The sequence below is a fragment of the Juglans regia genome, chromosome 12, assembly GCF_001411555.2.
Source record: "Juglans regia cultivar Chandler chromosome 12, Walnut 2.0, whole genome shotgun sequence".
Taxonomy (NCBI): Eukaryota; Viridiplantae; Streptophyta; class Magnoliopsida; order Fagales; family Juglandaceae; genus Juglans; species Juglans regia.
Window position 1 is genome coordinate 41,572 of NC_049912.1, and position 72,089 is coordinate 113,660.

Genomic DNA, 72,089 nt, shown 5'->3' on the forward strand with positions numbered 1-72,089 from the left:
CAGTAGACACAACAAAACTAAGGAAAGTTATAGAAGTAGTGAAAAAAGAACACTTCTTCTAATTGATGAACATACGCTCTTTTCACAACATATAAAGCACAGCTCAGAGGTGATCAAAGTGTGACTCTCATGTCGGACTATAAATCAGGATATCATCAAAGTTAAATAATGAATTTTCCCATAAAGGGTCGTAAAACCTGATGCATAAACCTCATGAATGTACTGGGCGCATTGGACAACCCAAAAGGCATGACCATCCATTCATACAACCCATGCTCTGTCTTAAACGCTGTCTTCCACTCATCTCCAAGCCTTATCCTGACCTAATGGTATCCACTTTTAAGGTTAATTTTTTAGAAGACCTTAGAATCAGATAGTTGATCCAACATATCATCTAGGCGTGGAATGGGAAACTTGTACTTCACTATGATTCTGTTGATTGCTCTGCTGTCAACACACATATGCCAGGAACCATCTTTCTTCGGTACCAACAGGGTAGGGACTACACATGGGCTCATACTCTCACGGATGTAGCCCCTCTCTAATAACTCCACCTGATGCTACAACTCTTCAAATTCCTTAGGACTACAGTGATACGCAGGTCGACTTGGAAACTTGACCCCTGAACAAGGTCGATTTGATGCTGAATATCCATTATAGGCGACAGCCCAGGAGGAAGGTCTTCTGGCATCAAGTTAGAAAACTCTACTAGCAGCTGTTGCACCTCTGCTAGTAAATTTGGGCTCACGTCTTCTGCACTATTTCCACAAGACAGGAAGGCGTAAATCACATATTCACACTTAATCTCCTTTAGAAACCTGGACATGGAAAGAAGGTAGTACTAATGCCTACCGAGGTAGGAGTGGCTCCTTCCTGCCGAGGTGCCAACACAATCTTCTTCCCTTTGATGATAAGGGAATATGTATTCTTGCGCCCTTCGTGAATAACACTACAATCATACTACCAAGGTCTGCCTAACAATACATGACAAGCATCCATAGATACGACATCACACCACGCATTATCAAAATATTTTCTAACGATAAAAAAAGACACTAGGCATCACCTATCTACTGTTACCTCACGACCTTTATTCAGCTACAACAATTTATACGACTTGGGGTGACGATCTATCTTCAACTGTAATTTTTGGATAGCCTCTTCAGACACCATGTTATCACAATTGCCACTGTCAATGATCATCTTGCAGACTTTATCGGCAACTATGCAGGTCGTGTGTAAAATATTGGTTCTCAACCAATCGTTCCCTAAATCACCCTAGGGGGTCAGTAGACTATTGTGAACGACCAGGGTTTCATGGCCATCACCATACAACGTGCCTTCATCCTCATCATCATCGTACACAAGCTCTCCAATCTCCCCAGTTTCTGCTACTGCATATTCCTCAATTAGGAGATTTTTTCCTTTTTGATTAGCAAGCATCCTACACTCGATCACTTTATGCCTCTGTTCACCACATCTGAAGAATCTAATATTAAAGTTAGAACTTTGACCCTATGGTTGTTGCTGGGTGGGATAAGGTTCTTAAGGGCAAACTGCTCGACTGCTTTGATCTTCTCCAAATCAATGATCTTGGCCTTGCCCAACCTGTCTCGTGATTGCCTCAACTGCTCCCATCACGCAGATGCTCTGTCCTTGAGTTTGATGGCAACTAGTTTCACTTTGGCACGATCTAGAAATTCCTTATAATAAAAAATCCACTCCACTTCATTCAACCAATCAATGAACCCTTCAACCTGTAACGTACTAGAAAACTTAGGCAGCTCCACTCTAAAACTGAGGTGCCCATGACGCTCATCTCGACCACGGTCCTCCCAAAATAGAACACAGTTGTGATACGAATTTTCAAAATTGGATTCAAACTCTTGATCATCAAGTCTGACCCTCTAGGTTTTATGCCTCTAGACCCTGGGATAATTCTGCTATTTTCCTCTACGAATTTACAATGATTGCGTCCTGTACTTTTCAATCGCAGGGAGGGAGTTTCTCATTTAGAACCTATCCACGTCGACCATGACCTCTACCACCAAACATGCAAACTGATGATAAGTCACCTTAGGAAAATGCTACAGCTCTGATTCCAACTGACGCTGGATTAGAATAGAAGACTAATCTGATAGCTAGCTAAACAACAAAAGCTAGAGATTGAGATTGAGAAAACTCAAAAATAGAGAGAAGCTCTAAGATAAAATCTGAGATTAAGGTTTAAATAACATAAATCAATCATCCCTTCTATAGCCCACAAGTCGGGCTTAAATAGCTACCAAAAAATGGAAAATCTGTAGTTAAGGCTAAACAATAGAATATGGAATAAGATAATTATAACTAAGATCTAGCTTAAGAATCCGGAATAAAATCGTTACTAAAGATAAACATTACCATAAAAGAGAATTAACCAAAAAAATAAAGGGTTGACTAAAATTGACACTTTGGAGGTAAAAAGGCTGATTTTTGGGTCGATAAGGGGTCCACAAGGCCAAGCATGGTGACCACGATGTGTGCGCCAAAGAGAGCTTTCTGGATTGGGGTCATATGCACGATTCTGACACTTGTAGCCAAAGTTATAGTTAAAATACGGATGTCGTCACTTTTCCTCATCCAACCAAGGGATAAGTCTCATCGCCCAACCAAGAGATAAATCTCCTAGCCTATCTGAGGGATAAGTCTCCACGAACATCTGAGACATAATTCTCCTCGCCCAAATGTTGTGTACCCTTCAGCGCACACCCCTCCATGGAGTCCTATAAATACCTCATTTCACCCCTTACTTCTTCACACAACTTTCTCTAGCCTTCCTCTAGTGGTCTTGAGAGAAAAACATTGAAAGTGTGAGAAAAGTTTGAAACTGAGTAGCTTGAGTGAGGTTCTTGAAGTGAGTTGATTTTTTAGAGCTCAAGGGTCACGATTTTTGTAAGTAGTCTTGCCTTATCTCTTGTTTGGTGTTAGATTTTGAATTATGGCATGAGAATTAGGGGTGGCAATATGTGACACGACCCGTTAACCCAACACGAACACGACACGATAAAAGCGGGTTAGGGTTTAGCCTTAACGGGTTCGGGTCAAAACGGGTTGACCCGTTATGACACGATTGCTTAACGGGTCACTAACGGGTCAACCCGTTATGACCCGTTAAGAAAATTAAATTTACCTTTATACCCTTAGACCTAAAGGGCAAGGAGGATGCTCTACTTTCTTCTTCAAATTCTAAATTTGTTTAGATCTGTATTTTAAATTTTTTATTATATTTGGGATTGTAATATTAATATATTAATATTATATGTTTTGTTTATTATATTTGATAATGAATATTATTATAAATTGTGTAGATCATATTTGTTTGGATTGTAATTTTAGACTTGTAGTTAGTTTTTTATTTTTTATAGATATTATTTATATTTAAATATTTATATAAAATCAATTAAGTCAAACGGGTCGTGTCGTGTCGTATCGTATCTATTCAACCCATTAACGTAAGCGGGTTGAAACGGAACGGGTCGTGTCGTGTCATATCGTGTCAATTTATTTATTATTCATTAACGGGTCATAACGGGTCGTGTCGTGTCAACCCGTTATCTTACCGTGTCGTGTTCGGGTTTGGAATTTTAACACGAAATCCTTAACGGGTCGTGTTCGTGTTGACCCGTTAAGTGTAATGTACATGCCTTGACACGACACGAACACGACCCGTTAACACGATTTGACACCCCTAATGAGAATGAGGATTGGATTGAGTTATAAAAAGGTTTTACTCAAGTAATGCATTTTGTCCAGATTTAAAGTTTGGCATATATATATATTATTTTGGTATGAAATTTTAGTCATGACATGTTTTGATATGTTACCTTAAGTATAGTTAGCATCTTGAATATTTGATTGAAGGTTTAGATTTGAGGAAAACAATATGTCATGATAGGTTTATAAGCCAATATCTTGTGTTGATCATCTAAACATTCGATTTCCACTTGTATAAGAGTAATCTTGGCATATCATGACTTATTTTCCTAAAGATGGCGTTATGAACCTTTTGAAACCAGTTATCACCATGTTAGGCATTGAAATGCATGATTCATTTAGGCTTTAACACTTGCATTGACAAAGAGAAACTAGAAATATCATGTATACACACGGTTTAAAGGTTTTTGGATGATGTGGTGTTATTCAATGCCTAAGTGTTGGGATGAACTAGTGTGACATTAATCAAAGTTGCAAACATGTTTCAAGATTAGATTTATGGATTTATATTTGATGGAATTTGATCACACATGCATGCATAGAAGCTATAGTTTTGAAATAAAAAAAAATAGTCACCAAATTGTATGCCACGGGTTGGATTGTTTTGACATGGTAGTTGTTTGATTCTTGCAATTCTAATGTAATATATGGATTTAGAACATAGAAAATATGAGGTTGGAGAATTTTGGGGCCAAATTTCAAATAGTGAAAGTTTAGGACCTTAGTGGCAATTTTGGGAAATGGTAGGGGCAATTTTGTACATATTTTTTGAACCTTTTTTTATTGTGATAATCTTACTTAGATATGTAATTCCTAACTTAGAATAACTCTTACTATAGCCGCCCCAATTTCCTAAGCACCAGAAAGTTTGTCAGTTAGTTTTTAACTTACTCCTAGATAATTTATTTAAGATTCTTGTATAAGCACCACATTCATATTACAAAAGTCATTTTGAGCATGAAACGTTATATGATACATCATTAAGCATTTGATCACTTACATGACATATGAAATTCTCACCATTTTAGCATATTGCATCTATAAATGTCATTTTTCATTAAGCTTACTATATACACACATGTCATGAAATACATTTTTCAAGCATTACATGAAAATAAATTTTGTCATGACCCCAAATGTTAAGATGATGAATTATCTTAGTGTAACTCCTCTGCCCACTCTGTAGTGAATAAAAATGGAGTGGTAACCCCTGAGTTGACAAAGAACTGTCAACCGATTTCAAATGGATTCTTTTTAAAGAATGAGAAAACAAAGTCATTTATGGCACCTAATGTTGGTGAGTGCATATGTTATGATAATGATATGTTATGATACCAATGCATTGGGTAACGAGTCTACAGACAATGTAATTTTAACATGAGTTGTACTATGGTCACCGGCAGGTACTCCCAGTGCATATAGGTGAGCTGTGATGATACCATACATTATGTTATTGTTAATTATGGTTTTAATAACGATGTTTTTGAAAAGATGTTCTCTGGAAAAAAATGAACATAAAGATTTTTCTGAAAAATGTTCAAAAATCTGGATGGAAGACAAATATGAATTTTTCTGACATGCATCTCTTGTTTTTCATTAATCATGCATAATTTATCTCTGTGCAAATTGGTTATTTAATTACTGAGATTTCAAGTAAATCTCACCCTTATGGATCCACTATTATTCTCCCGAATTGGTAGAAGTTGTGTCAGGTCCAGCATATGACTAGTAGGATGAACCGCTGGCTTTAGATGTTTGAGGATGAGCCCAGTCTAGAGAAGAGGCTAGACTTTCTTTTCTTTCTTTTTTTTTTCTTTTTTTTTTCCATAGAGATGGTAGCCACTCATCTCGTGGCCGCGTCCCAAGTTTATTGATATGCCCTCACTTATGGCGGAAGAATACCGTAGTTACAAACTAAACATTTGGGAGATAACAAATAAGGAAAATAAAACCCTTCCAGATACAAAACCATCAAAAAACAAAACCATAAAATAAAGAAAAGAGAAATCTAAAAAAGCCTATTAATAAGAGTAGTCTAAACATGCCTAGATAAGAATAACATAAAAACAAACCTAAATAACCAGGAAACAAGCCTAGAAAAAACATAATAACCACTAAGCCTGTAAGACCAAGAAAAAAACAAGCTAAACAAGCCTATAAAGAGAGCTTAAAGGTCGATCTATTGTTGAAAGGAGGGGAGATCCAACCTATTAATACGAAGGATACCTTTTAGAAAACGTGGTTAAAGATGCTGATCTTCGTAAATCACATTATTTCCCAATTCTCCTTCTCTAGCAAGAAAATCAGCTGCACTATTGCCTATTGAGCGGATGAGAGAGTTGATCTGACTATGTAGTTTTCTGTATTACGAAGATTCTATCTCCCACTTTACGTTGAACTTATGTGGACCTCTTAAGTGAGTAAGTACCTATTTATGGTTTATTAATCATTGGGATGTTTAGTTCATTCTAACATTAAATATTTTTGTCACCCTTATTTTCGCTGTGATTATTGCATACTGCTAGTTGCATACTAGGATGCATTGCATATTAACTGTCATAAACGGGAGTATGTAACCATTTATTGAATGTGCCGACGCTCCAAGCCTTCGTTCCACCCTAAGCGGAGGTTGGGGGCGTCATCCAGTTCCCTCACATAGTGTTCTACACGTTTAAGGGGTGGGACAGGTCTGGTTGATCCTCGTCCTGGAGAGAAAGTCCCGAGCTACGAAGTGATCCTCGAGGATGAGGGGTAGAGGCAGACATGGACAGGGGTGAGAAGCCACTTGCGAGGGTGTCTACCCTTTCCCTGACGGGGAGCTAGCAAGAACTAACAGGAGTGGGGTTAACTGGTGAAGGCTACCCCTCGCCTTCCTCCTTGATGCGGGTGACAACAAGTTATTTACCTGCCTCTTAGACAGGAAGTGAAGAGACTCTCCCCTTGGCGGCAGTAGGAGAAGACAACTCCTCCTTGCCTCCCAAAGAGGCACTGAATAGCAAGGAAGGAATCGAGACCTAGCCCTTGCTCAAGTCTAAGTCGTTAGGGAGCTTAGAAGTCTCGCCGCCCAAAACGATATAGGGAATGGAGCCTGGGATAGGCTCCCTTTCATCTGCCTCTTCTTGAGAGGCAATCTCGGCCCATAGTTCACTAGCCTGGTTTAGAGTTTCAGCTCCCCTCGTCAAGTCCACATCTCAAGGAGCACTTGAAGAAGAATCTAGTAGGCCACGTGTAAAAGCCATATCAATGTCCTCATTCTCTTCCTCGTCGACCAATCCCTGATCAACTGGCGTGATCGATGAGAGAATGAACTTCGGAGACCAGGCGGAATCAAGTTTCCGGGAAGGAAACTCGAAGTCAAAGGTCATGGCCAAATCCATTAGGGCTTGTCCCATTAGATCGTCGAGACCATCCAATTCAAATGAGGCTTCTCGGGCTAGGGAATGCCTATTTGATGGAACCTGAGTTGATTCAGAACAATTTTTTGATGGGCGAGGAGGTTCCAGGTCTGCTCGATAATGAACTTGGGCCACACGGGGCTCGGTGTGTTTCTCGACCTCCTCGCTAGGTCACTTCCCCTCCTTCTCTAACGGGGTGATGGCGGGCATTTTCTTGCTATGTGGAATGACTGGTTCCTTAAAAAAATGATGATCGGTCACATGGGATCGGTTGGGTTCACCAAAAACCTATCAATGTTTGCCCTCGTCAAAAGGGCTTCTATCCAAGCTTCCTCCTAGTGTTGCTCAACCTAGGAGTAAACCATTTCAATACGAACTTGCACTCGACCTATGGAAATCGCCCTATCGTCGGGGACTATTCCCTATATAGTGTGGACTGGTAACTCGGTGCCATCAACCTCGTTACGAGGCAACTCCCATCCCTAGCCAAAAACAAAAAAGAATTTCTTCTGCCACTACTTGGCATTGGAATGCTGACCTTCAAACCGTGCGATTCAACACATAAAGCGAGAATGAAAGCTAGATATGTTAACTTTTAAAGCCCTAACTGCATGGGTGGCAATAAACTTCCGAGCATGGCGGGATCCAAAACCATCCTCCACCCAACGTAGCAACACATCAGAATCCTTTAGGCTTTACAGTGTAGCTGAGCAGATGCTAACTTGAAGAAGTCTAGGATGTCGCGGACTAGCCGGCAAAAAGGGAGCCTCAACCTGTAGGCAAGGGCCACCTTATCCACAAAGCCCTCGAAATCGACAGCCCCATGGTGAGGAACCTCAAGGACCACCGAGTCAAGAATTCTATACGAATCTATCAATTTTCTAAGGTCAGACGTAGTAAGAATGGAAGACCAATCGAAACCTTCATAATAAGGCACGTCGCACTGAGAAGAGGATTCTGGTGCCTGTGAGGACCCCAACGAACGAGGAGAGTGAGAATTGCGAGAAGGAAATTGAGAAGCATTCTTGGGGGCCATTGGTACAAACACGTGATGTGGAGGATGAAGGCTAGGGTTTTGACAAAGAATACTGGCTAGGGGGAAGGTGAGAAAACAAAGGAAGTGAGGGAGGCTATGGGAAGAGAGAGAACATTACTTATATAGGAGAATGAGTGACGATTGAATACTCCAGGAAGAATCCGAGTGCAGTGACAGTAGAATTTTCATGGGCAGATCCCATGATCTGGTGATGTGACCAACTACAGACACAGAGCCGTTATGTTTTCTCCAAGGTATTGGAGCACGAACCGCCAATTAGAATTGATGATATGGCAAGCAAAAACGTTCAAAGTTATTAAATTCCTGCCATGCTAGTAAGCTAAAATTTGAGGGGTAATTGGAGAGGCTTTTCTATCCCTACTAGATGAGCCTAATTGTATCAATTAAGGCATGTACAAGAAGCCCAATAACTTGGAAGACAAAGGGCACGTTGTGCACCTGCTGCCAAGGAATTACACCTCTCAGTAGCATTAATATAGTAACCATCACGAGTAGCTGGAGACTTCTCCAGCTAAGGAAAAGAGCAAGATATTTGTCCAAGTATTGTAACTCTTCCCTTCTGGATTCAAATCCTGGGACCTGATAATCAAAGCCCCAAGATCAAGGGAGAAGATCAAGTTGCTAGCTGATCTATATCATTTAAAATCCTCACCAATATAAAGCAATGTTTTGAATATCATTTCGGTCGAGGCATTGGAACGACATATTTCGGTATTGGTACCGTTTTGGAATAGTCTATATATGAATAAATTATATATAAATTATAAATAGTCCGGTCTGAATTAGGGTCCAAAAATGAGGAAAAAATGGAAAGAAAAAGAAGTAAAGGCTGAAATCTGAAATATCAGCCGAAATCTGAAATATCGGCTGGTATAGGCTAGTACCGGTCAATACAGGCTGATACGGCCGAAATTTTGACCAGTACGAAACTATATCCTTCTCTGTACCGACTACCCTGGCCGGTACGACATATTTTGGCCGTATCGGCCGGTACGAAACAAAATTCAAAATCTTGATATAACACGTTTGTGCTAGTGATTCAAGGTAACATTTTTCTAGATTTCTTATTATAGTACAATATGCTCATACTTCTGACTTAGGCATTGGAGGTGTATTAGGCATATCGAGCCACCACCTTTCTTATCACAGCTTGATTACGTCTACCAAAATGGTATGAAACACGTCTTCAACATGCCTTTTCTCTCTCTCAACATTTTCGCTCCAGCCACCAAATCCCTCAACTATTACCATTTAAGATCAATATTTTATTATCAAAACTGCTACAGGCAATCGAGGGGGAAACCGTGGGGAAATCGGCTGGCCATGTCAACTAATATATTAAAATAAAAAAAAAAAGTGAAAACATAATCCAGGCGAAAACGGAAAGAGGGAAAATTCAGATTTCAGAAGAAAGAAGAGATTGCGTCTGGGTTTGAAAGAAAAAATCTGCAATTTTTGGGTCTGGAAGAAAGAAGAGATCTCTGTCAACATCGTCTTCGGGTCTAGAATTCAACAAACAAACAGACAAGGCAATCACTAAGATTCCAAAAAAAAAAAAAAAATGCTTACTACCTCAGAGTCCCATAAGTGAACATTTATGTAACAAAGTTGATGTTCCTATTTGCAGTATCAACCCAAGAAGTGTAAAATTTCATAATGTTCAGGTGCTCTAGTGTCTTAAGGAGATGAATCTCACAATAGAGTTTTTCAAGATCTTCAGAGCTTTGCAGGAAATCATAAAGCTTAACCTAGTTCCAAGCAACTTCAATGCCTTTATACTCATCAAATGCCCTGTAACTGCAATGATGAAACTCCAAAAATTGACAAATATATCAAATGCTCATTCACAACAACAATTAGAAAGTATCAAAAGAGCTCAAATTTTGAAGAAACCTGAGATGGGTATGCAACAAGTCAGGTGAAGGATCAAAAAAGGTTCAATTCGAAGGAAAATCTGGAATTGGTGTTCATGAAACTTAAACGTAAATAAGGATTTAAAATTCATACACTATCTTTAAAGATCTTTTGCCAAGGATTTCATTGTACTGCAACAAACGAAGGAGCCAAAAAATATTAGACTCAAAGTGAGGGGAGAGAGAGAGAGAGGTGCACTCTGCCATATATGCTAGTTGAAACAACTTCAACAAACTCAGAGTACGCCGATTCAAGATGGGTAGGATCATTCATCCTCTACTTTTTTTCCACAGAAATCTTGACTCACTTTTTTTCATTCATCTAACTAGCTTTCCCTTTGTGACTCTGCTTCTACAACCATTCTGACATGCACATAGAATTTATCATAAATAAAATAAAATTATTTATGAGAGAGAGAGAGAGAGAGAGAAAGAGAGGCTTCTAAAGTCCTCCGTCTTCAGTTGCGTGTGGGGAAGGTGGAAGACGAAGTGGAAAGATGGAAGGGAGCTCTGGAAATGAGGGAAAGAGGGATTTCGAGTGGGAATGTGCAAGGGAATTCTGAAACACAGGGAAATGTGAAAAAAAAAGAGAGAGAGAGAGAGAAAACGGTGTCGTTTACGTTTTGCCACATGGGACACGGTTTCTCCGCGGTTCCCATGGCCGGTAGTATATAGAGTTTTTCTTAATTTATTATCAACTTACATTTTATACTAACTACTTAATTTTGATAGTTAGTATAATATAAATTATACTAACTATTTAATTTTGATAATATAAATTATTAATATCATATCTTATAATTGTTTTTATAAATATTGTTAAACAACTTTTTTTTTATATATATTTTTATATAGTTTATATATGCATATATTCATAGGAGTCTAAAAAATATGCATAATTTCTTTTCATATTATATTAGAAACATATTTTCATTTTTTTAATCTAGATAAAAGTTTCATTAATCAAACAACATTATCAGCAATTACAAAATTTGGTACATTTTTTGTAAATATTTTTATATAACTATATATTCATATATCAATAACTATATTTTAGGGATTCAAACAATATACATAATTTCTTTTTATATTAGAAACATGTTATTCTCTCTTTTTTTTTAACTAAATTAAAAATTCATTAATCAAACAACAGTATCAGGAATTACAAAAAATGTATAAAATCTGGTACATCTTCAAAAAACAACCTCATCCCTTAGCTGTAATGCCCCCTTAACCAAGTCATGAGCTGCCTAATCTGCATTTCTTTTATGTTAGAAAATTTTTCAAAAATGCATTGATCCAAGTAATGTAATACCCCGATCCAAAATTTTGAGGAATTGGCTATGGATAATCTTATAGTGCCTAAATTAGGTTTATTGAGCCATATTGGATAAGCCCATGAGTTAATAGTTTTAGGTTTACTAGTATATTTTAATTAGGTCCATAGACCCAAAAGTAAGGTCGTTAATGTTTAGTGGATATTTTAGTGTGGTATTAATGGAACAATATTTTTTTAGAACCCATTTCAGACCGATTGGATAATTTTGAGTCAAGGGCTCAATAATTAGATTTAAAGCCCTTTTAATATTTACGGCGCAAGCCGGCTCATATTTATTGAGTAATAGTTCAATAATTTATTTGAATGCTGAAAAATATATATCGAATGAGTTGGGCTCATTTTAGAATTAAATATCGGTGTTAAGTGACTAAACCCACGAAATAAGACCCTAAGATCCATGGGTCAAGCCCATAAAATGGACCCAAACCCATGAGACCCAAGGCACATTTTGTTTTTAAACTCAAATCCCATGCACTTCTTCATTTTCGTGCTCCCCCTCCACCATTTTAGCCTAGGGTTGTTGTCGTCAGCCACTACCCAAGCCCTGTAATTTTAAGGAGTGTGATCACCAAACAGTGTACCATTTAAAATGGCACCTTCTGGGTGATCGTTGAGGAAGTGTCAAGAGACACAACCTTTTAATTTAGTTAGAAGGTTGTGTCACTTGTTAATGGTTGTGTCCTTTATCAACCATTGTATTATCAATAGTTGTGCCACTTGCCAACCAGTGTCTCATGGCCTATAAATAGGGGTCATTGGTGCACAATGAAAACATTCAATTCCCTCTGTCCAGTACCAACTTGTGAGACAAATACCGTCACGGGAGTGTCACCATATTATCAAATTTACATTCGATTTTCGTCCTTTTATTTGTTCACGGGAGGTATTAATTTTGCGCATTGAGAAGATGATCAAAAGGCAAGTGTTTGATTTGGCAACTACACATGTATATTACAATTATATTCGGAGACTTTCAAATCCAAGAGAAAAACTATTCCAAATTACAGTGGGAGGCCTAGTGTATACTAGGAATCTTCAAAATCTTGTAAGTTGTTATTATTTTGAAGAGAATTATTGGTACAATTTTACACAGAAAAAGTGCACAATGAGATTTTTCTACACCCACTCTTATTGTTCCGGCAGGTCGTCGTAGCCCATAATCACTACCGGAGTTCGTGGACCTCGAGAGCATATCGGAATCTTCAACGCCAACCACCATCTCGCTAGATGGAAGTGTAGATAAAACATTTACAATGACTAGTTCCAGTCTGCACGAGGAAGAAGAAAACTCTTCCTTTGGTCGAAATGATGCAATGGTAAAGAATTTTCAAATCGATCTTGGATGAATGACATTGTCGTTTAGCCAAGTGAGGAGGTAAACAACATTATCGTTTTGGACACTGATGATAAACCAGTTCCCAAATTGAACAACGCCGTTTTGAGCAAGGAGCGAAACGATGCCATTCCAAGAACTTTGGAAGCCACTAGAAACGACGTTGTTTCATCACAAGCCGACCCATCACTGCAAGCTGCATGCCAAGCCGAAGATAGAGCCGCCCACCAAGCCATCGACCAAGCCGCTGACTGAGCCATTGATCGAGCCACTGACAACAGATTTTCTTCTCCTGGACCCAGTTTGAACAAGTTGAATTGGTTGATTCAGTTTTCTGGACCGATTTGGGTCATATTAGGTATTTCTGGTCATTTGAGGATTTCAAGCCCGATTTGATCCTATCAAAAGCCATTGTGCTTCAAATTTCGTGCAAAATAAATACAAAGCACATGTTGGTCTAGATTGTCGCCAGAAATTCATTGAGAATGGAGAAACATCCAGGAAAGTTCGTGGGAATACTTGATCTGAGCGTCACTTCCATTATTCTTCTTATTTAAAATATAATAGGAGAGTTTCAAGGCTGCTACCTTGGATTAAATCCAAGGATTATTATTACTATTGAATTTGTAATAACTTTAATTTTTTCAAAGTTGAACTATTGTATTTAATTTATTTACAATAGAATACATTTATTATTTCTACATTATTTTTGTTATTAATAATTTAAGGTTTAGTATTTATGGCACCAAAGAAAAGTATTGATCCATTGGGGATTGAAAAACTGAATGGAAGAAATTGTCGAACCTGAAAAAGGCATATAACTTTTCTTCTAACCCATAAAAAGACCTTATATACATTAACAAAACCAAAACCATCATAAAGTATAGAAAATGGGCAAAATATAAGTGGGAGCAGTGAATCAAGTGAAAATAAATGGGAAGAACACGATGCATGGGCAAAAGTTTTAATTTTACGTTGTATGAATGATCATATCATTCATCTCTTTGAAAACTATGAAACTGCTAAAGAAAATATGGATGCAGTTAAGCCAAAGTATGATTTAAGGTCGAATATCTATATACAGTTATTATTGGATAAGTATAACCGAACTTGTATGAAAGAGAATGATGGCATTGGCGATCATGTACTTCAAATGGAGTTGATTTCAAAAGAATTATATGATGTTGTTCATCCTCTCACTGATAAAATGCAAGTTACGACCATACTAAATAGTCTTCCTTCATCTTGGGATCACATTGTTACTTATCTAACATATAGTGGAAATGAAATAACAATGACATCGCTTCCAATACTTTTAGTACTTAAATGAGAAAGGATGAAGATGAGGAGTAGAGATAGTGAATCATCCAATTTATTGATGGCTCATGATAATCGTTCCACACAAGATGAAGTCAAAACAGTTAAAGAAAAAGAAATGATTGAAAAAGAAACAAAATAAACTATTTACTAGAAATTGTTTTACGTGTGGGAAGAATGGGCATTACAGATCACAATGTCCTAATAAGGAAAAAGCACAAGAAAGCAAAGAAATTGTGATGACAGTCTCAAAAATAATGTTTGTGGAACCAGCATTAGATTCATGGTGGGTTGAGTCTGCAACAACAAGACATATATGTAAGAACAAAGATTTGTTTGTCAAACTTGAAAATAAACAAACAGGAGAGCATAGAGTGTATAGCGATGTCTTAGAGAAATGTACATGTAAATTTAAAGTGAATGGTTTCATTATTTTACTTAGTGATATATTATATGTACCTAGTATTTATAAGAATTTAGTATCAATGCCTATATTAGATCAGAAATGCTACATAGTTGAGTTTAAGTCTAGAACCCTTATAATAAGTAAGGGTAATGTATCATTGAAAGGCATAAAAGATCATGATATGTATGTACTAAATGTTTGTATTAATAAAGTATATATTTCTGATTATTTGAATGTGTCTATTGATTGTGCATATTTATGTCATTTAAGATTAGGCCATATAAATAAAAATAAGATTATCAGAATGTGTAAAAGTGAATTAATACCACAAACAAACTCAGATAATTTTGATATATGTGAACCATGTATTAAAAGAAAAATGAGTAGTAAATCTTTTACAAAACATTAGAAATTCACAGATTTACTTGAAATTATACACTCTGATGTTTGTGGACATTTTAAAACTAAAACTCATAGAGGAGTGAAGTACTTTATTACTTTTACTGATTACTATTCAAGATATGAGCATATCTACTTAAACATGAATTTGAGGTAACTGAGAAATTCAAAGAATATAAAGTAGAAGTAGAAAAAAAGTTGGGTAGACCCATTAAAGGTTTGTATAGTGATAGAGGAGATGAATTTGAAGTTTTGGATATTTTTGCAAATTGAACAGTATAAAACACATTTATATTATGACATATAAGTCTCAACAAAATGGCATTGCAGAAAGAAAGCATATAACTTTATTGGATATGACGAGATCGATGAGGGCATATGCTGATTTGCCAACATATTTTTGGGGTGAAACATTATCAATTGCGGCATATATATTAAATCGAGTTGAAACCAAAGCAAAACCTCTTACAATTTACGAGATATAGACTAAACCAAACTTATGTAAACTATAACTGTGGGGTTGTAAGGCACAAGTACTTGTCCTAATGTCACTAAGGGATAAATTGAAAAGTAAAACTTGGGAATGCAAGTTTATTGGGTATGTAGAAAATGGAAGTAGTTATAGATTTTATCATTCTTATAAAAGATTGATAGAAAGTAAAGATGTCTTTTTCTTGGAAAATACAAACCTTATTACTCTTGTTGATCAAATAAATTTATTAAATGATTTAGAGAATCAACAAATCTCCACAGAGTCTAACAATGAAAATTCTAATATTATTCATATATAGAATAATAAAAATGAAAGAAAGTGAGATGAAAATCAAACTTCATGTATTGATGTTGGAAACAGTGGGAGTAAAAGAACCAGACGACCATCGATATTCTTTCAAGATCATTATGCACTAAATACCAGTTTGGAAAATTTAGAAAATGATCCTGAAAATTTTTTTGAGGCAATCAATAGTATCGATTCAGATAATGGCTTGAGGCCATGAAAGATGAAATAAAATCAATAAACAAAAAAAAATATTTAGGAGTTAACAGATCTTCCAAAAGATAGAAAAGTTATTGTTTGTACATGGGTTCTCAGAAAAAAATTTAAAGTTGATGGTAGTTTGAAAATATGAAGTAAGGTTAGTGGCCAAGGGATATACCCAACAAACAGGAATAGACTTTGTAGACACATATTCACCTGTGGCGAAGTTCACATCCGCAAGGATTATCATGTCTACTATTGCCATATTGAATTTGGAATTACATCAATTAGATGTAAATTTGTGAATTAAATGAGGATATCTTTATGATTCAACTAGAAAGATTCCAAATTAAAGGATATGAAGAAAAAGTCTACAAGTTGAAGAAGTCACTGTATGAACTTAATCAATCTTCAAGATAGTGGTACTTGAAGTTTCACTAAGCAATTTTGGAAATGAGATATGAAATGAGGTAACTAGATCACTATGTATACATATGGAAAAATGATAATAAATTAATATTATTATCATTATATGTTGATGATATATTACTGGCAAATAATTATCATTATATTATCATATTATCATTATATGTTGATGAATGAAATAAAAGAATTCTTGAAATCTAAATTTAAAATTAAATATATGGGAGAAGTCACATATGTTCTTGGTATAAGAATTTCTAGAGATTGAAATTCAAGGATATTGTATTTAGATCAAGAAAAATATATAAAAAAAGTACTTGAAAGATTTTATATAGAAAACCGTAAATTCTTAAGTACACATATTTGCAATGGTCATGCTTTAAACAAAAGCATAGTAAGCCTAGGTATGTGCCCAAAAGATGTGGAGGAAATAAGTGAAATGTTTAAAGTTTCTTATGCTTAAGGTATAGGAAGCCTCATGTATGCAATGACACGTACAAGACCAGATATTTGTTATGCAGTAGGATTGGTAAGCATATATCAATCCAATCCAAGTAAGGAACATTGGCAAGCAGTGAAACGTATATTAAGGTATTTACTAGGTACCAAATTTGAAATTGTGCTTTGGGATTAGTGATCTAGAATTAATTGGCTATAATGATGCTGATTTTGAAAGTGATGTAGATGATAGAAAATCTACAACTAAATATATATTTATATTTGGTAGAACAACAGTTTCTTGGTTGAGTACGAAACATGGCTGTATTGCTAAGTCTACTATGGAAGCATAATATTTTGCTTGTAATACTGTAGTGAGTAATGCGGTGTGGATGAAACTCTTTATTGAAAGCTTAAATTTGGATACATTCACAGAACCAATCAATGTGTTTTGTGATAATCACTCTGTCTTCTCATTGATAAAAAGTGAAACACAAAATTTCAAGGGAAAATGCATTGATGTACATTATCACTATATTTTATATATAGTAGAAAGAGGTGAGGTCAATGTTAATTTTATTTCTTCGATCGAGATGATAGCAAATTTAATGACCAAAGGATTATCTCAAGAGAAATTCAGAGAACATGTGATTGAAATGGGGTTGAGAGAAACCTAGGTGAAGCAACCTTATGGTCGACATGCATAACTTAGAAACTTCTGGGGACGCCTAGAAAATTGGAGTTATGGTGATACCCAAATGAAAATTTTAGTCATTTGTAAAGTCACGGATAAAATTTTAGGAAAATCTCAGGAATGGCCTTAGGGTAAGTACTTAATAAAATTTTAGTGCAGGTTGATTAACAAAATAATTGGTTGATTATTTGTAAAGTTGCTGATAAGGTGATTAGGAAAATCCTCAGGAATAGCCTCTAAAGGAAGTACTTAACGAAAATTCAGTGCAGGTCGATACATGTGTTATGTATTTGGCTAAACTCGTCAATTGTGACAGGGATATTGATTATTGATCTAATCACAGAGAATTGATATCGTTCACTAAATTTTTTTTAGTAAAATGAAGTCACCCTTTATATGCGGTCAGTGAGAGCACATATGATGGAGGGTGTGGTCAGATAAGGTAATGACAAAAGCATGTTCACGTAGAGGCTTTTCATGCTTTGACGCCGATCTGCAAGAGTATGCAGATGAGAGTTGAGTAGTGAAATCTTATATTGGTACCAAGATAAAATGCTCAACTAGATCATTATTGTTTTGTGTGATCAAGTGGGAGGTGTAATTCTAAGGGGTGTGATCACCAAACGGTGTACCCCTTGGAATGACATCCTCTCCATGGTGATGGTTCCCATAGAGGTGATGGCTGAGGAAGTGTCAAGAAACACAACCTTTTAATTTAGGTGTCGTTTGGATAGTGAGTGAATATGAGATGAATTGATATGAAAGTTGAATAAAATATTTATTAGAATATTATTTTTTAATATTATTATTGTTTTGAAATTTGAAAAAGTTGAAATGTTTATTATATTTTGTGTGAAAAATTGAAAAAATATTAATGATAAGATGAGATGAGATGAAACAGTTCTTGCATCCAAACGGGACCTAAAGTCAAAAGGTTGTGTCAATCATTAATGGTTGTCCTTTGTCACCTATTGTATTACCAATGGTTGTGCCCCTTGCCGACTAGTGTCTCATGGCCTATAAATAAGGGTCGTTCGTGTACAAAAAAAGCACTCAATTCCCTTTGTCCATCACCAACTTGTGTGACAAATACCCTCACAGGAGTGTCACCATATTGTCGAATTTACATTTGGTTTTCATCTTTGTTTTGTTCTTCATTTTTCTACAAGCCCCTCCTCATGGTTCCTCCACTCAAGCTCATAGCCATTTCCCTCTCTCAAGCGTTGAAACACATAGGCCACACAAGCACTGCAGCCCCCAAATGCACCACCGAAAACTATCGATGAGCTAGCAAACCTTATAACAATCCCATTCAGCCATTGCACCTCCTCCACGCCATAGCCTTCATGCACCATAGCACATTATAGTCTCCACCGCAAAGCAAATAACATGCGACAACAACTCCCTCACACTCAGACCACCATGAGCCACCCATTGCCAAAAGCAACCAGCCTAGCACTACCCAAGACCTCCCATGTCACCACCACCATAAGCCACATTCCCCTGTATCTCCCTCACCAAAAGGTAGAGCAACTTCACAATACGATACCCAACTGCCCTGATACAATTACGCATGAAGCAACGCCATGTAAGAGCATGAGGGCTACTAGATTGAACATGTAGCTGACCGACTATGTAGCTTGACTTGGCAAGTTGAATCTCCAATATTATATTTCCATGTTTGGTTGCTATTTTATTTCCTTGTTAGTTGCTCTTTCCTTGTGCTAGATTATTTTATTTCCTTGTTGGTGCTCTTTCTTTATTCAGATGTTATTTCCTTTTGATGTAATCGGTTTATAAAAAATCGTAGAATTTTTTGGAGAGGTTATGCAATCAGTTATTCAAAAGATCTTGGTGTTCTCAATACTGTGAATTGAGAGAAGGTCTCTCTGCACCATGAGCAGAGAATTCTGGTGTTTGTACCTATCAATTGGTATCAAGAGCCCTACAAATAAGGTTCGCTTTGAGCAACTCGAAGGAGTTGTGTTGGAATTGCGCCGCGATATGCAAGCTATGCAGGAGATGAGCGTGACCACCCAAACTCTTCTTCAAGAGTTGGCCTCATGCTCCTTTGTTTGGGATTTAGGTCGTCGCCGTAAGGCATCGACCCGCCAACCGCCTAAGGATAGTCCACCATCATCACCACATTCCCGTTCCTCTCAAGAATTAGATATGGGAATTGAAGATGGTCATGTCGCAGCTACAGACAAGACTTTGCGCATGTACTCTCGCGTGAAGCTTGACTTTCCTCTTTTTGCAGGTGAAGATCCAACGATTTGGCTTGACCATGCCAAGCAATATTTTGCTACTCAAGAAATTCAGGGCAAGAAGAAGGTGACGCTCGCTTCTTACCATCTCGAGGGCGAAGCCAACCAATGGTGGCAATGGTATAACCGTTCTCATGATGGGAAAACCATCTCATGGCACAAATTTGATAAGGGTATTTTATGCCGCTTTGGACCTACGAATTTCAAAGACTACAATGACGTGCTTAGCAAGATTAAACAGAATGGCACTTTTCGTGAGTACCAACAAGAATTCGAAAAACTTGCTAACCGAGTGACTGGATGGCCAAACAAATAATTGTTAGGCACTTTCATGGGAGGTTTAAAGGAATAATTTGCAGTTGAGGTTCGTATGTTTCGGCCCAAGGGATTGAAGAGTGCTATTGACTTGGCCAAAAGCCAGGATGAGAAGTTACAAAGGGCCCACAAATCGTCTGGTAGTGTTACCCCCAACAATCACTGTGTGGGCGATATTGTCTCCACCAACCCCACTACTCCGTTGCCTATTGCTAATCCTTTACCCGCTGATGCAGTGAAATGATAATCATTTGAAGAGATGCGACTCTGATGCGAGAAAAAGCTATGTTTTAACTGTGATGAGAAATCAACTCCGAGACATTGCTGCCAAGCTCAGACATGTTTAATAGAGGCTGATATTCCACTTGAGTTGGAAGAGAATTATGAGGAAGAGCCGTCTCCTACTAATGCCTCAACAGACCCACTTATTTCTCTGCATGCATTGTTGGGGATCCTAGGCAATCGTACAATGCGTGTCCGTGCTATGGTTAATTGGCAGGAAATTAATGCATTGATCAATGGAGGATCTAGCCATAACTTTATTAACCAAGCAGTGGTTAATCGTTTCAATCTCGCGGTTAAACCTATCACTCCATTTTATGTTCAGGTTGCTAGTGGGTAAAAACTCGCCTGTCATGCCAAGTATGAGAAGGTCCCTATTTGCATTCAAGGGTTTTCTTTTTAGACAACGTTATTTGCATTACCTATTAGGGGCTTGGATCTTGTCTTCGTGGCTATCAATGGCTTGAAGGATTGGGTTGTGTACTTCATGACTATGTTCGTCGTTCTATGGAATTTACTATTGGCAGTGAGAAATTTATTATCAACATAGAACCCATTGGTCCTTCCTTGGTTGTAGATGTTAATTCCTTGTTGCAGGAAAGGAAGTAAGGCACTGAACTGTTTTGCTTGGCTACAGTTGAGTGTGAGTTAGCAATCCAATTCGACCCCACTCCAAATCTAGCTCATGAAATTCAGCCTATTTTATTGGAGCACCAGTAGGTTTTAATGACTCCACATGAATTGCCGCCCTCACGTATGTTTGACCATCGCATCCTGCTGAAGAATGAAACCGCACCCGTAAATGTAGCGCCTTATTGGTATGCCCATTTTCAAAAAATGAAATTGAATGCCAAGTGGAGGATATGTTGTCTACGGGGTTGATCCGCCCCAGCACTAGCCCTTTTTTTCCCGGTCTTGTTGGTTAAAAAAAAAATGGTACTTGGCTATTTTGTACCGATTACTGAGCCTTGAACGAAACAACTATCAAGGACAGTTTTCTGATTCCCACTATCAAGGATATGCTGGATGAGTTATTTAAACTGGATCTCAGGGTGGGCTACCATCAAATTCTGGTTATTCGGATGATGTCCATAAGACGGCTTTCCGCACACACCATGGTCACATTGAATATTTGGTGATGTCATTTGGGTTGTGCAACGCGCCATCAACATTTCAAGCCGCGATGAATTCAATTTTTATGGTGCATTTACGTCACTTTATTCTTGTATTTTTTTATGATATTTTGATTTACAGTAAATCTTAGACGGATCATTTATGTCACTTCGGACTACTTTTGGGATCTTGGTCAAGCATTCCTTCTACATCAAACCTTCCAAGTGTATTTTTGGCCAACAGGAGGTGTAATACCTTGCCACATTATTACTCTGGCAGGTGTGAGGGTGGATTCTCATAAAATTGATGCTATGCTTCGTTGGCCTCAATCCAAAATTATCATTGCACTACGGGGATTTCTCGGTCTCGCAGGATATTATCACAAATTTGTGCAAAATTATGGCCTCATTGACGACCATTGACCCAGTTATTAAGGAAAGGGTAGTTCGTATGGAGTGACGAGGCTGATCGTGCTTTTAATTCCTTGAAGACTGCTATGAAAACTACCCCTATTTTGGCACTTCCAAATTTTTCTGAAGCTTTCATGATAGAAACAGATGCTTCCGGTTTAGGTGTGGGTGCGGTGCTTTCCCAAAATGGTAGGTTGATTGCTTTCCTTAGCAAAGCCATTAGGTCATCAAACAAATCTTGGTCAACCTATAAGAAGGAGATGCTAGCTATTTTGGAGGCCATCAAATCTTGGCGACCCTATTTATTGGGAAGAAGATTCAAAATTTGTACTAACCAAAAAAGCCTTCGATATCTTTTGGAACAGCGTATAACCACCCCAGAGCAACAAAAGTGGGTCGCTAAACTTTTGGGATTTGATTATGAGATCATCTACAAACCTAGGAGAGAAAATGGCATGGCAGATGCACTTTCACGTAGTGGATTAGACCATGAATTGGTTGCCATATCTGGACCGATATGGGAGATTTGGGAAGAATTACGGGAAGCTACACAAAAGGACGCCAATTTGGGTCCTTTAGAATGCCAATTGCATGAAGATCCCTTATCTGTTACTGGTTATACTTCAAAAAATGGTTGCATCATGCAGGACGGTCGCATGTTAGTTCCTGATGTTCCAGCAATTAAAGAGGCTCTTTTGCGTGAATTTCATGATAAAGTCGTGGGTGGGCATTCTGGCATTCTTTGTAGTTATAAGCAGCTTTCCTTGATTTTTAATTGGCAGGGCATGAAAAAAGATATTCAGCTTCACATCCAATAGTGCGACTCTTGCCAACAGAACACCAGCAGGCCTGCTCGAGCCATGGCCAATTCCTTCAAGGGTGTTGACTGATGTGTCCATGGATTTTATCAGTGGACTCCCTAAGTCAGCTGATAAGAATTCAATTTTCATGGTAATTATTCGGCTCACTAAATTTGCCCACTTTGTTGCATTGATCCTTATACAGTTAGAGATGTTGCTGATGATTTCGTACGAAATGTGGCCAAACTTCATGTCTTTCGTCTTCCATTGTTAGTGACCATTACCGCATATTCATGAGCCATTTTTGGCGTGAGCTCTTCCGTTTACAAGGCACACAGATGCGCACTAGCTCCCCTATCACCCAGAAACTGACGGCCAAATCGATGTTGTAAATCGCTGTTTGGAGCAGTATCTTCGCTGTTTTGTACATGCGACGCCGAAATGGTTGGACGCTTTTCTAGCATGGGCCAAATTCTCCTATAACACCTCCTTTCATAGCTCCATACAGATGAGAACTTTATGGCTGCCTTCCTCCCATTTTGAATGCTTATGTGCCAGGTTCCACTGGCATGGCCGAAGTTGATAGCACTCTTATTGCTCGAGATGGCATTCTCCATCAACTCAAGATCAATTTGGCTATTGCTCATAACCAGATGAAACAAGCTTATAAAGGCCATCGTGATGAAGTCTTTGCAGTTGGTGATTGAGTCTATTTGAAATTACAGCCCTACCGTCAACATTCTGTTCTTAAGCATCCCTACCAGAAGCTAGCAAGCAAGTTTTTTGGGCCCTATCAAGTTGTGGAGCGCATTGGCACTGTAGCTTATCTCCTCCTGATGCTAAAATCCATTTTGTCTTTCATGTGTCCCTCTTGAAGCATCATCTTGGGGATACCGAAGTTGTACAACCAACTTTGCCACTTATGCTGAGGATGGACTACCATTGCTACAATCTGAAACGGTTTTAGGTTCATGATGGGTACAAAGTGCTAGTGGGTGGGTGAAGGAAGTCTTGATTCGTTGGAATATTTTACCAGCATAAGATGCCACCTGGGAACCACTTTCAACTATTAAGGAGCAGTTTCCTACCTTCAACCATTAGGACAAGGTTCTTCTCGGAGGAGGGGCGAATGATACGATTACGAATGAAGCAACGCCACGTAGGAGCATGAGGGCTACTAGACCGAACATGCAGCTGACCGACTATGTAGCTTGACTTGGCAAGCTGAATCTCCAATATTATATTTCCATGTGTGGTTGCTATTTTATTTCCTTGTTAGTTGCTCTTTCCTTGTGCTAGATTATTTTATTTCCTTGCTGGTACTCTTTATTTATTCAGTGTTCTCAATACCAACTGCCTCCCGTCTCCATCATGAAGCCATTGCGCAACTCCACCCTAGATGCCACCCCGAGGGGATGAAGTTGTCAAGAAGTTGCACATGAGCCATTACTGGAAAACACAACTAGCACGTCCAGATTTCGCCGTGCTGGGAGTTTCTATCTCAGATACTCTATCTCTCTCTCTCAAGGTCAGCCCCTAAGTTTGTTCATGGGTCACTCGGATGAACATATAGGTTGAGATTATAAACATGGGTTGACCTTATAGGCAATACCGATTTTATGTGAACTAGCCATGGGCTTGGAACTTATGTGTTATGGATTTCAGGGGCATCTAGATTTGTGAGGGTTCAAGCGAAATGAAATGTTAGACTATTGTGAGGGTACTTGTTGGGAAGTGGGAAACTGAAATTGGATTCATGAACACAAAGTTTATAGTTTTAATGTCAATATTTTAGAGTTAATGCGATTTTAAGATTATAATGGTTTTAGGCTTTATAAAAAAAATAGGTCATTAGTATTTCAGATTTTAATTGCAAGTATATGCTTAAATAGAAATTTACGTATAATTAGAAATTAATGCAACTTACATGCCTATTTTATATGTGTAGATTGATCTCTTTGCACTGTTGTGAGGAAATTTAATACTTTGCCTAAAACTGATTAAGGTTGATTTACTATGATTAATAGATTGATCTCTTTTTGTCTATGTTACTATGATTAATAAGGGTGTAACTAGGGGTGTAACCGGTCCGATTCGGTCTGATTTTAGAGAAATTTTAGAACCGAACCGATATATATCGGTTTTAGAAACTTAAGAACCGATATGGACCGATTCATCACCAAAACCGAAACTTCAGTTTTTTCGATTTCAGTCCGGTCCGATGCGGTCCGATTTTCCGGTTTATCATTTACACGTGTGACACTATATATGTTATATATTATAATTTTTTTAATACTAAACTTATTTGTGAGAGTTTAATACTTATTATTAACAATTACTAATTCTTTAATGTTCAATTATAGTAGTATAATATAAGTAGTGTCTATATTATTAGTGAGATTAATAAACTTGAATAATAAGATTAAAATAGTATAATTAGTGTCTAATTATACTAGTATATTAATTTTATGTTATAAGATTAATAGACTTGAATAATAAATAAGATTAGAATTTCATGTTATATTAATTAGAAGTATAGCACATAATATATATAAAAATTATATATAATATAAAAAATTTAAAATATATATGTACCTATTCGGTTCGGTTTAAACCAGTTTTCAAAAAATGAAAACTGGTATTGCACCGATTTTTGTTTTTAAGAACCGGTACCGCACCGGAGTGGTTACAAACCGGACCGAACCCACCAGTTCAGTTCGGTTCAATCCGGTTTTCCAGTTTGGTTTGGTTTTGGACGTATTTTAGAACTAAACCGGTATACATCGATTTTGAGAATTGAAGAACCTACTAGATCGATTTATCCCCAAAACAAGTACTTTCAGTTTTACTGGTTCGAGTCTGGTTCAGTCCAGTTTTACTAGTTTTCCTAATGTACTAGCAAGGTTGGGCGCTTAGGAAGTCAAGCTGGGAACAACAAACCGATAATTTGAAAAAAAATTGTCTAGATATAAAAATGATATGCAGCAAAATATAAGAATTGTAGTAAAACTATTATAGTATACATACATTATTTATAAGAATCATATTATCATATATGTTAGTGATAATATGATGGTTACATATACTAAAACTATTAGTCTATTTATATTGTACTATGCATACATTATTTTATAATAATTATATTAATTAACACATGCTAGTATAATATTGAATTTAATTATACTACTATACTCTATATAAGTTACACAATACACTTTTATTATGAGTGTATATGATCAAATGTGTAAAAATGTATTTATAAAAAAGAATATATATTATAATTTATTATGTCATAAAATCTATTTATCCTTGATATAATATATATACATATCAAAAGTAGGTTTATATTAATAACTTAATATCAAGGTTCATGTTTAAGCTTAAGATTTTATGTTGTTAGATTAGTATATAAGAATAATAATATTTTAAAATTTCATGTTATATTAATTAATAATTTAGTATATAATATATATAATATAATATAAAAAATCATATATAAATATATATATATATGAACCGGTCCGATCCAGTGTTAGAAAAAGAAAAATCGAAACCGGACCAGTTTGGCACTTGTTTTGCAAAATTGGAACCGGTATCGAACCGAACCGATTTTACACTGGACCAACCACAGCAGTCCGGTCCAGTTTGGTCTAGTTTACCAATATTTATTTTCAGCCCTAGTAATGAAATGCTTCTGAAAATACCACTGCCATTTTTAAGAACTGTTTGTTTTTGTATTCTGTAACTGGCTCACGTTTGCACACTAATATATGTTTGCTGCTTACTGAGTTGGACTCACCCCTTTATCTCTAGCATTTTTCAAATGATTTTGATGATTGTGATAATTGGAATAAATGTCACATAACAGGATTATAAAATTGTAAGATAAGTGTCATGTGATATAATTGGATTGGTGAGATTTTGGAGAATATGTAGTAGGGTCGAGTTTAATTTCTTTAGAAGGAGTTTTGAGGTATTTTTTTGTGGAGGACTATTATATCTAAGTTTTACAATTTTTTTTTTTATTTTCAAGAAGGGTTCACCCTAGGGTATAGGGCATGACAAGTGAAGTCCAAGTATCTGATATGATTTGTCCATAAATGTTGAAATCAGCCATCTCAATACTGATAGCTTTAACAATTTGCTTTGCATCTCTCTCAAAGTGAATTGGGATTCTACGGAAGGCTCCTTAACTGCTTGGCTAAGAGTGCTTTGTTAAAACACTCAAGTTTCTTTATTCTTTCCATCTTCTCCCAACTCTCCCAATGTATTTTAGACTCATTCGCCCGGTGTCCCCAATAAGAATCTTTGCATCATTCTATTGAGGTGACAACACAAAGCTTTGGGTAAGAAGACGATACCCATGCAATATGTTGGGATAGCCAAAATTATAATCTTTCATAGCTTTTTTTTCCCTGCCTGAGATTGAAACTTACACTTCCAACTATTGATTTTACTACATACCCTACCAGAAATGTTTTTAAAAACTCTAACTCTGATCTTCCAATCATAGAATGAACACCAAGATACTTCTAAAAAATAGTTGCTTGGATCCCAGAACTGGTCAGTATAGTAACCACTCTATTTGTATTCATGGTTAAATATATTGAAGTTTTCTCAACATTTAACTTCCCCGAGCCTCTTTCATATAAGTCCAATATTCATTATAAAATACTCCATTCTAAAGAATTGGCTTTGATAAATAACAAATTGTCATTTGCTAAAAATAAATGTGATAGTCTAATTAAGCCTATGTATATTGGTGTTAAAATTTATGAATTAAATAAAAGATATTATTTTGGGTATTTCAAATGATTATATGATATAATTTTTTTTTTTGGCAACCAATGAATTATTCATTCCAATAATAAAAGTCCTTACAAGATTTTGATTCTATCAACCCATTCAGCTTGTGATACAAAAGAAGGACAAGATCCCCACCACATTTCAATATCCTCAACATTTCATGCATTCCTTGCTAATTGGTGTGCTACCACATTGCCTAGCCTGCTGACAAAAATTTTAAGAATTAGCCAACTGCAACATTTCTTGGCATGCCCTCCAGGGAAAAATTTTCATTTTCTTGGGAATCTTCAAATGTCATAAACACTTCCAAAACCTCGAAATCTGTCCACATCTTGAACCCTCACATTCAAAGAATTAGCCAACTGCAAAAATTTATAACCACTCTTGACAGAGTAAGTACCACATCTTTCTTGAGTCTAATACCATGAGTCTTCTTGAGATAAACAAATATTAAGTTTCAGAATTAGATTAGCCAACATTGGATTAAAGAGAGCTCTAACAACATTTATATTCCACCAACCTATACTTTCATCAAATAATTCATGGACCTTCAAATTATCATCTCTTACCTGCCCCATTGCTTGCTGAATTGCTTGTTGAATCTCTTCTCTTCCACAACCAGGTATCCAAGGGTCTTGAAAGACCCTAACACTCCTCTCGTTCCCCACTCTCCACGTACAACCAGATTTTAATAAAGGAAGAGCACCATAAATTCCTTTCCAAACATAAGACAAATTAATATCACTATTGGCCTCAAACAAACTACAATTTGGAAAGTACCTTGTTTTAAAAACCCGATAGAGGAGAGAATTCTGATTTGTGAGAAGCCTCTAACACTGTTTTGCAAGAAGTACTAAGTTAAAGTCACTAAGTTTCTTAAAACCCAAACCACCACGAAATTTAGAATCACAAAGTTTATCTCAACTAACCCAATGAATTTTCTTCTCCTGAGCTTGATTACCCCACCAAAATCGGACGATCATCATCTCTAACTCATGACACAAACATTTTGGAAATAAAAAGCAACTCATAGCATATGTTGGTGTAAACATAGCTACAACTTTTACTAAAACTTCTCTACCCCCTTGAGAAATCATATTCCCTTTCCAAACTTGTCGTTTTTGCCACAAATGATGTTTAATACCAGTAAAAGCACGTTGTTTTGATCTCCCAACCATCGGTGGTAACCCCATATATTCTCATACTGCAGTGTAGTGCCACCCAAAGCTGCATAATTTCTACTTTCAAGTCCTCATTGACATTTTTACTAAAGACCATTGAGGTCTTCTCTTTGTTAATACACTAACCTGAGGCCTTATCATAATTATCCAAAAGAATTTGAATCTTTTCATTTGTAACAACACCTACTCTACAAAAAATCACACTATCATCTGCAAATAACAAATGATTAACTCTTGGCGCCCCTCTACAAATTATATGATTTAATTAGTTCTTTATATATAGTATCTAGTGCACTGATGGAGAAGTTATCTCATTGAGATAAAATGAAGAAAATGTTAGTCCCACATTGATCAAAATAAAATGTAGAGAAGAATTTCAAGCAAGCAATGATTGCTCATCTTGAGGAATGAGCAAGGCAAAAACCAGTCTGCTTAATGCTAGCCCCAAGTGATGATTTCTTGCCTGAGCATCATTGCTTGCCCCGAGCAATGAATGAAGGCTATAAAAATGTGGCAAACACTAACTGTAGTCTACATATGTTATGTAACAGAAAGTTAATCGTTTCTGACCATTAGATTGCATCAATTAATTTGGAATCCGAGATTTAAGACCATATATCATGATGCAAGTTATGGTTAGCATTAAGTTGGTTCAGTAATGACCATTATGAAGGAAGCTCTCCTGTTCTTTTTCTAGAGAGAAAGGCTCTCACATCTCTCTAGGAACAAAACTTCTGGACGCCCAAGGCCCTATGGGGAGCCTCGGCTCCTTCTCCCTTTTTCCCTCCTTCTTCTTTTTCTTCTTTTCCATTTGATTTTTTTGTTTTTCAATCGGAATACGGGAGAGAAGTCAAATCCATGCTTCTTCGATGGCCATTTTCATACACACGCACCACCTGTGGAATCCTCACCCGCCGATGTAGCAGGTAACCAGATTAGGCGCCAATCGGAGCAGTGTGTTGCAGCCACATGCGGGTCAAAGGTTTCGCGTGGCGTCCATGCGCCACCACGTATTTTCTTCCATTGATGCCACACATAGCAGCTCAGGGTCCAGTGGCTCCGGCACCTCCCAAATCGACCGATTGGCTTCCTCCCAGGGTGGCTTGTGTCCCTCACGCGCCACCACAATTTATGTTTCCCTTAGCTTTCGGTTTCCTGTGTTGTGTTTTTGTGTCTATATTTTTGTTTTTGTTTGTGTATGAAAATAATTGAAATAAGCTATTGGAATTTTTTCCATAGCGGTGTTTGGTTCCTCCATCCTCCGTTTTAAGAGGATGGGTGTGTTGTTCACTTCTCCTCCTTTAGAGGATGGAGCTTTGATGCGGGTTGGTTTTTCTTCTGTTTTATACAGAGAATGATACTCACTTTTTTAGAGTTTTCATGAAGTTTAGACAATGCCCGTAATAAAGATTTTGTGTACGGGTATGCTTACAACAGATGTTAGTTTGGCTTGTAACTTGAGTCACAGATGTAACTTCCTTTATGGAATGAAATGAAGTTTATTTCTTATATATATAAAAAAAAAAAGTAATGGCCATTATGAAGATATTTTAGGTCATTATGTTATGGTCGCAATAAAAATAGAACAGTCAATAATATTGATTAATATCTCCTAATCCCAGAATTCTAAAACAATGGTCCCTTTTGAGTTGTTCAAGGGCGGTACTAGTCTAAGAATAAGAAAACTAGAGGGCTAACTCTATAGTACTAAGAGATGAGACAAAATATGTTCTAAAGAAATCGTCATTACAATTGAACCTTAAAGCCTGATTTGATACTCCATTATAGTCTACCTTCGTGATTTTCCAGTTATATTTTTCGATAATCGGTACTCCATGAATAATATCTCTACCCTCTACATGATTTATTAGACAGCTAAGAACTTCATAACACAACGAGAACATAAAAGGAATAGGGGATCTCAAGGCCTCAAGTCTTGACCCGGCGTTAACTTCTCATTGGACTCTCCATTATCCAATTCAGAATAAGATACAGAGATAATACATTCCATAAGGTCTATCCACCTTTTGCTTAAACCCATTTTATCCATTATCAATTTAAGAAAACACCATTCTTGTTAAAATCTATACAAAGTTTGCCAACAAGGCAACACAATTCCGATGCTAGTGCCATGGGTCATCACAGCTCATCAACATTTCCTCAACTCAATTCAGAATATGCAGAATCCTCTAGAATAAATCCAAATGGCTGATATGTAATTTTGTCTAAATATTTGTCTCAATCTATTAGAATTTAATTCCCTCATTCCCACGTGATTTTACATTGCTATATATAGACATACCTTTCTGTACTGTAAATATACAGAGATTAATACACAGACAACTTTTTGCTCATTTTCTCTGCTTTTCTCAAAATCTGTTATGGTACCAGAGCAGTAATGGTCACTATCAACAAAAATCCAAAAGATCCTTCTAGCCCCTATTTTCTCAACCCTAACGATGGTCCTGGAACCTTGCTCACAAATCATCCCCTCATTGTCGATTACTATCATTCTTGGGCCCGTACAGTTCGAAGATCTCTTTTCATAAAAAAGAAGCTAAGTTTCATCGATGGAACCCTTTGTCAACCTGCTGATTCCAGTACCTTGTTAGAACCATGCCTTGAATGCAATGAAATGGTTGTAACTTGGCTGCAAAATGCTATGTCCATAGAAATAAAAAATAGTGTTGTGTATGTTGAAACTGCTCATGCCCTTTGGCTTGAGTTGGAGCAACGATTTGCACAAAACAATGGACCTCGGATTTATGAGTTGAAACAGTCCATTCACTCTCTTTCTCAAGGAGATGATTCTGTTAGCCTATATTTTTCAAAACTGAAAAGCATACTCGATGAACTTGTGAATTTTGAAACCATACCCTCTTGCACCTGTGGTGCCATGCAAACTGTCATAGCAAACTAGCAACGTGATTGGATGATGAAGTTCCTCATGGGACGTCATGATTCTTTCAGCAACATTAAAGCCCAAGTCATTTTGATTAAACCACCAACAAGTCTGAGTGAGGTTTATGCCCTTGTTCAGCAAGAAGAAAAACGAAAACAGATTTCCAACCCCACCACCAACATTGATTCTCTTGCTTTTACAACCAAGTCAAATTTCTCCAACACCCGAGAACCCTCCAAACACTTTGGTTTTCAACAAAGGGATAGACACTTTTGTACTCATTGCAAAATTTCTGGTCATTTTCTAGATAAATGTTTCAAAGCCAACCCCAATTTAAAAAAACCCATTTGTACTCATTGTAATCTTGCTAGGCATATTGTTGACAGGTGTTACAAGTTTTATGGCTATCCTCCAGGCCATAAGCTTTACAATCGGGACAAAGGCAATGACTCTTTTGCTAACCAAATCAGTCTACTTGACCGAGAGCAGCTCACTGATGACTCAAAGGTTGTTCTAACTAAAGAACAATATCACCATCTTATAGCTTTGCTGCAATCTTAGACTTCACCACCTTCTGTTAACCAAGTGCGGAGTCCTACCACAAATTCTCAACCATCCTCTTCCACCATGGCTGATATTTCATTATGTCTCTCAGTTTTTAATAGAAAATTTTCAAACTCAAAAATTCCATGGATAATAGACACGGGTGCAATAGATCATATGATCTATTGTACCTCCCTTTACACCTCAGAACCTACCATGTTAAAATGCCAAATGGTAACCAAGCCGAAGTCACATATCAAGGCACAGTCCAACTTACTAATTCTGTTATCCTTAAGAATGCTCTATGCATTCCCTCTTTTAATTTTAACCTCCTTTCAGCAAGAAAACTGACTCAAGACATTAATTGATGTTTCATTTTCTTTACTAATGAATGTTTTGTGCAGGACCTTTCCTCTTGGAGCACGATTGGGAAGGGTGAGGCTCACAATGGCTTATACCATTTCAAGTTCACAACAGTATCTCCTACAGCCCTTGCTGCCACTTTCTCTACTTTTCCTTGCATTTCACATTCCTTTTCTAACTCTATTTCCTGCACTCAATCTGAGCATAGTTTATGGCATTGTAGAATGGGACATCTCTCTGATTCTCGACTCTCATTGTTACAAAAAAAATTATCAAATCACAAGTTTATGAATGAAATTCCTCCTTGCAATACTTGTCATTTATCTAAACATCATAGACTTCCATTTCCAATTAGTCAAAACCGAGCACAACACCCATTTGATATCATTCATTGTGACATATGGGGACCTTGTTCTCATATGGCACATGATGGTACTAAATACTTTCTTACTATTGTTGATGACTTCACAAGATCCACATGGCTTTATCTAATGAATAACAAATCACAAACCAGACCAATCCTTCAATTTTTTTGCTCTCTTGTTGAAACTCAATTTCAAACCAAAATTAAAACCATTTGTTCAGACAATGGTATTGAATTTGCCATGACTAATTTCTATAAGACAAAAGGTATCATTCACCAAAGAAGTTGTGTTGCAACCCCCCAACAAAATGGGATTGTAGAACGCAAACACCAACACATATTGAATGTGGCTCGAGCATTAAGATTTCAATCCGGCATTCCCATTTCTTATTGGAACGAATGTGTTATGACTGCCACCTATTTAATAAACCGAACCCCCTCCCCCAACCTTCAAAATCAATCACCATATCAACTACTTTATCAGACCATACCAACCTACAATCATTTAAGAATTTTTGGATGCATATGCTATGCCTCTTCAGTGACACATAATCGTAAAAAATTTGATCCCGTGCTAGAAAATACATTCTCCTAGGATATCCCTTTGGGGTGAAAGGATATAAATTATTGGACTTGGACAATAAATCTGTCTTCATCTCCCATGATGTCATATTTTATGAACAAACCTTTCCTTTTAAGGTAAACATTACCAATTCCACTTCCAATCTTCCCTCTTCCACTCCTATTCCACCACTCGACTTAGACACTACATCTCCACCAGATTATGAATCATCATCTCACTCACCAACCCCTCCATCACCTCCACCCTCCTCCTTGCCAACCATTACTTCAACAGCTCATCAACTAGCTCCTCGAAAATCTGATCGACCCAAGAAACCTCCAGTTTATCTGCAGGATTACTACTGTCAACAAGCTGCTAGGCCTCCTCCTTCACTGTCCAGCTCCAAAGGAAAAGGTACTTCACATAATGCTCATCCTTAACCCTTATCATCTGTTCTATCTCATGCACAATTATCTCCTCAACATGCTGTTTTTTCCACTTCCATCCTTAAAGAATCTGAGCCAACCTCCTATAAACAAGCGGTACAATTTTCTGAGTGGCGTAAAGCTATGAATGGTGAAATTGCAGCTTTAGAATTGAACAACACTTGGGACATTGTTGATCTCCCATCAGGCAAAGTAGTTATTGGTTCAAAATGGGTTTACAAAATTAAGTACAACTCAGATGGCACAATTGAAAGACACAAGGCACAATTGGTTGCTAAAGGATGCACACAACAAGAGGGGCTGGGCTACCATGAAACTTTTTCCCCCGTTTCAAAGGCTGGATTCTCCACCAATTTGACGTTAACAACGCCTTCTTACATGGCGAATTAGAAGATGAGGTCTACATGAAAATTCCTCCTGGTTACTTGATTAAAGTGAAAGACAAAGTTTGTAAACTGAAGAGAAGTTTATATGGCCTTAAACAAGCTTCTCGGCAATGCTATGCCAAATTCTCATCCTCCTTAATTAGCTTTGGTTTCATTCAATCAAGAGCAAATTATAGTCTCTTCACCAAACAAGTTGGCCTCTCTTTTATTGCCTTACTTGCATATGTCGATGATATAGTAGTGGCCCCTAATTATTCACAAGCTGTTTTAGACCTTAAGCAATTTTTGGATACTAAATTTAAGATCAAAGACCTTGGGTCACTCAAGTATTTTTTGGGTTTGGAGATAGCTCGTAATCCTACTGGTATTCAAGTCTGTCAGTGTAAATACGCACTAGATATCTTGCATGATTCTGGTTTGCTTGGTTGTAAATCAAGCTCCACTCCAATGGATTCTAACCTCAAACTCTCAAAAGATGAAGGCATACTTCTACAAGATCCAACTTTGTATAGAAGACTTATTGGCAGACTTCTATATTTAACAATTATTCGACCTGACTTGAATTATTCTACTCACTTGCTCAGTCAATTCATGGCAGCCCCTCGGCTCCCTCACCTTCAAGCAGCATATAAGGTGTTGAAATATGCCAAAAACTCTCCAGGTCAAGGTTTGTTCTTTCCTTCTTCTTCCACTTGTCACCTCACTGCTTATTGTGATTCGGATTGGGCTTCTTGCCCTGATACCAGAAGATCCACCACTGGTTATTGTGTGTTTCTTGGTCATTCTCTCATCTCATGGAAATCCAAGAAGCAGACAACCATTTCTAGAAGCTCTGCTGAAGCTAAATACCAATCAATGGCAGCTGCCTCTTGTGAAATTGTATGGTTGAAGTATCTCCTTGCTGATCTCAAAGTTCCACACTTAAAGCCTGCTACCTTGTACTGTGACAACCAAGTTGCCTTGCACATTGCAGCCAACCCCATTTTCCACGAGCGTACTAAACATATTGAATTAGATTGTCATCTAATTTGTGACAAAATACAAGAAGGAACAATCTCTACTACATATGCTCCATCCAGCTCTCAGTTGGCTGACTTGCTTACCAAAGCTCTTCCATCTCCATTATTGTCTTCTTTTCTGCTCAAGATCGAAGTTCTTGACATCCACTCTCCATCTTGTTGGGGGGGGGGGGGTTAAAATCTGTACAAAGTTTGCCAACAAGGCAACACAATTCCAATGCTAGTGCCACGGGTCATCACAGCTCATCAACATTTCCTCAACTCAATTCAGAATATGCAGAATTTTCTAGAATAAATCCAAATGGCTGATATGTAATTTTGTCTAAATATTTGTCTCAATCTGTTAGAATTTTATTCCCTCATTCCCACATGATTGTACATTGCTATATATAGACATACCTTGTTGTACTGTAAATATACAAATATTAATACACAGACAAGTTTTTAATCATTTTCTCTGCTTTTCTCAAAATCTGTTAATTCTACCTAATCAGTCCAAACTTGAAATTGATTGAGTTAGTCTCAATTAGCTTTCAAGCAAGCTTGTTTATTTGTAACCCTAATTTTAGTGAATAAATACAACATTATGATAGAAGGATAGGCTTTGATATCTAAATAAAAGTTTCTATTTACAAGTTGGTGTGGACTACACACTTTTCACACTACGATATATTATGATTTGATCTACAATGAAAAATTAAATATTCGAGTCTTGCAAATCAAATCCTACCACGTCAATAATGTGAATGGTATGTCTTCCATACCAACTTGCAAGTAGAAGATTTTTTTTTCATTTTGTGAAAAAATATCTAGATAAATAAGAGAAATGTGTTGGCTTTAGAGTTAGTTGATTAAAATATTTTAACCATAGTTAATATTAATATGTGTACAATGTCATGAACTACTACTTTGGTTCAATGGTTCGGCCCTTGTGGTTCTTCGTGGTAGTCCTTGGTTTTTTTGTTTTTTGTTTTTTGTTTTATTTTTTTGTTTTTTCTGAAAAAGCCTCATTCCATTGATCAACTGTACTATATAGACACTGAAGACAGTGGGGAGTTTCCTCCAAATCCACCATACACTCTGATTTAAGTAGAGCTTTTTTACCTAGTGTATGTGCAACTACATTGCCTTCTCTATGGATATGTTTAATATTACAAACATCAAAACATGTCATTCTTGACCTAATATCTGAAATGGTCATCCCAAAATAGCTTTCATCTGCCACTTGTTTCTGAATTTTCTTTACTACTCTTTTGGAATCACCTTTTAAAACTACCTTTCTCATTCTCAGATCAATACCAAAATTTACTGTTGTAAGGGCTCCTTTCGCTTCTGCTAACAATGGATCAGGAAATAGAACTTGCTTGTTCCTCATGGTGGCCAGAAAGTTACCTTCCTCATCTCTGACAGCAATCACAATTCCAATCATATCGTGCTTCTTATCAACTGCCACATCATGGGGAATTGCTATTTTGGTAGTCCCTAGTTTGAGTCCCATCCTGGGGAATTGCTATTTGTTTTATGCGAAAAAGAAGGAAAATTCAAACGAAGTGACAAATTGGTAACTCAAACTAGTGTGTGGCACTCGAGGAAGAGGGGCGTCCACCATTGGGCTACACGAAGCCTTGTGTTGTTTAGATATAATTGACACATGGTAAATGTGTTCTTTCATTTTCTATAAATTGGAAACCCCACCCACAAATTTACTCACTTCAAGATTCTCTAGAAAATTAGAGAAACACTTGCTCATTTGTTTTGTATCTTTCTGTCTTTGGAGTTTGGCTATTTTATACTATGTTCAAAAATCTTCTTTTGTGTGCACCAAAAATGAGATTAATGAAAATCGACGTTAGTGTACCTTTGGAGTAGACTGTCAACAAGCCAAATGCATGTTCAAATTTGGATAGGTATATGATTTTAAATCATTTAAGCATTTAAGTGATACACTTTTTATGTTTACCAACACATTAAGCCCCGGTTTGAATTGAAAACTTATCTTATCTCATCATTATAACTTTTCTAAATTTTCACACAAAATATAATAAACAATTAAACTTTTTCAAATCCCAAAACAGTAATAATATTAAAAAATAATATTCTAACTATATTTTATTTAACTCATCTAAAATTATCTTAACTCATCTCAACTTATCTCTGAATCGAAACGGGCCATAAGTCTGTCAAAAGAGACTTGGAATGCACTTGATAAGAAATATGGTGTACAAGATGGCAAAATGGCTAAGTAAACCACAAGCTAATTTCTTGGCTTTAAGATGGATGATTCCAAATTTGTGATAGAGTAAACGCATGAGTTAACTATCATTTACCATGAATTGGACATGTGAGGAATGGGTACTACCAAGTGTCTCCAAGTTGCCTCTTTCATGGAAAGATTTTGGTCTATCTTTGAAACATAAAACTGAAGATATGACCATGAAAACTTTGATTTCTACCATTGGAATCCAAGAATATTACTTCGAAAATGATCTCATCCCACCTTTGGTTTCTAATTCTCAATCTAAGGAAAATATTGTAGAAGGCCAAAGAACGCATAGAAACCCATTTCACCATAAGTCCAAATTCAATAAGGGCAAAATTAGTTATGGGCACAATTTAAAACCAAAGTCCTATATTCAACAAAGATTATAAGAGAAGCATTTGTTTTAACTGTCACTAAGGGTGGCAATATGTGATACTACTCGTTAACCCAACATAAACACAAATCAAAATTAATGGGTTTGGGTTTGATGTTAACGGGTTCGGATCAAAACAGGTTGACCCATTAAGACACGATTCATTAACTAGTCACTAACGGGTCAATCCGCTTAACAAGTTACTGACCCGTTAAATACAATTATATCATTTTTAACCTAAAAACAAAAGTACCCTAACCTTATTTTGTATTTCCTAACTCTACTTCTCAGTTCTTAGTTGAGTTAGTTCTCACGAGTCACGATTGCCTCCCACACTTCCTCTAGACGGTAATTTTGGTATTTTTATTGTTTGGATTGTAATTTTATACTTATCTAGTTAGTTTTATATTTTTGGGAGATATTGAGATCAAATAAATTATTTGGGTCAATTCAACCCTTTACAAAAATGGATTGAAATGGGTTGACACAGGTCAAAAAGGGTAAAAATGGGTCATGTCATATCGATATATTTTTAATTAATTCATAACAGGTCAAAACGGATCGTGTCGTGTCAACCATTTATTTTAAGAGGTTGTGTTAGGGTTTGGAAATCTAACCCGTTAAGTTTAATGGGTCGTGTTCAGGTTGACCCATATCGTATAATATACACGATTTGCCACCCCTAATGGTCACAAATCAAGTCAATTGGCTAAAAATCGTTGCTACAAGAAGAGGAAAAATCAAGACAACGAATAATCAAGATGGCCTAACCCACAAACTCATATGGTGCTTTCCGAAACTGATTCCGTTGGAACCGATGAACAACATGTAACTATAAGTCTCCAAGTTTATCTGGCTTGTAGTGCTACTAATTGGATAGTAGACACTTCTAACTGCAATATTTTTTCATTGTATCATAATACAGGCGGCATGAAAGTAACGATAAGTAACTCTACCTCTACACAAGTATTTGGAGTAGGAAAAGTTGAACTCAAACTAACGTACGGAAACACCATTCCATTAGCAGAAGTATTTTATGTGTCAGATGTAAGGAGAAACGTAATTAGTGGATTTTGACTTAGTGGGGCAAGCTACGCATTTTTCATTTAAATATAATAAAGTTATTATAACTAAATACGGGTCATTTGTGGAGAAATGTTATGTGAGTAATAGGTTGTATGTAATAAATTTTTAAAACAATATAATAGATAAATTTGCTTCTAATAATAAATTTGCACTTTCTATATGTTCCTCTTCAATAGAGGATACTAGATTAGGCTATATTAATTGTCATAATGTTAAAAAATAATGGATTTAGAGATTATTCTTAAAGTTCTTGTTGATTTGAATTAAAAATATTTAATGTGTTCAATCAAAACAACCTAGAAAACCATTTAAATTTGTTGTACGAAATTCGCCACTACTTGGTCTAATTCATAGTGACAGTTTCTATTTAAATAATTTATTTTCAAAAGGTGGTAATAAATATTTCATTATTTTTATATATGATATTTTTAAATTTTGTTATGTTTACTTGATGAAAACAAAATACGAGTCTTTTAATAAACTTTTCATTTTATTTAATCCTGAGAATTCTTCTAGATTAGAAAATGAACTTGGAAGAAGAAAATGGGTGAGAAAGGAGAAAGACTTTGGACATGAGTTTTATACTTATTATATAGAGGAAGACCTTTTAATTTTCAAGGATGTCATGCTTTCTATATATTTTTTTTTAAATAAGTTGTAAATAATGAGATCGAACTTCTTAAGATTAATGTCACCTGAAGCCCATTAATTATGTTACCGGCAATGGAAATCCAACCTTCTTGATTGGAAATCCCAAGAAGAAGGTTTAATGGAAAGAACAAGCCACTTGAGTGGTTAGAGAGCACTATTAAAATATTATTACTGATCAATTCCTAGGGTGTGAGTACTACAAATACATTGGTAAATGAAAAGCTAAATGCTTCAAATGAGTCCAAAACTAAGAGGAGGTATTAAATTACATGTACCCTTGAAGGAAACACTTTTGTGAGTGTGACTGTGGGGCTGCAGTCTATGGTAATTGTGTTATTCCCTAGAACGCTTATGAATCCAAGATACAATGAATGACTTTTATGCACCACCTTGATAGGAACCTAATATATGTTGTATTGTGTTTGTGGTATGAAGAAGGCTAAATTAAAAGACTTTGGTTCAAGACTTAGTTATCATAGATCTTTCATATGAAAACATGCTTACACTAGGTATACGTTCAAGCCCACAAGCTATCTCTATTGATGCATAGTACTTAGCCCGAAATCTCTTCTATTTTATGTTTAAAATATTTTTAATCAGCTAATTTAAAATTTTTAACTATATTTAGTATTAATATATGCACAATGTTAAAATTCGCTTTATAAGGAAAAGAAGGAAAAATTCAATCAAAGTGCGCTTGGGGAAAAGGGACATCCACCATTGGACTACACGAAATCTTGTGTTGTTTGGTTATAATTGACACATGTTGTATTCACTGCAAATTGAGAATTTGTGACTTTACAAAAGTTCTATCATTTTCTATAAATTGGGAACCCCACCCATGAATTTACTTTCATCAAAATTCTCTAGAAAATCAGAGAAACATTTCTTCTTTTATTTTGTCTTTCTTTCTTTAGACCTTGGCTATTTTATATCGGGTTTGAGGTCTTCTTTTGTACGGACCAAAAATCAAATTAACAGGAACTGACGTTGTTATATCTTGGGAGTAGATTGTCAAAAAGTCTAATGCATGTTAAGATTTGCAGGCAGCTCAATCCACTCTAAGGAAATTTTCCATCACAGCGTGCCTCAATACTTGATTCTTCTTTTCTAAATCATTTGTTAAGGACTTGTTTCACCACTATGCACTCCCGATCTCCTGCAACCAAAGAGTAAGATGGCTTGGGGGGTTGGATGAGGCCCTTTCGATGCCTAAGTCAGTAAGGATAGGAATCTTCTTAGAGCAAAATTATTCGAGAGCTTCATTAGCATACCTAGATTCTTTAAATAGAGAATATGCCTTAGGATCACCCGGACTAACTATTTTGCCCACTATTTGAAATTTGAACCTCGAAGCTTTCAAGCTATCCACTCATTTTGAATGAGTGAATATCCTAATTGTCCCAGGATAAGTAGGCAGGCATTTCTGTCCTTAACCAACTGGCATGAGCTCTATTGGGCCAGAGGGGTTGGAGATTTGAGTGGAGTGATTTTTTAGGCCATCGTGACCCAAGCTCAAGGCGGCACCCTGCGAGCCCTTATGGCAGTATTAAAGCCCTTCCAATTATCCCACGAAATCTCACCACACATGGTCTGGTGGGACTTTTAAGCTAGATATCGTTGAGCCCCTTCGGTGGAATTAATTGACGCCTCGCCAATTACCCTGTGAAGCCTCATTGTGTGTTATGCAATGGGGCTTTTAAACCACGAGGTGCTAGGCCCCTTCGGTGGAATTAATTGACGCCCCTCCAATTATACCGCGAAGCCTCATCGTGCTTTATGCGATGGGGCTTTTAAATCATGAGGTATTGCGCCTTTTGAATTGGCCAAAGCCCTCCCGTTTACCTCAGGAGTCCTTGTCACACACAATGCGGTGAGATTCTTTCTTGGGGCAACGTTTCGGGTTTTGCTTTGATATTCCCCCAGAACGTCTATCAGAATCAATACACCTTCCCCTTTGTCAACTGCCACTAGTATCTATTGTTCCCTGCCACTTCGCTTTTTTTTCTTCACTTCCGATCTTCTTGCACAAGCTTTGTGTTCCCTTCCTTCTCTTGCGTCTGAAACCCTTCGTGCTTTCAAGCCCTCTCCTCCTTCTTCATGCATTGTTTTCCTTTGTTTTCTGTGTATCCATGGCTACCGGAAAAGAAAAAAGTAAGAGCCCATCTCATGGTGGTGGTTCTTCGCGACCCCACGAGTCTTATGCCCATCGCGAAGGTGTTGTGGTTGACCCTAGCATCGAAGGAGACGTTTCCCACTCCATCTTCAAAGACCATCGCTGGGTTTCCACCCTCTCACGTCAAGAACTGGATGTTGCGAGGGACCAATTCAATATCCCAGATTCGGTGGGGTTGTCGCTACCCAGCTAGCGACATGGAGCCGTTGACGTCAGAGGTATGGTAGTCTATGTTGTCCTCTATTTAGCTATGTTTACCATGTGGCTTCGTCTGCCCTTTGTGCGGTCTGTTCGTGACGTCTTAGAGGTCTTAGGCCTTTCTCCTGTCCAATTGGTGCCTAACCCTTGGTGTATTTTAATGACCAGCTGCGTTTTGTGGCGGCGGGTCTTGGAGCCGACTAGTGATGATTATCCCAACCTTATCGCTCGGGAGTTCCTCTCTCTTCACGGGTTTAGGCTTTTGGATGGGAAACATTGTAGCTTTAGGTCCCGCAGCAAACTAGTGCAGCAGAAGCGTAAGTGTTCCCATGCCAAAGATTGGTCGAAGAAATTTTTCTTTGTTTTGGGTAGGGGGTGGGAATTTCTGACGGATGAAGCCTCACATCTGGAATTCCCCGTTTGAATGTCTTAGTTGCCCGTTCCCGACGAGCATGACCTTGAGGTTTTGTTGTCTTCCCGAAAGGAAGCTCGCATCTGCCTAGTTCAATCTTGGGCGATTGCTAATATTAGGTCCACTTGGTCTGACGCCCTCTTGATGCCCACCAACATCAATAGATTGATGATGGTACCTAGCAGGGCCCATGTGCTTGGTCGCGAAATTCTGGGCTCCTCCTCGTCGGCGGGAAACTTAAAAAGGGGGGCAGGGGTAAAAAGAAGAAAGCTCGCCTAAGGGCCAAGTCGTTGGACACATCCAGCTCTTCCTGGGGTGTCCCCTTTTCCCTTCAGGCGAGCGAAGGAGAAGGGTCGAGGAACCCTCAGGTGCCTTAGACTAGTTCGTTAGATGACATCATGGACTAGGCGGACGCTGAACTGGACTTCATATTGGAGGCTGAGGAGGCCGTAAGGTCAGAGGTTTCCTCTGGAATTGCAAATCTGGCTGCCCGTCTGAGTGAAGTGCAAAAATAGGTGGAAAAATTGCAGGAGGCAAAAACTGACTATGTTACCCGCCTGACTGCCTCCGAGGAAGAATGCCAGGAAACCAACACCCGACTAAGCATAGATCAGGGCAAGAAAGTTAAGGCAGAGCAGGATTTGGCCGCTGTTGAGAATTCTCTTAAGGAGAACGATCGCCCTTTTTTGGTGTTGAATCAGAGCCGGGAGCCCTACAAGAAAAACTTGGCTGCTTCCGAATCGAAAGTATCCAAGCTAAATCGGGAGCTGGGCCACTCGTATAGAGAAATAGATACTGCAAATGAATTTCAATGAATAGATTCCCACGCATGCTTCCCTTATACGCCCCCGCAAGATTGTGCTTCCATCGGCAAGGCCAATCTTGTTACGTAACCATTCCGTGCGCTGTTTTGACAAGGGCTTTGTTAACAGATCAGCCAATTGATCTTGAGTATGAACATGTTGAACTTGGAGACAAATTTTTATTGGATGAAGTAGGAAGAGAAAAATTCTTAACAAGATGGTGGACAATTTTAAGAGAAGGATGCCCAAGACGCTTGTGCCATCCCATCAATAGAAGTCTGTTCATGCACATTAGCAACTTTTTGTGACGACACCATTGATTCCGGGAAGGTGTAGATGCCATTGTTACATGCTCCTTTTAGTAGAATCGCCCCCGTGATCTTGTCCTTCACAAGAAAATAGAAAGGGTGAAATTCAACAAAGACATTATTTTGTTTAGTGAGATGATGAACGGAAATTAAATTTTTGCAAAGATTAGGAACATAAAGGGTATCACGCAATGTAAAGGTGCGATGAGGAGATTGTAAGGTCAAAGAACCAATGTGTGAGACTGTCAAACCTGAACCATCACCAAGAAGAACTTCATCAGTTCCATCATATTCGGAATGAAGAGATAAATTGGAGAGATCACCCGTGATATTATGAGAAGCAGTCGAATCAAGCAACCAATTTTTATCCTTTCCATTTGAGGTTGTGGCACAATTGATAGAGACATTCTGTGAATTAAATTGTGGACAGGCTTTGGCAATGTGACCCAACTGATCACAAAGTTGGCATTTGGGCTAGTAGCGCCAATTGGAGTTATTGGGCCTGCCAGAATTTGCGTTGGAGCGACGTCCATTGCATTGGGCGCCATGACTTGGGCTGGATCCGCGAGGCCCACGAGAAGGATCATTTCTCTTGGAGGACCACGATGAATTTCCCCCTTGTGCAGACTGCTTCGTCTTCGTGAAATTGGCGGAAGCGACCAGGTGCTGCGTTGCAGCTTCCAAGCGTCTCAGATACGCTTCATGGCCAACCAGCAGATCGTGCAGCTCTTCAAAGGCGAGAGAGGATTCTCGGGCTCGGATTGTTGCTGCGATTTCCCGAAAATCTGGACCTAAGCCATTTAATACATAAAGGGTTAGGTCATCATCCGAAATTGGATGATCAATAATGGCTATTTCATCAGCCAAGGCCTTCACCGCATGGAGATATTCCGTGATTGACCGATTTCCACGCTGGATTAAGGTGAGTTCCTCCTTTAACTGCATAGCACGAGTGCGTGAGCGACTAGCGTATAAATTGTTGAGCTTTTTCCAAGCTTCATGGGAGGTCTTTGCCGTAGCAATGAGCAGGGTGATCGACGGGGCTGTAGAGGCTAGAAGGGCACTTAGGATAAGTTTATCCTGTCGGATCCAATGGATCTTGCGCAGCTCATCAGCAGCGGTGCCAGCCGAAGTGGGGCACCGAAGGGTGCCTTCGGCATAATCTAGTAAATCATAGCCAATAAGGAGTGCTTCAAATTGAGCACACCATTGAGGAAAGGTGGAGGGAGTCAACTTTTCATTGATTTGGGCAGTGATGTTGAGAGCAATGAGAGGTTTTTCTGCTGCGGAAGGAGGTTGTGTATTGAGGTTGAAGTTTGGGTTTTGATCAGAGGAGGAAGACACGGTGGTAACTCGGATCGGTGACTCGTTTGATGGTGGCTCTTCTGATACCATATAGAGAAATAGATACTGCAAATGAATTTCAATGAATAGATTCCCACGCATGCTTCCCTTATAACTCATAAGAGTAGATTAGTCACCTTATTCCTCAAATGAACTATGTCCGCTCAATCCAAGATCGTGGTTTTGGCATTGGCTTCAAAATCGGGATTAAGCAGCTGCGGGAGCTTCGGCTTGCACATCTCAAGACAGATCTCTATAACTTGAAATGGAGAGAGATAAGGGCCAGTCCTGCCACCTATCACTACTTTTATTCTTTCGGGCGAGATGTTATGTCGGACGCCTTCCCTCTTCCTCATCTCCCTTAATGTTTTACTTTTGTACTTTTTGTTTTGTTGAATTTTGGGCAACTGACCCTTAGTAGTTTGTATATTTTGAGCTGTGGTTTTTATATTAAGTAAGATGAACGTTTGCCAATGAGGAATTTATTGTCTTTGTTTTGTTTCAAAAATTATTTTTATTGATTTACGGAGTATGAATGTAGCTAGTTCTGGTCTTAGTCATGTGGAATCAAGTTCAAGAAGAACAAACAAGAAAAAAAAAACTAAAGACGGAATTAACTTATCCGAAATTTAGCTGTGTGGCTTGGTGAGGGAATGTAGCAGGAAAGTCTCTCGACCAGGTAACCTTGGCGAGTGGAACCTTGGCAAGTGGAGTGTAGCGGAAGAATTTCTCGATCATGTAGCCTTGATGAGATGGTGTAGCGGGAGAGTTGCTCGACTGGAGTGTAGCAAGAGAGTTGCTCAATCGCTTTACTCTGACGAGTGGCGTAATGGGAGGGTTCATCGACCATGTAACCTTAGCGAGAAGGGTTGTGGAGAGTTGCTCGACCGCGTAACCTTGGTGAGAAGGGTTGTGGGAGAGTTTTGGCATAACCTTGGCGAGTGGAGTGTAGCAGGAAAGGTGCTCGACCGCATAAACTTGGCGTAACAGGAGGGTTCCTCCATCGTGTCTCACCACTACGCACTCTCGATCTCCTACAACCAAAAAGTAAGATGGCTTGAGGGTTGGATGAAGCCCCTCTGATGCCTAAGTCAATAATGATATGAATCTTAGAGCAAAATTATTTGAGAGCTTCATTAGTGTACCTGGATTTTTTAAATAGAGAACTTGCCTTCTTAGGATCATCCGGACTAACTCCTTTGCCCACTATTTGAAATTTGAATTTCGGAGCTTTCGGGCTATCCACTCATTTTGAATGAGCGAATATCATAATTGTCTTAGGATAAGCAGGTGGACGTTTCCGTCTTTAACCAACTGGCATGAGCTCTATCGGGACAGAGGGGTTTGAGCCTTGCGTAGAGTGATTTGTCGGACCACCAAGACCCAGTCCCATGGCAGCACCCTGCGAGCTCTTATGGTGGAATTAAAGTCATTCCAATTACCTCGCGAAGTCTCACCACACACGGTGTGATGGAACTTTTGTACTAAATATCATTGAGCCCCTTCGGTGGAATAAATTGACGCCCCTCCATCCTTCTTATTATTTTATCTTATTCTTTAATTTGTAAAGCGAATGCAAGTATATCTTATATCCATATTTTCCTAACAAAATATTAATATACAAAAAGGACTACAAAAAATTTCGTGATGAATTAATTTAGTTTCAAATGGTACATCATATTATAAATTTAATCATATTATATATTTACTTATTACAAAATAAATATGATAAGTTATATCAATCTATGTCAATTTATGTAGTTTTTTTTTATGAGAACCGAAACTTCGAGATAAATAAAAAAGTTAACTCTAGGAGTTTAGTAATCCTGAAACAAGCCATTTGTAATCATATAGGCCGGAAGTTCTAAGTTTAAAATTAATTCCTATAGCTATCGGAAGTACAGTGTCGAGAGATTTCATGCCGAGGCTATTATTAGGAAAGACAATCGGTTTTCGGATCAATAAAGAAAAAAATAAAGAAAGGAAGAGTGTAGAACAGAATTATCAATAAAGAAAAAAAGACAGTGTAGAATAGAATTATCAATAAAGAAATAGTACTTGACACATGATTTCTACATCATTCACTATATTTGATTTTTTACTTTATTATTGTTAAATTAAAGAAATTATTTTACTAATTATCTATACACTAAAGGAAAAAAAAAAAAATATATGCAGTATGACACGATGAGAAGAATTTTCCAAGTATATTTTTTAAAAAAATTTTAAATATAAGTCCCACATCTTTGAATATGAGGATAAAAATATAAAATCATATATTTTTAAGTAGATGTGCAGGATAACTTATATTTAGCACAACTCTATTTTTGGTGTTTCAAAACAAAGGAGAAAAACAATGGGTCGAGACGACGCTTCCACTGTTCCACAGGTCGCAACTAGAGTCATAGTCCCAATTCCATAGAAGTTTAGTGGTGTAGCAAGTAGCAACCGAGGTGGAGGTTTCAAAGGCCATACATTTTCCAGAAGGGTTGTGGCCTTATCTCCCTCTTCTTCTTTGAAAAGCCTCCACGCCTCCTTTGAAAAGCCTCATTCCCTCCTTTGAAAACCCCATTCCATCATTTGAAAAGCCTCCACGCCTCAGAATCTCTACCGTTTCTAACCATTTTATATGTTTATATTATTATAGTACTTTTAAGCGAGCACACTCTTGTCACTAAATAGGAAATACAGTAGTTTTGCTTTTTAAACATGGCTTCTTTCATAGGCGTTTCGTCCATTTACAGAACTCCAACACTCGAGCTTTATAGAAGGAAGGCAACATTAACAACAACGCCTTTGCTTTTGTTACCCTTATCGGACAAGTCTCACCTCAATAATGTTCCGAAAGCCTACAACACCAGCCAAAAGCCCTTCTCTTTCGAATCCGGCGGTACACTTAGGAGTGGCTTCAAGCAGCAGAGCCTTGGTTTGGTTCCGTCCGCGATTGCCACCCCCAATTCTTCGGTCCTAAGTGAAGAAGCATTCAAAGGCCTCAGTGGTGGTTCCCCAGAAGACTCTCTGGATGACTATTATGACTCTGAGGTGGAACCATCTTCTGCTGCCTCTGTGAGTGAGGAAGAAGTCACCATTTCCAAATTGGGTTTACCTCAGAGTCTCGTCGATACCCTCGAGAGCCGTGGGATTACTCACCTTTTCCCCATTCAAGTATATTATCCCCTCTCTCCCTTTTTTCCTGAACAACTTTCCTTTTTTCAGTTTTTTTAATTTCCTGAATTGTTTGAACGAAAATAACTTTTCATTAAACAAAATTTAGGAATTTAAAGAAAGAAAATGAAAAAAAAAAATTATTGATGATTGTCAATTCAGTTGTGAAGTGGGATGCTATCATTTTTTATTCTTATTGTCTTTTATTTACGCAGAGTTTGGCTGCTAATACGGTATCTAACTTCCATCATGGTCCGCAGAGGACAGGGGCCCGTGGAAGAGTTTCTAGCTTTACTAATTGATGGGGTTGTAGGAAATTTATTCGCACATAATTAAGGGAACCATTGAAAGGTGACTACAACACCAGAAACGGGGACTACTAGAGCTACTGAGAGGACTTTTCCCAACCTAGCTTAGGTTTTTTGTTGTGCTTATTTATTTTTCTTGAAGTCTCTTACTGTGCTTATCAAGCCTTTTCTTATCTTACTTTGATAAGCCACTTCAAAAGGCCTAAAGGCCTTTTGTATCAGTAAATAAGAGTTTTGTTGATGAGAAATAGGCATAACCCAGGTACACATGACATATACAATAGCAACATCTAGGCATGATTGACTAGAATACTAGAATACAAGGAATTAATGAACATTCAGCCCATTGAAATCTATTACGATCGACCAATGGAGTAAAATGTTCAAAAATAAAATTTTAAGCTCATTATTTGACCACTCTCTTCAAAGCTTCTTTCATTCCTTGTCTTCTGAAGATGCCACTATAGACAAATGGTGACCATGTTCCATATTGCTGAGATTTGCAAATTACCATGTATGCCTCTCCGATTTGCTAGGAAATCAACTATCTTTCGCGGCATCACCCAAGCTGATCCCATTCTAGCAATGAATTCATTCCAACGGGGCATGGCAACCTCACAATGAAGAAGTAATTGTTCAACAATCTCCCCACTCTTTTTGCACATGCAACACCAGTCCATTATGATAATTCTTTGTCTTCATAGATTATTGAGGGTAAAAATCTTCCCCAAGGAAGCCATCCATACAAAGTTGAATAAAATATTGTTAAAATATTATTTTTTAATATTATTATTGTTTTGGTATTTGAAAAAGCTAAATTATTTATTATATTTTGTATGAAAATTTGGAAAATTTGTAATGATAAGATGAGATGAGATGAAATACTTTCACTAACTAAACATGGCCTTAGTCTTTTAAATATTCTTCTATGTTTCGTATGAGAGACTTGTAGAAAGCACGAACATAAAACTTCCCTTTGTTCAACAGATTCTAGATGATCCTATATGCCTCTCCCACCCTCACTCTAGTAGAGTAGACAAGATTGATGTACTCAGTGAATGCTTCAACTTTCCAATCTTGTGCGGCTTTGAAAAAAGTGACCTTCCATTAAGGAAAGCTATTGGACAGCTCTAGGAGATCTGAAACTGAGGCTTCTTGCGACCTCGCAATTCCAAAGTTTCCGGGATATACTTCCTGTAAGGGCTTGTTACCACACCATAGGTGATGCCAAAACTTGATTCTAAACCCATTCCCCACCTCAAATTGAATGTATCTAGAGAAAGTCCCCCACCCTCTTCTTATGTGCTTTCAAGCTTTATCCCATATGGTTCAATCACCTCATTTGTGCACCATCCACCCCAATCCTCACCAAAAATTGAGTCAATTATGGTCCTCCATACAGCCCCCCTTTCTAATGGGTATCTATCTACATAACAATTTTCTCAATAAAGTGCTATTAAAAACCTAGAGATTCCAAATTTCCAAACCTCCTTTGAGATTGGAGAGCATGCCATGAACCATTTCACCAGATGGAATTTAAACTCATCATCCATTCCTCCCCATAAAATTCATGCTCTAGCTTCTCTATATATTGAGCCACCTTAATGGGAAGCAGGAACAAGGACGAGAAATAAGTAGACAAGTTGGAAAGAGTGTTTTTTATCAAAGTTACTGCATAGAATTTAGGCCATGTTAAGTATAAACCCAACCCGAGATACGGGATATAAGTGCATGAGAGTAATGTGATGAATAAAATTATAAAGTTGCTGGAGTTCAGGAGCCAGGAGTGTCATCGGTAGTTAATGGAAAAAGATCTGAGGAATAGTTGTTATGCATGAATAGAGCAGCTGTAACGTGTATAGCATGCCGCGTGCATGCTAAGTGTTATTAACTTTTACTTTTAACTTCCTAAGTGCAATCATGTGTGTGTGTGTTTATTTCTCTAAAATATGTAACCATTTTGGCGTGCTGTTTATTTACTCTGAACTGTGGTTATTCTCCTTCCCTCAGTGGCGATTATCGTGTAATGTTGTGATTCAATGCATTCTATTGTTCCTTCATGCATGCGTTCTTCGACTAGGACCTATCATACTTCCCTAGCTGAGAAGGACGGGCGATTGCAGTGAAGAATTGATGATTCCCTCTTTGCCAGTAGCTACTTTAGATACGGCAAGCAGTTTAAGTCAAGTCCCACCCAAGAACCAATTGTTGGCTAGGTCACTTCATCGATGGCTCAATATAGCTCTGTTAGGTTTTAGAATAAGTTCTACTGTTCTCAACTTCAGTGGAATTAGTATTGCTTCTCAGAGTACATATGATCAACTGTCATATTAGCAACCCGGATGCTGCTAAAGCAATAGCTTTTTACTTAATAATATTTTGGTATGCAATTTATCAATTTGATTTGTATTCAAACTCTTTTAGCACAGTCCTTGATTATCTAACTGAGTCAAATTAGTTGCTCCAAAAATTTACTTTCATGTAATGCTACCATTATGTAAAGCACACCTATGATCCGGAATAAATATGAACTGATGAATGCCTTCTCTATGCTTTTCAATGGTATATGATATTTTGTGAGTGCTAAAGTTGGCTTGACCGATAAAAATAAGTTGGCTTTACATATCAACCTGCCTCTTCTTATTTCATTTCCTAGATTCCGAATTTTCCAGTTTTCCTCTTCTAATTAAGTTTTACAATTTTACACTCTTTTTTTACAGGTAGTTTTACAATTTTACACTTACAAAAAAAGTCTTATAATTTTACTTTCTCTTCTATTTTAGGGTACAAATCTTGTTTGCTTTGTTATTCTGAATGTCTATCTTTGTTATTCTGTTATTTACATAAATAATAACTCTGTGTGTGCATGTTCGTGTGTGTGTGTGTGTGCTTGTTCGTGTGTATGTGTGTATTTATGTATAAGATTTTATATACACTATGATAGTTTTTTCCCTTACCTATAAAGAAAATAATTTTTCCCTTTATTCATATAGAGAGCTGTTTTAGTCCCAGCACTGGAAAGTCGAGATCTCATTGCTCGTGCCAAGACTGGGACTGGGAAGACGCTAGCCTTTGGGATCCCAATTATTAAACGCCTTTACGAAGATGACAAACAAAGAGGGTCTCAGAGGTTTTTGCAATATCAAATATTTTAAAAGCTACTGCTTGAAATTTGTTTCACATTTGGTGGTCATGTAATTCTTTATATTTTTGCAGGCGGTCTGGTCGTCTTCCTAGAGTTTTGGTTCTTGCACCTACACGGGAGCTAGCAAAGCAAGTGGAAAAAGAGATTAAAGAGTCTGCACCTTATTTAAATACTGTATGTGTTTATGGAGGTGTTTCTTATGTCACACAGCAGAATGCGCTTTCCCGTGGAGTTGATGTAGTTGTTGGGACTCCTGGTCGAATAATCGACCTGATAAAAGGTAACAGCCTCAAACTGGGGGAAGTTCAATATTTGGTCCTTGATGAAGCTGATCGGATGCTTGCGGTTGGCTTTGAGGAGGATGTGGAAGTAATTTTGGAAAAGCTTCCACCTGCGCGTCAGAGCATGCTCTTTTCTGCAACTATGCCTGGTTGGATAAAGAAACTGACACGGAAATATTTGAATGACCCGTTGACAATTGATTTGGTACAACTTATTTCTTTTTTATTCTCCTAAGAATTTCAGAACCTTCATGTTTCCACATCATGCGTGATTAGATAATCTCATGGGATAAGGCATATAAGCATCTCCTTATAGTATACATTTTGAGAGGTATACTATCAATGTTGCTTATGGACACCTTGTGTATGGTTTACCTATCACTTATAATAGTCCATGACATGTTCTTTCTAATAGCAGAAGGGGTGAGCACAAGATGATTATCATATTGCAGATGCCTAGCGATAAAACAAGAAAAAAATAATGTGACCAGCCTCATTCGCATGGTTATGATCTGTTTGCTCAGTTCACTTGGATAGTCAATGTGGCAAATTGAATAAAATGTGATCTGGATTTTTTTGCCTCTCTCTCTCTCTCTCTCTTTACAGATTTAATTTTAATTTCTCACCCTACCCACTGCTTCACAGCTCAGTTAAAAGTATGTGAACTGCTATTCAGCTTAACTGTGAGATTTGGGATACTTGTTTTTTATTTGTTGTAATGCTTGATGCAAACTTCAAGTTGTGACATTCCCATGGTAAGATAATCACTTTTTTTTTTTTTAACTTCCACTTAAAGATTCTTTTATGGGTAAAGTTAGTGCTTTTGCTTATAGCATTTGAGAAATCTTCATGTTCGGCCTTTTGTCTAGTGGCCCAGATTTCTCAATATGTAATGGTTAAACATGACATACTTCTGATGATGCTTTGAGCTATAAATAAATAATGTCCATGTTTAACATCAATATCAAAGCGAGAGTGGAAATTAAGGGTTCGTTTGAACACTTAGAGTATCTTAGGGGATGTTTGGAGAATGAGATGAGATGAGAAATATGTGAATAATAGTGAAATGGTTTGAGTTAAGATGTTTTATTGGGTTTTGAGAAAGAATAGAGAAAAAGTTTAAAAATATTATAAAGTTGAAATATTGTTAGAATATTATTTTTTATTATTATTATTATTATTATTTTGTATTTGAAAAAGTTGAATTTTTTTTGTATTTTGTTTGGAAGTTTGGGAAAATTATAATGATTAGGTAATGATTAGATGAAAAAGTTGAAGATTTGAAATTGAAAAATATTTGTGTTTGAGTGATATTTAAGAAGGAAATGAGATGAGGTGAAATCATCTCTATTCGCAAACAACCCCTTAGAATTCTGTGAATATTAGTGAAATGGTTTAAATTAAGATGTTTTATTGAGTATTGAGAAATGAGAGGGAAAATGTTGAATAAAAAGTTGAAAAGTTGTTTGAACATTATTTTTGTTTTGAAGTTTGTAGAATTTGTATTAATTTTTGTGTTTGGATAATGATTAGATGAAAAATTTGAAGATTCGAAATTGAAAAGTGTTTTGTGTTTGAGTGATGTTTGGGAATAAAATTATGAGAAGTTTTAAGAATTTTGAGACCCACCCATGGGTTGCCCAAGTGGTAAGGGTGGACTTGTATGCATGAGCCCCATGTCACAGGTTCGTTTCCCCCTGGGATCAATCATCAAACTGCAATTTAAGTGGGAGGCCATGGCAGTGGATTGCTCTGCTAGTCTCCCCGGGGGTTTAGGTTCCATGGGTGAGTCCTACGGGCTCTGCTGTGGGGTGTTCCCCCATCATCAAAAGAAAAAAAGTTTTAAGAATTTTGAGAATTCTGTGTCTCATCTCTGTGTCCAAATGAGCCCTAAGTTTCAAATCTTATTTTTGTCCATTTCTCTTCCTCTCCATAGGTTGGCGATCAAGATGAAAAGCTCGCTGAAGGGATAAAGCTTTATGCTATAACAGCCACTGCAACTTCGAAGCGCACCATTCTTAGTGACCTTATAACAGTAAGAGTTGGCAGTCATATGTTAGTATTTTAGCTGATGTTTTGTAATCTAATTTATAATTAGAAGTCTGGATAATTCATAAAGCCTTAACCATTTGGCAAGTCCATAACGATGAAGATCTGTCTCAAGTCTTATTAGTTGTTTGTCTTTACTTTGTATGTGTTTGAATCTATATTTCCATTACTCTTATGTGATTTATTTATAATCATGTTAACTGTCTGTATACCTCTCAATCAATAGAATATTTTCTTTACTTTTCTAAAGGCAAGGTCAAATATACATGACAAAATATTTGACATTCATTATTTAAAAAAATTGAACTTTTTTTCCTGGTTACTCTCTTGTTCTAGTTTTCTTTTTCTTTTTTATAATTATCTCTTGTTCTAGTTTTCTAATATTTCAGGAGATATTGTTGTCAAATTTCATTGCATCATTAGTGTGTCTCTGTGGATGACTCGTCTAATTTAATTTCAAACCTAAGGGGATCTTTTTTTTTTTTTTTTTTACATTTTACTGAGTGTTAATTTACTTTTCAGGTATATGCAAAGGGTGGGAAGACCATTGTTTTCACACAGACTAAACGTGATGCCGATGAAGTCTCGATGGCATTAACAAATAGCATTCCTTCCGAAGCATTGCATGGAGATATATCTCAACATCAGAGGGAAAGAACATTAAATGGATTTCGACAAGGGAAATTCACAGTGCTTGTCGCCACTGATGTTGCATCCCGTGGACTTGATATCCCAAATGTTGACCTAGTAAGTTTGTGGAATTTCTTTATAATTGATAATAAAATTCATGTATTAGCTTTGTGGATTCTGGTATCATGTGCTTCCTAAGATAAAATCTAGTATCATAAGAATACATTTTCAAAAAAAAAAAAAGGATACAAAACTGTTGCAGACTTTCACTCATATTGGGAATCTTCACTCGTACATCTAATTGCTTGTTGCACCTACAAGCTTTAAGACTTTGCTTTTATTAAAAATCTGCAACCCTTACACTTTGCTCAAATATTAGGATTCTAGATTGTTCTTCTGATGCGTTGGAATTCTCTTGTTTCACTCTTTACCTGTTTCTCCAGGTTATTCACTACGAACTTCCCAATGATCCAGAGACTTTCGTGCATCGTTCTGGTCGTACTGGACGTGCAGGAAAAGAAGGTACTGCCATTCTCATGTTTACTAGTAGCCAGAGGAGAACAGTGAGATCCCTTGAGCGTGATGTGGGATGCAAGTTTGAGTTTGTTGGCCCACCATCTATCAAAGAGGTTCTGGAGTCATCTGCTGAGCAAGTAGTTGCTGCTCTAACTGGAGTTCATGCCAAGTCTATAGAGTTTTTCACGCCAACTGCACAAAAATTGATTGAAGAACAGGGAATAAGTGCTCTTGCAGCTGCACTAGCACAATTGAGTGGATTCTCCCAACCTCCTTCATCCCGGTCTCTAATCAGTCATGAGCAGGTAAATAATGATCCTTCTATTTTTTGTAAAGGTCTCATCAATATTAGCAGTTAAATGATGATCCTTTGATTTTTGGTTTGAAGCTTACTAGTCCTCAAATTCCCTTATCAACAGTTTCTCCTTCTGGAAATAACAGTTCTTGAGTATTGAAATGCAGTTTGTTCAGTTGTTTTCAAATGATTTTCAACTCAACCGAATGCTTGCAAAAGAAAAATTCCTATTTGCTTGATGATGAAGATATCCCTGTGATTCCAATGGCCCTTTGGCTTGATCTTGTCTCCACCTGTTCCAAGTATGGTGTGTGATATCGAAGGGTTGATCCCCCTAATCGTAGTTTCCTAGAGAGAAAAATCCTTGATTAAGGAACTTATTAAAAAACAAAATTATTTGGAAAGTGCAGTCAGCTCAATCCTTGAATGCCAAAACCCTAATCTCAGGGCCATTACTTGCAATGTCAGAAGTTTCATGATTCCTAAAGATGGCAAATTCTGAATTCATGAATTTTATATGCTAAAATATATAGTGCTAAAAGATTCTTTGGTTGATCTTAAGACTTTGTGGTGTTATTTGCAGCCTTGTATTGGGCTCTGATGATTTATTCATACTTGTTACTTGTATTGCAGGGATGGGTTACATTGCAATTGACTCAACATCCACCTTATTCTAGTAGATACCTGTCTGCTAGATATGTCACTGGGCTTCTTTCTGACATTTACCCTGCAGCTGCTGATCAAGTTGGAAAAATACATCTAATTGCTGATGAAAGGGTTTGTATATAAAATATGCACTGCTTATTCTGTTTTAGTAACTCTATATCAATGCATTCCATTTTTCTATTATAAGTTATGGCTGTTGCTTATATCAGGTTCAAGGAGCTGTTTTTGATCTTCCAGAGGAGATTGCAAACGAGTTGCTGAATAGGCAAACACCACCTGGAAACACTATTTCCAAGATTACCAAGGTCGATATAGATTTTTCCCTTTTGTATTATAGTTGCTTATGCATGACTACATATGTTGCATGTGCTGGCTATGATTTGATTAATTTAAAGTTTTTCTATGGGTACGAGTCTTTGAATTAAACTATCAACATAGAAGTGAATTCTTTTGTTCTTCTATTTTAATGACAGTTGCCTGCCTTGCAAGATGATGGCCCTCCGAGTGATTATTATGGCAGGTTTTCTAGCAGGGATCGGAATAACGGACGTGGATCTAGGGATCGGAGAAGTCTTAGAGGCTCAAGGGGTTGGGACAGTGGTCAAAATTCTGACAGTGATGATGGATTTTTTAGGAGTGGTAATCGGAGTTATAGAACTGATAACAGCTGGTCGCGGTTTTCAAAGAGCAGTGGGGATGATTGGCTGATTGGAGGTAGACAGTCAAGAACCAGGGACAGGTATATCTCATTTAAAATTTCTTGCTGTTTTGTGAATTCCTAAAAGAACATATCCTTAATTCTGTAACTCGTGTTAGTTGGCATTGAAAGAGTGTTACAAAGTAACTTATTGGCAATTCCCTTATGTAGTAAATGAAACTAGGTAGGAACATCTGACAATTAAAAGGGTTGCAAAAACAGAAGGGCTGTTTAGCACATCTGTTTTATGGACTAAACTAAAGACACAAATATAGAATATCTATGTTCTTTACAGAATGAGAATCAAGTCACTCTTGCACATTCACCTCCTCCATGTAACTGAGCCAGCAGCACAAGTGCATGCATTTTCATCCCTCAAGAAATAAAGGTGACGTAGTTAAAGCCCCATTCCTTAGACGAGTGACAGTCTACAAGGGTGGAGTTAACCATTGATTTTTTTTATTTTACTGCAAATACCCCATAAAACCTCTTTCAAGGGTCTGTTTCTATTGGTGAGTTTTTTGTATTTAAGTTAACAGTCATAGTTCAAGTCTGCATAAAAGTCATCAGATATCTGAATTTGCGTTACAGAGGCTTTGGAGGTTCCTGTTTTAATTGTGGACGGTCTGGGCACAAGGCATCAGAATGCCCAAACAAGAAAAGCTATTAGTTGTGCTGCAGTCCTCATGAGGTTTCATCTCCCAAATGAGTGTAAGGCGGCGGCGGCTGCTGCTGCTTAAACTTGCTTTGGAATGTTTCAACACAGCCTGTCAATAGGTCCATGAGATTGAGAGATGCTGCAAAGGTTGACAGTGTCTTTGTATTTTTGATTTTCTATTAACGTAGCCATTGAACTATTATCTACCTTGAATCTCTTGGTACTGATGATATTTCCCAACTATAGAGATTCTGTGGTGTTCTGCATTGTTATATCCGTCTTTAAAATGTGACGGTTATTTTGTTGTAATTGGTGCTTCAGCATTTGGTGAATGGATTCCCCGGTCTGAGACTCTGAACTTGCCTCTCTCGATGCTTATCTTAACAGAGAAACTGTCATCAAGTGCCTATTGGAAGGTTCTTCTAAATATACGCAATTTATGGAATTGATCTTATGTAGCATTTGTGCCCTTGGTGGTGCCCTTGGTGGGCTTACATCCGCACTCATTTTATCTCCATCGACTTTAAACAAAAGACGATGGTGTTATGGGAGTAAAAACATTTAGTTGGATTCAGGTAATATTGCTGATGCACGTGGGACATGAACTTTTACATCCTCAAGACAAATTGTAGAGGACAGACGAAATTGTGTTTTGTGGGAGGGAGGGAGAAAGAGGAGTCTTTTATGGCCCCATACCCCACCCCGCATATTTAAAAAAAAATATATAAATATATATTTATTTTATATTTATACATATTTATAAATATTTATTATTTTTATTATATAGAAATATAATAATATGTATTAAGTAGAATTTTTACTTAATTATGTCAAGGCAATACAAAAGTCACATATTGCTTAAGTGTGAGATTTGTATTGCCAAGACAATCTATAAAAGGGACACCTTATTAAACTACAACTTACACAAAATATACACTACCAAATTTAAATATAATCATAATTAGAAATTTAAATTTATAATTTGGGTTAAAAAATGTGTTTTTGATCACTTTTAGATTAAGAAATAATTTTTGGGTCTAGTGGGTTGTAATCCATTATTGAATGGGTGGGGAGCGGGGTGAATGAGGGGTGAACTCCTACCTCCTGGCACTGGGATGAGGTCCGGGGTCCGGGGGTAAAAACTCCACACCCCGCCCATGCGGGTTAGGGGGCAGGTAGGGGGCTACCCTGCCTCGCCCGCACCCTTACTATCCTAGATTCTCAATTCTCTTTCTAAAGAAACTATAGCCAATGTCATCTATGTTAATTATGTCATGGAGATGTGGTCTGATTCTACTCCTACTTTACATTTCTCACAATTGCAATGCCAACAACTTCTAGCCCTTCTTAGTTCGGAATCACATGCCTCTACATCACAAGCAGCAAATGTAACCTCTTCTTCATCTCTTGAACGTCTTTTAGGTAACTCTTCTCCACTTTATCTTCCAAACATTCTATCTTTTCCATCAAGAAAATCAATCTTTCCAATTTTGCTTCTAATGACTAGATAATATTGGTACTGCGATCACTTGGTCCATTCAATATCTTTATTCACTTCCTATCAGCCTATTCATAATTCCTTTGTCAATTTACTTAATGGAGCTTCCGCATCAGTTACTCATATAGGTTCCATTTATCTGTCAGCCTCTCTTATTTTACATAATGTGTTATGTGCTCCTTCTTTCACTTTCAACCTTTTATCTATCAGTAAACTACTCAATTGTTCCTCTTGTTGCTTAACTTTTCTTCATGATGCTTGCTTTATTCAAGACCTCATCCATTAGAAGACGATTGGGAAAGGTAAAGCTAAAGAAGGACTATACTTGTTGCAACAATCAAAACAACTTGTTAGCTCTATAGATGTGTCTCCTTTCTTCACTTTTGTTTTCAATACTTATAGTCATAATATTGTTGTCGTTTGGTACAAAAGGTTGGGTCACCCATCATTCTCTGGAATGAAACTTTTACCTCATCTTGTACCTCACATTTCTGACAATAATTCCACACATTGTGATGTTTCAACTCTTGCTAAACACAAGAGATTACCATTTCCTAATAGTCAAAGTAATTCATCATTTCCTTTCGAGCTCATACACAATGACATTATGGGGTCATTTCACCCTCAATCCATAGATGGCTTTCGGTATTTTTTTTTACCATAGTAGATGATTATTCCCGAAACACTTGGATTTACTTAATAAAGTCCAAATATGATGCTCGGGTATTATTACAACATTTTACTGCTATGGTTGAAACTCAGTTTGAATCCAATTCTTCTCTACGAAAGGAATTCAACATCAACTTTCATGTGTAGCTACTCCTCAATAAAAATTTGTCGTAGAAAGGAAGCATCAGCACATTCTTGATGTTGCTCATGCTCTCATTTTTCAATCCAACCTTCCCTTGATATTCTAGACTGATTGTGTTCTTATCGCTGTGTATTTGATTAACAGAATTCTATCTCTTATACTATCCAATAAAACTTCCTATGAACTGCTCTTTAAAAGACCACCCTCATATGACCATCTCAAAGTCTTTGGCTCCCTTTGTTATGCATCCACTTTAGCCCAAAACAGATCCAAATTTGCTCCCAGGGATCGTCGATGCATTCTTTTTTGGATATCCTCTTGCCATTAAAGGATACAAACTTTATGATCTTGATACTCATTCAACTTTTATTTCCCACCATGTTGTTTTCCATGAACACATATTTCCATTTCAATCAATGTCTCATAACATTGATAAATTCCAAGTTCATTCTCTGATTGTTCTTCCTCAACCAATTTCAGAAACTGTCCAACACTCATCTCTCATTACTCATAATTCAGAAATTAATCCTCCTATTATCACATCATCACATCCTCCTGTTTTTTATCACATTTAATATAGGCGATCTTCTAGAGTACGCAGGCCACCTAGTTACTTGCAAGACTATCATTGCCAGTTGACATCTTCTAATGCTTGCCTCCTCTCCAATTGATTTTTCTGATCCTTTGTCAAGTAAGCAATATCCTATATCTCATTCACTTTCATATTCTCGTTTGTCTCCTAAACACAACTTTTGCCTTAGCTATTTCCACCACCTTTGAGCGTCAGTTTTATCATTAAGCTGTTAAGTTTCCTCACTGCAGAGTTGCTATGACCGAGGAAATTGCAGCCTTATAAAATAATAATACCTAGACCTTGACCACTCTTCCACCTGGAAAAAATCCAATTGGATGCAAATGAGTCTATAAAGTGAAGCTTCAATCTGATGGCACCCTTGAAAGGTATAAGGCACAATTGGTTGCTAAGGGATTTACACAGCAGGAAGGCATTGATTATTTTGACACTTTTTGTCCAGTTGCTAAGATGGTTATAGTTAAGTGTCTCTTAGCTATAGAAGATGTTAAAGGTTGGCATCTTATTCAATTAGATGTCAATAATGTATTTTTACATGGAGATTTGTTGGAATAAATTTGCATGTCATTACCCCCAGGCTTTGGTGCTAAAGGTGACAATAGTGTGTCGACTCAACAAGTCCTTATATGGTTTAAAACAGGCTTCATACCAATGGTTTGCTAAGTTTTCTTCCACTATTCTTGAACATGGTTTTATATAGTCCAAGGTTGATTACTCTTTATTCACTCGATCTCAAGGTTCCACCTTCATTGCCTTACTAGTGTATGTTGATGATATTCTGATTGCCATCAATGATATAGAATCTGTCAACACCCTTAAGACTTTTCTTGATCAGAAGTTCAAGTTAAAAGACCTTGGATCTTTAAAATACTTGTTAGGACTGGAAGTTGCACGAAATAATAAAAGCATTTCCCTTTCTCAAAGCAATTAGGCCTTAGAAATCCTATCAGATAGTGATTATTTGGGTTCCAAACCTGTTAGGACTTCCATAGAAAAAAAACGTAAAATTCTCTTGATCTGATAGGCCTCTTGTAGATGATCCTACAGCTTATAGACGCCTGGTGGGTAGGCTACTTTATCTTACTATAACCAGACCAGATATTACATTTCCTTTCCATACTCTCAGCCAGTTCATGGATTCACCTAGACAGCATTATGTGCATGCTGTTTAGTGGAGGTTCCACCGTCTCTAGCAGTGGTTCCAATGTTTATTTTTTTGCGAACATATTTCTGTCTTTCTATAAGACGGTATCCTTTCATAGGACAGGATAAGGATCAAGAAATTGGTCTCAAATAAACTCATTCACCACTTTGTATTGTTTTCTATTGTTTTTTGGGGTGATTGTTGAGGAACACCACCTCCTCCTCATGTATCACTTTTGTAGTTTAAGGAAATTGACTTGCTTAGAGAGAGAAAAAAAAAAGAATCAGAAGGAGTAAAGAATGCAATTTAAGATGACTCAAATTCCCCGCCACCTAAAGCAACCTAGGCGAGTCAATGGTGGTCGCATATTTCTTATTTTAAAAAAAAAAAAAAATTCCAAATCTCTCTCTCTCTCTCTCTAGATTTTTTTAATAGTTTTTAGATTATTTATATAATTTTATTTTCAAAATATTATTATTAGAAAAATGCTACTCATTATTCTTACACCACATACCTGTTTTTATTTTTTTTATCTTTTTACTTTTTTTCCTCAGCAGGTGTGTGGTGTAAGAATGATAAGTAGAAAAACTAAGAGTTCTTACTTCTAGCCACTTGGTATGCCACATCAAATTTAACAAAAGTGTGACTACAAAATTCTTATGTGTTATAAAACAAAAGAGAAGTAACAAGAAAATTGGAATATAACAATGTAAACTTAGCTCTTCAGGAGTTCAATATCATTCTCTTTGAATTTCTTATATTCTACAAATGATTCTCCATATACTATTTTATAGGCATAGGAAGGTAAGTAATATGAACGGATGATACATGAATTAATGAGATACATTGATGAATTTAGGAATTCCAATACTTGGTACATGAATGAGAATTCTAGAGTCGGTACATGAATGGGCTAGAATTCTAAGAGGTGGAAACTAAATGGTCATCTACTAAATTCATGTATGCATTTATAACACTCTCCCTTGGATTACCATACATAAAGAACATGCATCGTTAAAACCTTGTCAAGGAAAAATCCAATGGGAAAAAAACCAACGGCGTAGGAAAAGTAGTACAATATTATTGTATACCTTGCAATGCTTCAAGATTGTCTCGTTAAAACCTTGCAAAGGAAAATCTAGTGGAAAAAAACCTTAGTGAAGGCAAAAGAGTACAATCCGTATGATCATTTTCTCTCCCTCAAAAGTATATAGAGCTTCAATAGTTTACAATGAAAGATTTTTTGGTTGACGCATTTCAATGTCCTGTACCAACTTTTTAAATGTTATTGTTAGTAATGCTTTAGTAAATAGATCCGTCAAATTGTCACATAATCGTATTTTTTTGACATCAAAATCACTGTTCTTCTGGAACTCGTGTGTATAAAAATATTTTGGAAAAATATGTTTGGTTCTATCACCTTTGATATAGTCTCATTTAATTTGTGTGATATAAGCAACATATCTTCATATATTGTTGTTGGGCTATCTATGATTGTGAATAATCCACATTTATCTTGAATGTATTGAATTACTGATCTTAACCAAATACATTCTCAGCTTATTCATGAATTGCAATAATATATGAGTGGTTGAAAAAAGTAACAACTAATGTTTACCTGACAGATCTCCATTAAATAGTTGTACCTCCACATGTGAACATGTATCCTCTTTGTGATCCTCCTTTATGCGGATTGAAAAGGTAACCTAAGTCTGCATAGCCAACTAATTGAAGATTTGATCCTTTTGCTTAAAACAATCCCATGTTGTAACACCCAATTCCCCATGTTTAAGAATAAAACCATTTTTAGAAATTTCCAGGGATGCTGGAGTGCTATATATATAGTTTTTTTCTAAAAGAAGTGCTAAGTACAAAGATTTCTTATAATAAATAGTGTTGTTTTGTATTAAAATATAGAAATCATAAATGAGATTGCATGGAAGCATTTATTTAAATTTATTAAAATTCATGTCATAAAAATCATAACGTAAAATCTCTGTACATGATCTAGGCCATTGTCACACCTCCCTAGATGAAGTCTCGTCCTGCAGCTCTACCTTCATAAATATTTTGACCTGGGGTGGTTTAAAAACATAAAATAGCTAAAATTAGTTGATGGCTAACTAAGAAACTCATCATAACATAAACATACTTAACATAAGGTTTTTCTTAAAATATTTAATGTTGAGGACTTAAAATCATGATCATTCATAGGTATGCTTATGACATGCATAACATATCTGACTTATCATACTAGCCCACACACTTAACCCTGTGTGCAAGGTTGTGCACCAGCGTCACATCCTCGACTGCAAGGGGAGCCGCTAATAGTATTCTAGCATACTATGGTGGACCATGCTTACGTCCATGGTTTGCATGTCCATCCCTAAATCACATTGGTACCATGCATCTGAATGACCATCTGATTAACCCGTTTTGAGCTTATCTTACACTTGATCTTACGAAAGCTTATGCATCTTATGCAACGTGAGATGCATGAGATGCATAATACATATATAACTATAATATGTAGAATCAAACCTGATGAATGACGTGCTTACAGATATCATAACATGCGTGGCACATAAACATTGGCTTCCAAATAACTGGATTTAATAATAATATTTATAAATAGCTAACATATATGTTAATCCTAGTTTATGATCAAACTACTTACCTTGTAGTATTGTTTCCTAAAATTCTAACACAAAATTGATCACGGTGCTGGATTGGATATCTTGGGCTTGACCGCTGCACTTATGAAGGTTTATGGTTTTTTCTAAATAACACATGGAAGGGAGATATTTATAAATAGATTTGGGAGAGGGTGTCGACGAGTTTGAGTTGGACTCGGTTAATATATATAGTGACACTAATCTGCTGAACACTCGATCGTGATCATCTAAGAAGAGAGTTTGAATTTAAAAACATAATCTAATAATTCATTCAATGTAGGATTAGCGGTGACTGAGACTGTGTAAAGGAGGGACTTCAATTAGTGATGACTTTAAATTAAAGTAAATTTCTAATGGCCGATTTTAAAATTTTAAAAGGATTCTAACTTGTTCAATAAATAATAAAAGAGATTTAACCTAATTATTGAACCTAATTAAAATTCCTAATCAACCTGAATAATTTATCGTTCGTGGGTTTAACCAATATGGCCTATTAAATATAATTTAGGCTCAATTAAAATTGTCAATATTTTGACTTTGGAATTATTGGGCCGGGTCGTTACACAATCGTTCCACAAAGATAGCATAGAATATGTTTGACACCATTCCAGTGCCTTCAAGTTGGTGCAGAATTATATCTTACTAGTAAGTTAATTGAAAAAATAATATTTGTCATGTGCAATTTGCTAGATACATCAAAGTACCAATTGCACTTAGATATGGTATTTCAGAATCAAGAATTTCTTTATCATCTTCTCGAGGGCAAAATGAGTCATTTTTCATATCTAGTAATCAGACAACCATTGAAGTACTCAAATGATGAGCTTTGTCCAAGTAAAAGTGTTTTAGGATTTTTTTCTGTATATGTTAACTGATAGACAAGAACTCCATTTGAAAAGTGCTTAATTTGCAAACCAAGACAAAATCTTATTTTCCTAAATTCTTTAATTTCAAACTCATTTTTTTAAATAATTTATGACTTTTATGAACTCTTTTGGAGTTACAACAAGATATAAATCATGCACATATACCGCAATAATAACAACTTCAAAATTTGATTTTTTTATGCATGGACAAATTGAATTATGCTCAAATCCTTCTTTTATTAAACATTCACTGAGATGATTGTACCACATGAATCTGGATTGTTTTAATCCATATTTTGTAGCTTGATAGAATAAATATTTCGGGATTTTGAATTACATGCTTCAGACATTTTATATTATTCAAAGATTTTCATATAAATATTATTATCTATTGATCCATATAAATATGTTGTAACAACATTCATTAAGGGTTTAACCTATTTTTAACGCCGATAGTTGAACAAATTAAACGTAGCAATACCGTGAAGCAAAAAGAAATGCTCCAAGAAATGATGCGGCTTTCTTGAAAACTCTTCTTAAGTTTTCATTCTGCATAGTTTTGTTCCCAGATTCACGTAAGGCTGCATGGCAGCCGCTGATGAAGTTGGTAGACGTTTTGTAGATTTAGTCTCGGTGGTCCCTCAGCCTCTTCCTGAGTTGGCTGTGTCTCACCGTGCGCCAAAAATCAAGGATGGAGAACTTTTCTTTCAGTTCTCCAAGGAGGAGATATTCCGTTCGGCAGAACCATTCATGTTCTCAATAGTTCTGAAGTTCCTCTGCAACCGGCCATCTTTGGACGCTATCCAAAGTTTCATTCGAAATCGATGGGGACTGGAAGGTACTCCAGTTGTTTCAACCATGAGGCGTCCAAGAAATGTTTTTGTTCGTATGGTTTCGGAGGAGGACTGCATGAAAGCTTTATCAAGGGAGGTGTGCGATATGGACGGTATTCCTTATCGTGCTTTCCACTGGACGCCAGAATTTAAGGAGGTGGAAGAACCATCAATTGTGCCGGTTTGGATTGTTTTACCAGGTTTGCCTCCTAACTTTTATCATGAATCTTTGCTTAAAATCATGACAGCTCCAATCGGTAGATTTATTAGGCGTGATAATCCCACACGTTGTGCGACTCGCACTGATGGTGCGCATCTCTGTGTGGAGATGGATGCGGCCATTGAGCCTATTTCCCATTTTTGGATTGGAATGCCGGGGTTGGGTTCCAGTCGAAAGCAGGAGATTGTGTATGAAACACTGCCTGCTTTTTGTTCTATATGCAAAATCCAGGGGCACAATGTGCATACATGTCGGGCTGGAAAAAAAAAACCAGAAAAGAAAACTTGGGTTCGGCAACAACCTAAAGATGGTGATCAAGAACTAGAAATGGAAGAGCCTAGAGAACTAGTATTGGAAGAGCCTAAAGAACCAGTTATGGAGGAACCTGGGGTGGAAGACCAATCCAAGTTGGTTCTTGGGTCTACGGGTTTAGCTTTTCCAAGACTTAATGCAGAACAAGTAGATGCAGAGTACGCGGATGTTAATTTGGTTTTAGGGGCCTCTGCTTCTACTTTGATGATTGAGGAGTTAGTAGTGGAAACAGAAATTGGAGATGCAGTTAATACGGAGAGTCTTGCTGAGGTGAGGCAAAATGATGATAGTTTGCAATCGCATGCAGTGAGGCGAGAGACAGAGCAGGCCACAAAAACAGAGTCTTTGGCAGTGGTGGAAACAGTGCTTACGGAAGAGGCCCAGCGGACTAATGATGCCTTTTGTTTGGAAGAAGGGTCACTATCGGATCCGGAACCTGGTATTCATGCAGAAGTTTTTTCGCAGGATAAGGAGTATCATTCGGACATAGAGGAAGAAATTGGGAAGAGGAAATATAGGAAAAAAAATTCAGAAAATTAGGAGTTCTAATCTAGTGATTACTCGAGCCACAAAATTGTCCCTAATATAGGTTCTATTTTGGTGTGGAATATTAGGAGATTAGGGTCCTCTATGGGTCGTTTAAAAATATTGCAAAGAAAGTTGAATTGCAAGATGATTATCTTAATGGAGCCTTTTCCAGAATTTTGTTAAAGCTCAAGCCTACATGCGGACTCTTCATTTTGATAATGTAATTTCTAATGAAGAAGTTGGTGGGAAAATATGGGTCTTGTGGATGAATGATTTAAATGTACAGATTATGCAGATGACCTCACAGTTTTTGTCTCTAAAGATAGTTGAGGGTCAATTTAAATTTTTGGGTAATTTTATTTATGCAAAGTGTAATATGATGGATAGGCGGGTTCTATGGGAGGACTTGAGGTGGAATAGTATGAATGAGGATCCTTGTTTGTTTGCTGGCGATTTTAATATTATTCGTACGAATTTGGAAAGACGGGGTGGTCGTCCTAGGCCAATAGCGGCGATGGATGATTTTAACCAATGGATCCACGAGGGTGGTTTAATTGATTTAAGTGCACAAGGTAGTAATTTTTCTTGGTGTAATGGCCAGAGTGGTTTAGCTAGAGCTTGGGCTAAGCTGGATCGTGTTTTATTGGATGCAAATTTACTGTCTTTGTTCCCTACGGCCTCTTGTTCGTACTTACCAAGGACGACTTCCGATCATTGCCCTATGCTGGTTGAATTTCTTAAGGATCCTTATTCCTATGGTCCTCCTCCATTTAGATTTCAACAAATGTGGGTTGGCATCCAGAATTTATTGATTTTGTAAAGCAGGTGTGGTCTGTGCTGGTGGTTGGAACGAGGCTTGTCATTCTTGCTTGTAAGCTTAAAAAGGTAAAAGTGGCTCTTCGTGAATGGAATAAGCGAGTGTTTGGGAGGACTAATGCCCATATTGAATCTTTGGAAGCAAAGGTTGAGGGTCTGGAAGGGTGTCTGCAAAGAGAGTGGGATATTGATGCCAAGAGGGAGCTTGTGGTGGCTTCGGATGAATTGTGTTCTTGGAGATGTAGGAAAGATATCAGATTAGCTCAAATGGCTAAAATCAAATGGAATATGGACGGTAATCGTAATTCAAAATTTTTTCATGTATGGTTAGCTAATAAATGACGTAAAAGAATCAAAGGGATGAGAACTCTGGATGGGGTTGAGTTTAATTCGCCAGAGGAAATTCATAATGGGGCTGTTGAGTATTTTACGGACTTTCTTAAAAACACTAACCAGTCACGAGCACTTCCAAATTTATCAGATTTGATTTCGCCAGTTATTGATGTTGAGGATTGTACATGTCTTGGTCGTATCCCTCCATTGGATGAAGTAAAGGAGGCTCTTTCTTCGATTTCTATAAACAGTTCTCCTGGGCCTGATGGTTTTGGAGCAGGTTTTTTTAAAACTTGTTGGGAGATGATTAAGATGGATGTCTTCGCAGCCGTTTCTTAATTTTTTATTTTCAAAAAGTTTTCGAGGTTCTTTTTGGCTTCTTTTATTGTGCTAATTCCGAAGACAGATGTGCCTACTGGTTTTGACAAATTTAGGCCTATAAGTCTGTGTTCGGTATTTTATAAAATTTGTTCAAAAATTATTGTAAATCATCAGGCAAATTTTCTTCCCAAATTAATATCCCATGAGCAAGGAGCTTTTATACTTGGGAGGAATATTTTTGAGAATATTAGTATTACTCAGGAAATGGTTCATTCCCTGAATAAGGATACTCATGGAGGAAATATTATGATTAAAGTTGATATGGCTAAAGCATACAATCGAGTAGATTGGAATTTTTTGTTGGAGGTTCTTCGTTGTTTTGGATTTTCTCATTCTTTTTGTGATTTAATTTGTGCTTGTATTTCGAATATTTGGTATTCTGTCTTGCTTAATGGAACGATGAGAGGTTTCTTCCAAGGTGGTCGTGGGTTATGTCAGGGAGACCCATTATCGCCTTATCTTTTTATTATTATTTAGGAAGTTCTTTCTCGTCTTTTGAAGCAGAGTGTGTCATCACACAAGATTGGAAATTTCTCCCAACCTAGAGGTACTCCTCAGATCTCCCACCTTATGTATGCAGATGACATTGTGATTTTTTTAAATGGGGGTAAAAAATCTGTTAGGGAACTTTTATTGGTATTTGAAAAGTATGAAGCATGGTTGGGTCAGATGATTAATAAAGAGAAAACAGCCATATATTTTTCTTCAAAAATTTCTGTTGCTCGTAAGAGAGCCCTAAAAAGACTGATAGGGTTCTCAGAAGGTTCCTTTCCCTTTAAATATCTAGGGGTTCCGATTGTATTAGGGCGTCTAAAGCTTGTGCATTTAGAGGAAATGGTTAACAAAGTTTGGAAAAAAATTAGTGGTTGGAAAATGAAGCTACTTTCATCGGGTGGCCGTCTAATACTTCTTCAGCACGTGCTTTCTAGTATGACTTTACATTTATTTGCTGTTTTGCAGGTTCCCCAATCAATTATTAAATTTTTAAATCGTATGATAAGTACATTTTTTTTGGGGGAGGTTAATGGTAAAAGTAAAAAAAAAAAGTGGATGTCGTGGGATAATATTTGTTAGCCAGAAAAGGAAGGGGGCCTAGGTTTGCGTAAATTAGAGGACATGCAAAAAGTGTTGCATATGCTGCTTGCATGGAATTTAATTCAAGGTCAATCATTATGGGCAAATTTTTTTAAAGGAAAATATGTGGGATCTTCTCCTTGGTCTCTCATTGATACTAAAAAAGGTTCAAGATTTTGGAAAATGATTATAAAGAGTATTCCTGATGTGCTTAATAATTCAAGATGGAAAGTGAGGGAGGGGAATATTTTTTTCTAGTATGATAAATAGAGAGATAGGGGTCCTTTATTGGAGGAATTCCAGATGGTGGGGAATCCGCGGATTACAATAAAGGAGTGTATGCTGAATAATAGTTGGAATATGGATCTTTTGATTTCTTTAGTTGGTCAGGATAATGTTGATGATATTGTTAAAGCTTTGGCCGGTTGTAAGGAGGGGTCAGATGTGCTAATCTGGACTAAACACAAGAGTGAAAATTTTTCTACTAAATCAGCATGGGATTGTATTAGAATTAGAGGTTCTATTTTGGATTGGCATCCTTGGATATGGCATAGGTTGTTGCCTCTTAAAATTTTGGTTTTTATGTGGAGAGCATGGAATATAGCTTTGAGTGTTGATGATAGTCTTAGAAGGATTGGGGTCCCGATTGTCTCTCGTTGTGATTGCTGTGAAGAAGGTAAGTATGAGGATCAAAATCATGTTTTGTTTCGAGGAGAGTTTGCATTTAATATATGGTGTTATTGTGCTAATATTTTTGGTTTACCTCTTGGTCATACTTGGATGGAGACAGTGACGGCTTGGTTAAGACGTGCGTCAATTGATTCTCAAGTGGGGATTCTTGTGGAGTTACTTCCGTTGATTATTAGTTAGCATCTTTGGCATAGAAGATGCACTGCCCGTATGGAGGGATGGGTTCAATCTGTTAGTGTGGTTTGGTATATGATCATAAATTGGATGAGTTCTTGCAGCCAAGATATGAAAAAGGTAAAAAAATATTCTATGTATGATCTACAGATTTTACATGCTTTGCAAATTACTTCAAAAGCCCCCATGAGGCAGTTTATAAAAATTGTGGCTTGGCAAAAACCTGCTTCAAGGTGGTTTAAATTGAATACAGATGGTAGTAGCCTAGGAAATCCAAGATCTTCGGGGGTGGGTGGTATTATTAGAAATGATCAGGGCCATTTGGTTCATGCTTTTAATTCTTATATTGGTTTTGGTTCCAATAATAGATCTGAATTGTTAGCACTGCTGCAGGGTCTTAAAGCTTGTAAAAATCTAGGGATTATCTTTGTAGAAATAGAATTAGACTCTCAAGTGGTAATCTCTTGATGGAATAGGCGAAGATGTGGCATATGGTATTTGGAAGATTTATGGGAGGATACTCTTGCTCTTATGGATTCGATGGTTTGCACAGTTAGGCATGTTTATAGGGAAGGTAATAAAGTTGCTGACTGGTTGGCTTGGAGTGGGGCAGCTAGTCTTAATATGGAATGGAATATAGTTGGAGAATTGCCTAGGATCCCTCGAGGTTTACTTCGGTTGGATAAACTTGGGTTACCTTCTTTGAGGTGCTGTCAGAATTAAGAATCTTGTTCTATTTGGTTGTTGTGTTGGTTTGGTTAGATCTTATTGTATATGCTTGTTGTGCTAATGGTTTTTTTGCAGGTATGGATTTGTTTTTGTTTTATTTTCTCTAGAAATACTAGGTTTTTTTAAATATCTGGTTTCGAAATTTTTTGTATTGTAACGCCAGGTATTGGTATGTAACCACGATTTTCCTCCGCCATAAGTGAGGGTTTATTAATATAATCGGGACGGGATCACTCGTGGACAGGTGATTCTCGGCTCTTCATCAAAACAACATCCATTAAACTCATATCCAACTATTTGTGACTACCAAACTAATAAAAAATATTAATGTAATTGCATTCATTACAAGGGAATACGTTTCTTCATAATCAATACTAGGTTTATGCGAGGAACCTTGTACAACAAGTCGTGCTTTGTATATCACAATTTCATTTTTCTCATTACGTTTACGTACAAATACTCACTTATATCCAAAAGGCATTACACCTTTAGATGTTTGGACTACAGGTCCAAATACTTCACACTTTGCTAGTGACATCAATTGTACATGAATTGTTTTTTTCCATTTGGGCCAATTATTTCTAAGTCAACATTTTTTGACGATTTTTTGTTCATTTTCATCATCACTTCTAGTGATATCAAGAACAACTTCAAACGAAAATATGTTTTTAACAATAATTTTATTTCTATCAAATTATTCTCTCGTACTTACATAATGTATCGAGATCTCGTTATTTTCAGTTAACTTTTCCTCTTCAGGTGACAACTCTGATTCCACCTCATTGAATTTTATTCTTGTTGCATGTTTTGTGGGTACAGTCTCTTCAGGAGTACCGATTTCTTTTATTTGTGATTTTCTCTTCCAGTGAATCTTCTCCTTTGCACTAATAGGTCTTCCACATTTCAGGCCTGTTTTAAACTTAGTAACTATTGCATTATTTTATTGTACTATCGAGACATCGATCTTTGCTATAGAGTATTAGCAGTTGGAATATGAGACTTCACTATTTTCTTATTGTCAGTAAAAGTATCTAGTAATTGATTTACAATAGTTTGCAAATAAATAATCTTTTAAACTTCCAGTTCACATTGATTTGTACGAGGAGATGAGATAGCATCAAAGTATTCATGTTATTTGCTTTTGTGCTTCTGGCAACTTTTCTCCCCCTAATGGTGGGAAGACTATT

At 37.1% G+C, this 72,089-nt stretch overlaps 3 protein-coding genes across 3 annotated transcripts; 2 read left to right on the forward strand and 1 right to left on the reverse strand.

Moving 5' to 3' along the window:
- Positions 1 to 34,204: 34,204 nt before the first annotated feature.
- Positions 34,205 to 36,294, forward strand: LOC109008299 (uncharacterized mitochondrial protein AtMg00810-like). Its single transcript, XM_018988341.2, has 2 exons — positions 34,205 to 35,338; positions 36,211 to 36,294. The coding sequence occupies exons 1-2, from the start codon at positions 34,205 to 34,207 to the stop codon at positions 36,292 to 36,294; spliced, it is 1,218 nt and encodes a 405-aa protein (XP_018843886.2).
- A 7,652-nt stretch (positions 36,295 to 43,946) lies between these two features.
- On the reverse strand, positions 43,947 to 44,918 carry LOC109008300. Its single transcript, XM_018988342.2, has one exon. The coding sequence runs from the start codon at positions 44,916 to 44,918 to the stop codon at positions 43,947 to 43,949; it is 972 nt and encodes a 323-aa protein (XP_018843887.2).
- Positions 44,919 to 47,188: 2,270 nt separating this feature from the next.
- On the forward strand, positions 47,189 to 57,635 carry LOC109008302 (DEAD-box ATP-dependent RNA helicase 3, chloroplastic). The gene is made up of 10 exons (XM_018988345.2): positions 47,189 to 47,981; positions 51,283 to 51,419; positions 51,506 to 51,920; positions 53,652 to 53,750; positions 54,287 to 54,511; positions 54,838 to 55,215; positions 55,839 to 55,982; positions 56,081 to 56,176; positions 56,345 to 56,610; positions 57,160 to 57,635. The coding sequence occupies exons 1-10, from the start codon at positions 47,526 to 47,528 to the stop codon at positions 57,236 to 57,238; spliced, it is 2,295 nt and encodes a 764-aa protein (XP_018843890.2). The 5' UTR covers positions 47,189 to 47,525; the 3' UTR covers positions 57,239 to 57,635.
- The last annotated feature ends 14,454 nt before the right edge of the window (positions 57,636 to 72,089 follow it).

Coding starts and splice junctions, on each gene's coding strand:
- LOC109008302 (XM_018988345.2), top strand. CDS start 47,526: ATGGCTTCTTTCATAGGCGTTTCGTCCATTTACAGAACTCCAACACTC. Junction 51,420..51,505: donor AAACAAAGAGGGTCTCAGAG/GTTTTTGCAATA, acceptor ATATTTTTGCAG/GCGGTCTGGTCGTCTTCCTA. Junction 56,177..56,344: donor CTATTTCCAAGATTACCAAG/GTCGATATAGAT, acceptor TTTTAATGACAG/TTGCCTGCCTTGCAAGATGA.
- LOC109008299 (XM_018988341.2), top strand. CDS start 34,205: ATGAAAATTCCTCCTGGTTACTTGATTAAAGTGAAAGACAAAGTTTGT. Junction 35,339..36,210: donor CTTTTCTGCTCAAGATCGAA/GTTCTTGACATC, acceptor TTTCTGAAAAAG/CCTCATTCCATTGATCAACT.
- LOC109008300 (XM_018988342.2), bottom strand. CDS start 44,918: ATGCGTGGGAATCTATTCATTGAAATTCATTTGCAGTATCTATTTCTC.